Source organism: Berghia stephanieae, chromosome 13, assembly GCF_034508935.2.
Source record: "Berghia stephanieae isolate SIO BIC M18660-M18661 chromosome 13, UCSD_Bste_1.3, whole genome shotgun sequence".
Classification (NCBI taxonomy): domain Eukaryota; kingdom Metazoa; phylum Mollusca; class Gastropoda; order Nudibranchia; family Aeolidiidae; genus Berghia; species Berghia stephanieae.
In genome coordinates, this window is record NC_088372.1 from 39,393,407 (window position 1) to 39,465,495 (window position 72,089).

Consider the following 72,089-nt stretch of genomic DNA (forward strand, 5'->3'; position numbering starts at 1 on the left):
TTCCAACCACCACATCATCTACTACTACAACCACCACCACAATATCATCACTAACACTACTACTACAACCACCAGCCCCACATCATTATCACTACCACTACTACTACACCACCACCAGCACATCATCATCACTACCACTACTACAATCACCACAACCACATCGTCATCACTACCACTACTACTGCAACCACCACCACCATATCATCATCATTACCACTACTACCACAACCACCACCACCACTACTACTACAACCACCACCACATCACTACCTCAACTACTACAACCACCACCACAATAGCATCACTACCACTACTACTACAACCACCACAACCACATCGTCATCACGACCACTACTACTACAACCACCACCATATCATTACCATTACCACTACTACTGCAACCACCACTACCACCATATCATCACCATTACAACTACTACTACAACCACCACAACCACATCATCATCACTACCACTACTACTACAACCACCACCACATCATCATCACTATCACTACTACTACAACTACAACCACCACCACATTATCATCACTACCACTACTACTACTGCAACCACCACCACCATATCATCATCATTGAAATTTATTATTTTTAATTGAGCTTTATATAGTGCAATATCTACTAAATGTGCTCAAAGCGCTTTACAAGGGGTCCCTGGTCAACATTTAACATGTAGGACGGGACATGACGCCTGTTAGGCGATATTACAATTTTTCGGACAAAGACAACTCTGTTAACGGCCAGGTACTCATTTTACACCTGAGTACGGTGAGAGAATGTGGGTAAAGAGCCTTTTCGAAGGACTCAACTATGCGCCGAGCGCGAGGCTCGAACCCAGGACCTTCCGATCCGGAAGCGAGTGTCATACTGCTAGACCACATAGCCGCATCATTACCACTACTACTACAAACACCACCACCACATCATCATCACGACCCTTACTAACACCACACCCTATCTCATTCTCTACTACAACCACACCACCACATCATCATTACCCTCATAACCACACATACTACTACAACTCTACTACAATCATCACCACCACCACATCATCATCACTATTACTACTACAACTACAACCACCACCAACACCACATCACCTCACTACCATTAGGTTTTGGAGCTTCACTTCATTTGAAATAAGGAAACTTCGGAATTGTATTTGGCATTGTGTTTATATATCATAATATAATTCTAATCATTTATCTATTTAGAACTAGATACTATACAATATGTATGCCAAATACCACCCCAATTCCCCTTTCTTGTGTGCCGGAATTCCTCTTTCGGCATTGAAATTGAGTGTGAGAGAGTCATCACTACACACATAAACAACAGAAACAATTTAAAAACAAGACTATGACACGCAACCACTCACACACGAGGCTATACGATTTATCCTTTTCTCTATATAGAATAGGACAAGACAAACAATAGCTTGACTCTCGCTACACTTCGCATTGATGTTTGTCGTCTCACGAGTTCAACTCTCGGTCGACCTGTCAATATTCCTTTTTGCCTCGGACGTAATCATTAATAGAATGTTGTGTGGTTTTGACCGTGAAGAAAACATTAAGAAGTCACATTTATATCATTTTAGAGAGATCGTTTTGAATAATTTTGAGTTAAACGAGCGAGCAGCAACTTGTTTTCATGAACGGCCGATCAGCGCTTGTTTACTATAGTAACGCGATTCCCAGCCAACATCAAAATGGCGGATATTTTTCTCATCGAGGCCGCTGGTTGGTTAGCCAATAAGAGCACCGTACGGTTTCCATTGGGTAAATTCCTTGGGTGCCATATAAAGCAGGAAAGAATGATTTTAAAAAACATCCCTCAGACCTTCTGGGCTATCATGACACCATCTTATGCTTCTCCGTCATGTCTGAATTAGATAATTGCAAAATCGTGTCTAAATTCAGATAACGGTTGAAAACAGGTGTCGTCTTTCATGCTTGTCTAGAATTAGAATTGAAAATAACTGAAAATAAAAGTAACAAATGGACCACTCTCAACACGATCTTGTTGCTTTCCACACTAGGTATTATAAAGAACAACAAATTATCTGTGTTGGGGTTAAGATAGCACTTTCTTATCAAGTAATATTATTATTAATAGTAATAATATTATGTACCTATTTATTGTCCACAAAATAGTGGCAACTTGTCATTTGGTTAAAGTTAAAAACAAAAATTCAGTGAGTTTAATTCTTGTTTGTTTGGGGTTTGTTTCAAGCAACCCTCTATAAAACAAATTAGTACAAATAGAGAATGTTGTTTGTCTTATATTGATATTAATGAAATGTCGGGGGGGGGGGGGGGGTCACTTCTGTTAATTTTAAAAACAGCATTTTGTCTTTATTGCCGTTTCTTTAAAAATACTGAAGCGGTATCGATGAAAAAAAGCTGAAATATTTCTCTTTAAGAAGATACCAAATGAAGCTCTCTCTCTCTCTTTCTCTCTCTCTCTCTCTCTCTCTCTCTCTCTCTCTATATATATATATATATATATATATATATATATATATATATATATAGCACAATATCCACTAAACATGCTCAAGGCGCTTTACAAAGGGCCCCTGACCAACAGCAACATGTAACATAAAGAACAAGACATGATGCTTGTTAGGCAATAATACAATTTTTTTCTGACAGAGACAACACTTAACGGCCAGGTACTCATTTTACACCTGGGTAAGGTGAGAGAATGTAAGTAAAGAGTCTTTTCCAAGGATTCAACCATGCGACAAGCGAGGCTCAACCCCAGGACCTACCGATCCGAAAGTGAGTGTCATACCACAAGACCACATAGTCGCTGTTGTTCGGTGTAAGCCTATGTTTCTATTAGAATTAATATTGAGAGAAATGATTTCATATTATTTGACTTGAATCAATTTATTTATATAGCACGGGTCCACAGTGATAGAGGAACATTCTACCCAAATGAAAAGAGAAATGGTATAATTTACTATCTCTCTTTTACTCCTTCAGGAACTACGCTATGAAAAGGCAGAAAAAGAATTCATTGAGGCTAAGATGGATCTTTTTGAAAAGAATGAAGCAAAGGAGAAACTGACGGAGCCTCTGTACACCATCATTAACCAGGACGAGGTGAGTCTCGATTTTAACCTAATTCATTGCACAGTTCTTTTTGACACAGATCTAGGCATGGATGCCGATTTTCAAGGTTATCCTGGAATTCTGGGATACGAAATTACGGATCCAGGATGTCTCGGAACTGGCAAGTTATGGTCTATTTCGTTATCATCGTCTATGGTCAATCAATACACATTTTATGTGTCTAATCAGTCCCTTCAAAGCGTATGCAGTTGATGTCAAATGTCAATATTACGTTGTAAGGAGGGTCTATGGTCAGTTTCTCAGTTCGATAGAACAGTTCGTCACCTGCAAAACACGACGAAACAACACACTTGACCTGTGCTATTGAAATATAAAGAACGCCTGCAAAGCGCTACGAATACAACCGATAGCCACATCTGATCATAACACAATTCACGTAATCTGACATGGAGGTTTTCTTTTTTTTAATCCAAATTTTGCAAGCTAAAAACAGAAACATTTGCAAAAAAGTTGCGAATAATTTTCCTAAAAACCCATACTTATTTCATGAAAGGGAAATGTATTTGTTTGTTTTTAAGGATTTCACGGCGCTTGCAACAAATGTACGGTCATATCAGCGCCAGTAAAAAAAAAAAAAGAAGAAAATGGAACAGTAAAAAAGAAACTACTTTTTTATTAATTGTCTTCCACATTCTACACGAGCTGGACTCTATCAAATTAAAAGAAAAGATATTATAATATTTATTTTTTTTTTGGCTTTAAAAAAAAAATATTATCATTTTATTGGTGTATTTTGTTTTTGTTTTTTGCTTTTTTGCAAAATCTCGGAAATTTGCACCAAATAATTTGCAGCTTTTGCTAAAAATTACAGCTTTTGCGGCCGCAAAGCAGATCAGTGATATCTTGCGATTTTTTGTGACCACAACGCGGCCTCAAGCGATGCCAAAAACTGCTGTGCCAGCTTAATACCGATGTATATCTCTAAATTAAAAAGTGAGAAACCAACGGCTGTTTTGACTGTACTCTGTGGGAGACATTAATGGTAGAAGGAGACAGTATTGATGAATGGACTGAAACAGTGACATATTAAATTTTATTTGGATTTGTGTGTGGAAATAAAATAAATTAGAATATTTCCTAACAATAAGTCATGGGTTACAAAACTACTAAAATATATTCTCAATGAAAAGAAATTTGCCTATATGGTTGGTGACATTAAACTAGAATTTGAAAAGGGAAAGGAGATCAGAAAAACAATAAAAGAAGAAAAGGTTGAATACAAAAACAAAATGGAGCGACAACTGAGATCGGGCTGCGCAAGGAAAGCATGAGAGATGATAAAGCAAATGGGAGGAGTAGACCAAAAGAAACGAACATTCCCACAAGGAAAAACGATAACTGATGTCAACAAATTAAATGATTTTTACTGTCGTTTTGACAGGCTCCCACTTGAAGACAACGGTTTGTCAAATAACAATGAGATACCTCTAGATATTGAAGAAGAAACGGTAAGTTCCCTCTTCTGGATGAAGTAAAGAACACAAAGCACCAGGACCAGACAACATAACCGCAACTATTTTGAAAAACTGCCACCAACGGCTGACTATACCTTATACAAAACTATTCCAAAGGTCAATCGATGAACAATCGGTGCCAATACTTTGGAAAACATCGATTGTCGTTCCAGTTCCAAAAACATGTTGCGTATTGAACGACTTCCATCCAGTGGTGCTTACATCGCTTGTCATGAAATGTTTAGAAAAATATTTTTAATGCGAGCTCCTCCAAACATGTTATAACCTGAAATTGCTAGATCTGTATCAATTGACATATCAGCAACATCTCAGTGTAGAAGACGCACCACAAATTCGATAGCAAAACACCTTGACCAAACGCCCTCTAATTACGCCAGAATCCTGTATGTGCACTTGTAGTCATATTGTAATGCGATGAACACAAATATTTTGCTTCAAAAGTTGGGCAACATGGATATTCCAAACTACCTTATTAAATGGTACAACCAGTTTCTGACCTATAGACCACAGTGTGAATTTTGAAAACTTTCCCCTACCTTTAACGTGAGACTGAAAATTTTCCATGTCCTATATCAGGTGATCTTGAAAATTGTTCCGTTCTTCTAGCTGGTGAATTTGAAATCTTTCTGTTCATCGTTTTAGGTGATCTTGACCCAGACCTATTTCTATGTCCTCTTCTTGTTTCACCTGGAGACCTTGACCTGTTTCTCCCGCTTCGATTTAGTTCAATCCTTCTTTCACTATTGTCCGAGGTCCCTGACATATTTTTGTGATTATTTGGTTTGCCTACTGACCTTGACTTCGATCTCTTTCTACCATTTCTGGAATTCTCTGTGCCAAGTCTTTCCCTGCCATTACTACTCTTCTCCCTCTGGTGCAAATATTCTTGTCCCTTCTTCTTCAACTTGGTCTTTTGATTGCTGTCACTGCCATCACTGTCAGAAGAGAAAGACCTCCACTGATTTTTCATGTTGTTTGTCTTATATTAATATCAATGAAATGTCGGGGGGGGGGGGGGGTCACTTCTGTTAATTTTAAAAACAGCATTTTGTCTTTATTGCCATTTCTTTGAAAATACTGAAGCGGTATCGATGAAAAAAAGCTGAAATATTTCTCTTTAAGAAGATACCAAATGAAGCTCTCTCTCTCTCTCTCTCTATATATATATATATATATATATATATATATATATATATATATAGCACAATATCCACTAAACATGCTCAAGGCGCTTTACAAAGGGCCCCTGACCAACAGCAACATGTAACATAAAGAACAAGACATGATGCTTGTTAGGCAATAATACAATTTTTTTCTGACAGAAACAACACTTAACGGCCAGGTACTCATTTTACACCTGGGTATGGTGAGAGAATGTAAGTAAAGAGTCTTTTCCAAGGATTCAACCATGCGACAAGCGAGGCTCAACCCCAAGGACCTACCGATCCGAAAGTGAGTGTCATACCACAAGACCACATAGTCGCTGTTGTTCGGTGTAAGCCTATGTTTCTATTAGAATTAATATTGAGAGAAATGATTTCATATTATTTGACTTGAATCAATTTATTTATATAGCACGGGTCCACAGTGATAGAGGAACATTCTACCCAAATGAAAAGAGAAATGGTATAATTTACTATCTCTCTTTTACTCCTTCAGGAACTACGCTATGAAAAGGCAGAAAAAGAATTCATTGAGGCTAAGATGGATCTTTTTGAAAAGAATGAAGCAAAGGAGAAACTGACGGAGCCTCTGTACACCATCATTAACCAGGACGAGGTGAGTCTCGATTTTAACCTAATTCATTGCACAGTTCTTTTTGACACAGATCTAGGCATGGATGCCGATTTTCAAGGTTATCCTGGAATTCTGGGATACGAAATTACGGATCCAGGATGTCTCGGAACTGGCAAGTTATGGTCTATTTCGTTATCATCGTCTATGGTCAATCAATACACATTTTATGTGTCTAATCAGTCCCTTCAAAGCGTATGCAGTTGATGTCAAATATCAATATTACGTTGTAAGGAGGGTCTATGGTCAGTTTCTCAGTTCGATAGAACAGTTCGTCACCTGCAAAACACGACGAAACAACACACTTGACCTGTGCTATTGAAATATAAAGAACGCCTGCAAAGCGCTACGAATACAACCGATAGCCACATCTGATCATAACACAATTCACGTAATCTGACATGGAGGTTTTCTTTTTTTTAATCCAAATTTTGCAAGCTAAAAACAGAAACATTTGCAAAAAAGTTGCGAATAATTTTCCTAAAAACCCATACTTATTTCATGAAAGGGAAATGTATTTGTTTGTTTTTAAGGATTTCACGGCGCTTGCAACAAATGTACGGTCATATCAGCGCCAGTAAAAAAAAAAAAAGAAGAAAATGGAACAGTAAAAAAGAAACTACTTTTTTATTAATTGTCTTCCACATTCTACACGAGCTGGACTCTATCAAATTAAAAGAAAAGATATTATAATATTTTTTTTTTTTTTGGCTTTAAAAAAAAAATATTATCATTTTATTGGTGTATTTTGTTTTTGTTTTTTGCTTTTTTGCAAAATCTCGGAAATTTGCACCAAATAATTTGCAGCTTTTGCTAAAAATTACAGCTTTTGCGGCCGCAAAGCAGATCAGTGATATCTTGCGATTTTTTGTGACCACAACGCGGCCTCAAGCGATGCCAAAAACTGCTGTGCCAGCTTAATACCGATGTATATCTCTAAATTAAAAAGTGAGAAACCAACGGCTGTTTTGACTGTACTCTGTGGGAGACATTAATGGTAGAAGGAGACAGTATTGATGAATGGACTGAAACAGTGACATATTAAATTTTATTTGGATTTGTGTGTGGAAATAAAATAAATTAGAATATTTCCTAACAATAAGTCATGGGTTACAAAACTACTAAAATATATTCTCAATGAAAAGAAATTTGCCTATATGGTTGGTGACATTAAACTAGAATTTGAAAAGGGAAAGGAGATCAGAAAAACAATAAAAGAAGAAAAGGTTGAATACAAAAACAAAATGGAGCGACAACTGAGATCGGGCTGCGCAAGGAAAGCATGAGAGATGGTAAAGCAAATGGGAGGAGTAGACCAAAAGAAACGAACATTCCCACAAGGAAAAACGATAACTGATGTCAACAAATTAAATGATTTTTACTGTCGTTTTGACAGGCTCCCACTTGAAGACAACGGTTTGTCAAATAACAATGAGATACCTCTAGATATTGAAGAAGAAACGGTAAGTTCCCTCTTCTGGATGAAGTAAAGAACACAAAGCACCAGGACCAGACAACATAACCGCAACTATTTTGAAAAACTGCCACCAACGGCTGACTATACCTTATACAAAACTATTCCAAAGGTCAATCGATGAACAATCGGTGCCAATACTTTGGAAAACATCGATTGTCGTTCCAGTTCCAAAAACATGTTGCGTATTGAACGACTTCCATCCAGTGGTGCTTACATCGCTTGTCATGAAATGTTTAGAAAAATATTTTTAATGCGAGCTCCTCCAAACATGTTATAACCTGAAATTGCTAGATCTGTATCAATTGACATATCAGCAACATCTCAGTGTAGAAGACGCACCACAAATTCGATAGCAAAACACCTTGACCAAACGCCCTCTAATTACGCCAGAATCCTGTATGTGCACTTGTAGTCATATTGTAATGCGATGAACACAAATATTTTGCTTCAAAAGTTGGGCAACATGGATATTCCAAACTACCTTATTAAATGGTACAACCAGTTTCTGACCTATAGACCACAGTGTGAATTTTGAAAACTTTCCCCTACCTTTAACGTGAGACTGAAAATTTTCCATGTCCTATATCAGGTGATCTTGAAAATTGTTCCGTTCTTCTAGCTGGTGAATTTGAAATCTTTCTGTTCATCGTTTTAGGTGATCTTGACCCAGACCTATTTCTATGTCCTCTTCTTGTTTCACCTGGAGACCTTGACCTGTTTCTCCCGCTTCGATTTAGTTCAATCCTTCTTTCACTATTGTCCGAGGTCCCTGACATATTTTTGTGATTATTTGGTTTGCCTACTGACCTTGACTTCGATCTCTTTCTACCATTTCTGGAATTCTCTGTGCCAAGTCTTTCCCTGCCATTACTACTCTTCTCCCTCTGGTGCAAATATTCTTGTCCCTTCTTCTTCAACTTGGTCTTTTGATTGCTGTCACTGCCATCACTGTCAGAAGAGAAAGACCTCCACTGATTTTTCATGTTGTTTGTCTTATATTAATATCAATGAAATGTCGGGGGGGGGGGGTCACTTCTGTTAATTTTAAAAACAGCATTTTGTCTTTATTGCCATTTCTTTGAAAATACTGAAGCGGTATCGATGAAAAAAAGCTGAAATATTTCTCTTTAAGAAGATACCAAATGAAGCTCTCTCTCTCTCTCTCTCTATATATATATATATATATATATATATATATATATATATATATATATATATATATATATAGCACAATATCCACTAAACATGCTCAAGGCGCTTTACAAAGGGCCCCTGACCAACAGCAACATGTAACATAAAGAACAAGACATGATGCTTGTTAGGCAATAATACAATTTTTTTCTGACAGAAACAACACTTAACGGCCAGGTACTCATTTTACACCTGGGTATGGTGAGAGAATGTAAGTAAAGAGTCTTTTCCAAGGATTCAACCATGCGACAAGCGAGGCTCAACCCCAAGGACCTACCGATCCGAAAGTGAGTGTCATACCACAAGACCACATAGTCGCTGTTGTTCGGTGTAAGCCTATGTTTCTATTAGAATTAATATTGAGAGAAATGATTTCATATTATTTGACTTGAATCAATTTATTTATATAGCACGGGTCCACAGTGATAGAGGAACATTCTACCCAAATGAAAAGAGAAATGGTATAATTTACTATCTCTCTTTTCCTACTTCAGGAAACGCTATGAAAAGGCAGAAAAAGAATTCATTGAGGCTAAGATGGATCTTTTTGAAAAGAATGAAGCAAAGGAGAAACTGACGGAGCCTCTGTACACCATCATTAACCAGGACGAGGTGAGTCTCAATTTTAACCTAATTCATTGCACAGTTCTTTTTGACACAGATCTAGGCATGGATGCCGATTTTCAAGGTTATCCTGGAATTCTGGGATACGAAATTACGGATCCAGGATGTTTCGGTACTGGCAAGTTATGGTCTATTTCGTTATCATCGTCTATTGTCAATCAATACACATTTTATGTGTCTAATCAGTCCCTTCAAAGCGTATGCAGTTGATCTCAAATATCAATATAACGTTGTAAGGAGGGTCTATGGTCAGTTTCTCAGTTCAATAGAACAGTTCGTCACCTGCAAAACACGACGAAACAACACACTTGACCTGTGCTATTGAAATATAAAGAACGCCTGCAAAGCGCTACGAATACAACCGATAGCCACATCTGATCATAACACAATTCACGTAATCTGACATGGAGGTTTTCTTTTTTTTAATCCAAATTTTGCAAGCTAAAAACAGAAAAATTTGCAAAAAAGTTGCGGATAATTTTCCTAAAAACCCATACTTATTTCATGAAAGGGAAATGTATTTGTTTGTTTTTAAGGGTTTCACGGCGCTTGTAACAAATGTAAGGTCATATCAGCGCCAGTATAAAAAAAAAGAAGAAAATAGAACAGTAAAAAAGAAACTACTTTTTTATTAATTGTCTTTCACATTCTACACGAGCTGGACTCTATCAAATTAAAAGAAAAGATATTATACTATTTTTTAAATTTTTTTTTGCCTTTAAAAAAAAATATTATCATTTTATTGGTGTATTTTGTTTTTGTTTTTTGCTTTTTTGCAAAATCTCGGAAATTTGCACCAAATAATTTGCAGCTTTTGCTAAAAATTACAGCTTTTGCGGCCGCAAAGCAGATCAGTGAAATCTTGCGATTTTTTGTGACCACAACGCGGCCTCAAGCGATGCCAAAAACTGCCGTGCCAGCTTAATACCGATGTATATCTCTAAATTAAAAAGTGAGAAACCAACGGCTGTTTTGACTGTACTCTTAGTGCTTAGGCCACTGGGACCCCCCCTCCCCCCCCCCCCCTTTGGGAGTTTATGCCACTATGTTTTTCAAATAATAGAATTTATTGGCCATACAAATTCAACTGTTACCGTAAAAATAAGTGTCATTTAAGAGAGTTATGGCCCTTTGAAAAATATGAGTTGTGTCCCCTTGCAAAAAAGAGACAATATTTCTTTCAAAGGCTCTGGAGACCACAATATTAATTCAAATTCAAATATATGCAAATTGGGTATCAAACTGAAGGAAATTGAATATACTATCAAACTATGTGCACAAGCTTTCAATTTGTAAATATTATATAGATTCACAGAAAGTTGAAACAATTTGTCAGTAATCTCATGAAGTGTCATATCTAAACTTATGGGCTATTTCAGTGTTTTACACAAAAATTATTTTAAATATGGCCAAAAACAGCATGTTCATTAAAAATGTAGCACTGAAGAAAGCTATGGCCCAAGCCTCAACAACAACCTTCATATTTCTCCGTCACAGGAAAAACTAAGAGTGTACGCAACCCTTAAATTTTTCTCCACTTTGTGGGATGCCAAATTAATCATAATTTTCATTCTTTTTAAACATGGTATTGATGTCCAGTTGTCACATTTAAAAGTAAGTTGAAGGTGTGGTAAAAACAATAGATATATCATGAAAAAAGACTAATTTGTTCACAACCCAAGTGAAGCATCATTACCGAAGACTTTTGAACGAAATCGCATTGTTATATTATGAAGAATAATTGATACTCAAAAGGGATTCTTGATTTAAGATGCAGTAAGTACATAAAAACAATATCCTTATGTGTTTTGCAAACATGCTTTACTCCTTAACAGTTTGCACTGCTCACCAATTTATTACATATCCTCATCATCAGTAGCAAAATCCTCTTCGTCCTCTGAAGTGTCCAAGGAAATCACTGTCAAAGCTATCACTACCATCCTCGGCATATGTATCTTCGTCAGTACTGGTGCAGCTTTCTTCATACACAATTGCCTGCAACTCATCTGGAATGAAAGCATATTTGAACCACTGTACTTCCAATTCAGTTGCAGAATTTCTCTGCCAACCGTTATCCTCTGGTATTTGAATGCTAGGATTCTGGCACACTGCATTCCTCCAAATGAGAGTTTGAATGTTGGCTCTTGATATGTGCAGTGACAATACTTGACTACAAGGAGGCATCTGACACAGATCAATTCCACCATTGCATGAAATGGTACCTTTCTTTCCTTTGAAACGCTGGCGAACTATGTCATACCTCACTTTGTTGACACTTGTGCATGAGGTTTTGCCATACAGCTTGCACACAAATGACTCTAACATGAGACAGTCATTACTCGAAACAGCTGCTGATGTTCCAAATCTGGGGAACAGAATTCTAAGATCTTCCTCCTTTTGAAGAAATTTTAGAGCTTTCAGCTTTCCTTGCCCAGCAAAGCAACTTGTTGTGTCACAGCCTGTGAATGCATGGACACCAAGTAATGCATCACACATCTGTTTAGACAAAGTCTTTGCAATCTGAGAGACATTGATTTGTCGCCTGTTGTTGCTACAGCCAGTATCAAAAATCAGGGTCTTTCCAATTGTCTCTGAGAATGAAAGGAGAAGTAAGAAGACATCCGTGTCTGGTGATCTGACAACAATTGTTTCACAGTTTGGTTGGCGGGAAGCATATTGACAGTGCAGTATAATTCGTGTGTCTGCCTCTTCCTGTGATGAGTAGAGATCTAGACAAGGTACAGCTGTGGTAAATTCATCCGTGTCACTGTAAAGTAAGGTGCATCTCTCTTCACAGACAAAGAAGATTTCCCTGTTTCTCAGTTTCTTTGCATATTCGTTACTTTCCCATTCCTTGAGCAGAAACCTGATAAGGAATCTTTTGTTATCAACGCAGCTGAGAAATGATTTCCAACGTCTGGGCACTGTTGTTTCAGATCCTCTTAACAAGTATGCATTATCTTCAGAAGATCATCTCCTCAATCTCTCACAACCTTTGATTGAATCTTCTATGTAAGTATCAGTCACAAAGTGTACACAAGCTGCTTGTGGTAAGGAGGAAAATGTAAGTTTGGCTACTTCACCAAATGTATTTGGGATTGCTGACAGAGTTTGTAACAGTGCATTGCCATCAACAATGTAAACGGTGTTTGTTTTTTTTTTTTTGCATAATCCTCGAACATTAATGAATTGTCAGGCGTGAGCTTGTGCAACAGAGTTGCTTTGTTGGTCTTCAGAGGTAAACCATCTGATGAAGCCAGCGACCATGGAGTAGGTGTTAGAGGATATTGAATAACTTTTTGAAGATCAACACTGTGCTCTTGGGACAAAACAAGAAGCTGGCCAAATAAATTTCTTTGTGCCTTGATTTTGACCACGTTCATGTCTTTTTTCACTGTTACCACTTTCCTGAATGATGCAAATGTCTTGGTCTTGTTCCTTTCTAATGGCTTGTGAAATTCTACAGTCTTTTCTTCAGTCTGTTTTCAACAAAACTTTCAAACAATCTTTTTCCTGTTTTTTTTTTTTCCACGGCTAGCAGGTCATCAGCAACATCCTCTTGCACTTTCATTCCTGAAGCTAGACTGACCAGACCATCTTCAACTTCAAAGGGATTGATAAATGCTGAAAATGCCTGGAGGATCTTTTGCACTCGCTTTTCGCTTTGTCTTTTTTCTGCAAGGCTCAATTCTTTGTGGGTGTCTATATCCATACAGTTGTTGTTGCTGATCATTCTTTGGGTTGCTGATACATATTCTGCTCGATTGTGTCTTGTTACACTCCAACGGTAATAGCTTGGAAGACTCTTGCTGAACCCAACAATACCTCCTTTTGTCTTTGCATGTTTGTTTATTGTTTGTTCAATGGTCATATCAACTGCTATTCTTCCAGCAGGCGTCCTTGATCTGGAGACACTAAATCCATTATCTTGTAACATTTCTTCTGCCCCTGGGTGGGAATGAATCAGGTTGGCTAGTGACACAAAATATACACTGAGATACTTGGCATAATTGTGGTGATTCATGGTAAAAAGCAGTGGGCACAGTTCTTTTAAACAAGATATATAGAAGAAGAAAGTTGTTTGTCTTTGTAGCTCGCAGAAACTGGAGAAGAAGCCAAACTCTGTCCATGTATTGGATCCAGTATTGTGCAGTTTTTCCGTACTTTCCTGAGCGGACACTCTCTTTGAAGGCTTCATACTGGGAAAATAACTCAGCATACACAGTTGACTGGAGAATCTTATTAGCTGTATGGCTTGAAATTCCTTCGGTGAATTCCTTTATGTAAGACATGAGGTCTTTACTGAGTTTTGAATCCGTGTCCTCAAATTTTGCAAGCAGAAGTCTCTCTAGAGCCTCCAAAACAGACACATGCACTCGTATAGCCCTGTTGTAGTTCTTTCCACTCATAACCCTATCCATAGAACCATGTGCATATAGCCCTGCTTCAGTCACAATTTCTTCAAAACCAGATCCACTTTGGAGCTTTCCCAGGGCACCAAGATATGACATTATGGTGTGAAAGACACCCAGGTGAATAATGACTGTTTTGTAAAGCTGTGGGTTTTGCCAGACAATATCGTAAGCTTTCTTTGTTACAGCAAGGTCAAATGTTACAAATGTATATGGCTGACCAAGCTCTTGTGTTGCCTCCAAAGATACTTGTAGCACCTTCTGTACTGTAGCTGCTTCAGTTATGGGAGCATTGATGACAGGCATATATTCAACAATTGAAGGCATGTTGGTTTCATTTTCATTTTGGGGGTTTGGAGTTGTTGATGAAAGCCAACCTTTCCAGCCAGGGAAACGTTCTCCGTCTGAATTCAACTTCATCCTACAGAACACCCACAGAAAATTATCTTGGTGCAGCTGTCTTTCTTGATTGTTTTCTACTGTTGTTGTGGAAACAGTCAGAGAAGGTTCTGCTCTTCCAGTTGCAAAGCAAGGCTGAATTTGGATGGGTTTGAAAGTTGCTGACCTTTTCTTTGTTTTTCCAGTCGTGACATTTTGTTGCTCTATTTTTCTTTCCAAGTTTCCTTCTTTTATTTCTTGGATCATAATGCCATGAGTAGAGTGTGTGGTGCCAGACCCATCAGTGGTCTCCTCTGTGAGATCGAAATTATCCCAGCAAAAGTGGGTGATTTTTGGATGTTCCAATGCGGCAGAAGGAAGATTTGTGGAGCATTCAACAACACTGTCGCACATTGCAGTCTCAAGTTCCAAAAGAGTAGAGTGGGATGCGCAATGTTTAAAGCGGTTAAGGATGTTTATAATCTGAAAACTTCCAGTCAAATGCCTCACAGTCATCCCCAGAAGTAAATGTTTAGGCATTTCCCATTGTCCACAAGTGACATTATATCAAACATCTTGGGCCATGGAACGTACAAGTCTTTCAGACATACTACTCATATGTCCTGCACCTTGCTTGGATAGGAGTGTAGTAAAAAATTTGATCAGAGCAGAAGGAAGTTGGTCTTGAGCAGATAGCAAATACTCTGATGTGGGGGGGGGGGGGGGCAAAGCATTTGTGAATGATCTTTGAAAGAATCCAGAATCAAATGTCTCAAGGTTACAGCAGCTTCTTGCAGTTTTCTTTCCTCTGATGAGGCACTCTCAAATGCAGCTTCAATTGCACAGCCTTTGGGGACTTCATTATTATAGAGAAAATGGCTATCAAAGATTTAAAAACCCTATATAGCTTTGTAAAATATTTTATGATATGAGGCAAAAAATGAGAAATGACAATAAAATTCCACTATTTATTGCATTTGAAGCAATTTTAGGGTAATAAACAATCATTTTATGCACAAAAATGAGTTCACGAAAAATTGCACCCGATGACATTTCAAGGGCCATAACTCCTGTAAATGATACTTGAAAAAACTGTAACACCCGGATTAATTTGTTATATGTCCCTGAAGCATGCCTGAATTGTGCTAGTGCAAAATCCCTCTTGTTTATTCATCCTGAAGGGAAACAAGTACACTGTAATAGATTTTTTTTCAAATTATAGAGAAAATGGCTATCAAAGATTTAAAAACGCTATATGGCTTTGTAAAATATTTTATAATATGAGGCAAAAATGAGAAATTACAATAAAATTCCATTATTGATTGTATGTGAAACAATTTTAAGGTGATAAACAACCATTTTATGCACAAAAACGATTTGACAAAAAATTGCACCCAATGACCTTTCAAGGGCCGTAACTCTCGTAAATGACACTTGAAAAAACGGTAACACCCGGATTAATACTCAAGATATATTGCTGTTTCAGAAAAACCATGTGGCGAAAACTCCCCCAGGGGGGGAGGGTTTCGCCCACTGGCCCATGCACTATCTGTGGGAGACATTAATGGTAGAAGGAGACAGTATTGATGAATGGACTGAAACAGTGACATATTAAATTTTGTTTGGATTTGTGTGTGGAAATAAAATAAATTAGAATATTTCCGAACAATAAGCCATGGGTTACAAAACTACTGAAATATATTCTCAATGAAAAGAAATTTGCCTATATGGTTGGTGACATTAAACTAGAATTTGAAAAGGGAAAGGAGATCAGAAAAACAATAAAAGAAGAAAAAGTTGAATACAAAAACAAAATGGAGCGACAACTGAGATCGGGCTGCGCAAGGAAAGCATGAGAGATGATAAAGCAAATGGGAGGAGTAGACCAAAAGAAACGAACATTCCCACAAGGAAAAACGATAACTGATGTCAACAAATTAAATGATTTTTACTGTCGTTTTGACAGGCTCCCACTTGAACACAACGGTTTATCAAATAACAATGAGATACCTCTAGATATTGAAGAAGAAACGGTAAGTTCCCTCTTCTGGATGAAGTAAAGAACACAAAGCACCAGGACCAGACAACATAACCGCAACTATTTTGAAAAACTGCCACCAACGGCTGACTATACCTTATACAAAACTATTCCAAAGGTCAATCGATGAACAATCGGTGCCAATACTTTGGAAAACATCGATTGTCGTTCCAGTTCCAAAAACATGTTGCGTATTGAACGACTTCCATCCAGTGGTGCTTACATCGCTTGTCATGAAATGTTTAGAAAAATATTTTTAATGCGAGCTCCTACAAACATGTTATAACCTGAAATTGCTAGATCTGTATCAATTGGCATATCAGCAACATCTCAGTGTAGAAGACGCACCACAAATTCGATAGCAAAACACCTTGACCAAACGCCCTCTAATTACGCCAGAATCCTGTATGTGCACTTGTAGTCATATTGTAATGCGATGAACACAAATATTTTGCTTCAAAAGTTGGGCAACATGGATATTCCAAACTACCTTATTAAATGGTACAACCAGTTTCTGACCTATAGACCACAGTGTGAATTTTGAAAACTTTCCCCTACCTTTAACGTGAGACTGAACATTTTCCATGTCCTATATCAGGTGATCTTGAAAATTGTTCCCTTCTTCTAGCTGGTGAATTTGAAATCTTTCTGTTCATCGTTTTAGGTGATCTTGACCCAGACCTATTTCTATGCCCTCTCCTTGTTTCACCTGGAGACCTTGACCCGTTTCTTCCGCTTCGACTTAGTTCAATCCTTCTTTCACTATTGTCCGAGGTCCCTGACATATTTTTGTGATTATTTGGTTTGCCTACTGACCTTGACTTCGATCTCTTTCTACCATTTCTGGAATTATCTGTGCCAAGTCTTTACCTGCCATTACTACTCTTCTCCCTCTGCTGCAAATATTCTTGTCCCTTCTTCTTCAACTTGGTCTTTTGATTGCTGACACTGCCATCACTGTCAGAAGAGAAAGACCTCCATTAATTTTTCTTCCCCCCCCCCTCCCCCTTTTCTCCTAGTCATTTTTTGGGTGTTAGAATGGAGAGATATTTGCTCACAATGTCACCACAACCGCCGCCTTCATTATCATAACTCCATATGTCACTGTCTGTAGATACCACAATAGACGTCATTTTTGTGGCAGAAAAAAAAATCTATATATTTTGCATCACATATCGAGAAAAGGACTAATTTTAAACCGGGCCATTCAACCATTAATACCTCGGCCATTAAAAATGTACAGAGCTAAATTTGGTATCGTCGTAAAGAGGAAGGTTTCAGCTTTATTCCTATACCACTTCAAAAGTAAATAATTGGCATTAAAGGTTTTAAAATGCCGTTTTCAAACTTTACAGCAGCTTTAAATCCCGACATATTATTGATATAAATTTTGAACCGAGTCTGTCTAAAAGACAAACATCTTATTCTTATATCTATGTTTACCAACTTGTTTTAATGAGGGTTGCTTAATGGCCGAGGTATCGCAATTTTAAAAAGCCCACCAAATCCTTGTTTTCGGCTTTGGGTGTTATCGGATTTTTTTACACCTCATTGTAGTTTGTAACAGCACTCAAAATGCCGTGAGAATGAGATCTCAAATTATTGACAAAAGAATAGAGTTCACGAAAACCACATGAATATTTTATTAAAGTACCTTCATAGTTGGGAATTCCACGAAAATGTCAACCGAAGGGGTGTTTTACAAATTCTTAAGAGCATATTAAAATTTGGTACCAATTTATTGGAAAATCATTCAGGATTATGACTATAAGGATATTTCGTGCATATTTGTGGTACAGGATGCTTATTGTAGCTTTATGTAAGGGCATCCCCTATTTGAAGAATGAAAAGAATATTTTCTCAATATTATAAATCTTGCAACTTCTACAAAATTATAGCCACCTTTGCTGTTGTTTATTGATATTAAAACAATTATAAGTATAAGAAATCTATATAAACATTCACATTTACGATTTTAATGAAATGTTGTCCTCATCTGTCGTTTTAATGACCTTGGGAAATTGTATGTCAGTCCGTTACCATTAAAACAGTATTATTTCATCTACGAAAGATGTGATTGTTGTACAGACTCACTATTTCAGATTTTCTGTTCTTACATGAATGGCTTTAGCACTGTAAGATAATTTTTCAAGAAATTTATCATTTAAGGTACTTTTGTTGGGCAACGGACTGACAGTAACAGACTGACTAATTCTATTTTAATTCAAAGACAATATATAAAAGTTGTTTTTTAAGTCTCAAGAGTAATGTCCACTCCAATGTGTTTCAACCGATCAGGCAGCCATTTTATAAACATTTGGATCATAAAATTTCAAAAACTGGTCTTCAACATCAAGCCTGCTATTTTTCAATAGGTAAGTTGAATATTTTAAAGCTTGTGAATCTTTTGATTGCTTGAAGATTTTTGCTATGTTTGAATTGAGGGAAAAACACTGTTTATTGTTCTATAATATCCTTATGACAATGTAGTAGTCTTCTGTTAAAGGGGCAAGAAGCCCTGGGAGAAAAAAAAAAGAAATCAAACATTTAAATTAATGTGGAAAACTTTTGAGTCACTGAGGCTTTAAATGTAGTGGGTCAGCAAGCTGTTTAGCTGTGTATAATGTCAATATTTTAGTTGTTACAAAGTAATGAATGTGATACAAGTTAGAAATGAGTTTTATTTTCTTAGTTTTGCTGTATTATTTTTAAGAAAACAAGATTTGCTTTTTATTCCGATTTGACTTTCATAGATTATGATGTAATTTCGCTTAATTTTCTTTATTCACAGGTTCAAGATGCCTACTCTATCCATGGTTCAACTTATCAAGAAAGACTGAAAACTGATGGACGTTACATTGTTTAGGAATAAGATAGGCAACAAAAGCAGGAGTCTCAAAGAAAACTTGAAAGTGATTGTGAAGGACGTTTGAAAGAAAAAAGACGGGATTTTTCAAGCAAAATGGAAAAAAAGAAGAGAAAACCGATCAATCTACAACTCCAAAAGAAAGTAAACCAAACACTCCTAAATCCACATCTGCCTCACATCTCAGCGCAGGAAAGTAAAATACTGAATTCAACTTGAGTCTACAATCCTCCCAAACAATTATTTAAAAATTAAACTATGCCTGTACTGCTAAGGGCATCCATCAGCCAATGGTTTTTGAAATATTTTAATCATGGAAATGGGCATTCAAGATGAAATAAAATAATTTTATCGAAAATTTCTATTTGGACAAGAAGTACTCTTGGCGAGCACCAAGGGAAAAAGATCTCATAATTGTAAGAGATGAAAAAAAAAAGAAAGGACGAAAATTCAAAAAAGTTTCCTGTAAAAAAAAATGAAGAGGTTGTCGATTGTTAGTTAATTTCATCCAGGAATCAAAATTGGCTTAAGTTTATTTTGTTCCCACAGAACCTCAGAATGTACTTCTAACAGAAATCCCACAGTCTACATAGGAAAGTTGTAACAATCAAGGATACAAGGATAAAATGGTCCAAATGAAATTTTTGAAGATCTTTCTCAGATCTTATAACTGGCTTTCTGGTCAAGTGCAGATGGTGAAGAGATTGACTGCCAATATTATGGACCCATTTGCGGTGACGGTAATGGCCTATTGACAATTCCTAAGCTTGAGGAATCAAGATAAAATACAGAATAAAAATTAAGCTTCAAAAATAAGAACCAAAAGAATGTTAAACCTTCCCCAGTTTTAAAGTCCTTTCTTATCTACATTTTTTAAAATGATAATTTAATTTCATAGTTGAAATAAAGTTCCCGTTTGACTTTGACAGAATAGATTTCAACTCTACGAATCATTATTTCATTATTTAAGTTTTTTAAAAGCAAAGTTGGGATTGAGGTAATCAGATGTCACCTATCGAGTTACTCATCATACCCAATGTAGCTTGTCATCCATATAAGGAAGAGTATTGGTTTGATCAATCACACTGGGTATTCAGTGTTGCTCATAATTACATAATGTGTTCTTTGCTCTGGATTTTATGTAGTAATCGTTATTCTGAGTAATAAAATTCAGAGGTGTCAGTCCGTTACCGACACTTTTTTTTAAGACTGCAGATTCAAATTTTGGACAATCTTTTAAATATTTCTAGTGCGTTGTAGAACAACATCTCGTGGTTACTATAAAAGAACTTATTTGTTACTGGAAGGTTTAACTTTAGAAAGTTTGATCCATCTACATATAAACTTGAAAAAGATGGATTTTCTGATGTAAGTCCGTTACCAAAATTATAATGTCAAAAAAATTCAAGTTGATAAAGATTCATCTTTATTCTTTTGATATATGATAAGGGAGAACATGATACATGTCCATGGGAAATATTAGCTCCATACAATAAATACATTGCATTTCAGAGCATGAAATTAATGCATTTTTTGTCTGATTTGTCAGTCCGTTAACCGTGGAATTTCCCAGTTTATGTTTTAGATAGTTTAAAACAAAATAAATACGATAAATATTGTTATTTCAATTGATAACTCGGGTCGATAAGGGTATGTTTTAACGATGGAACAGCCTAAATAAACCCCTCACTTTTCCAGTTTTTAATAACCTGTAATCATTTTTGGATGACTTTCTAGCCTTGGTTTTCATTGAACGACGTTTTGTTTTTATCAATTCATGCATGTAATTTTTTTCATATCTCGTTTGTCTCTCGATGTTTATTTATTGCAAAACAAAAAACAAGGGACGAATTTATACACACACTCTCCACCTCATGGCGGCCAAGTTGTTGCTATGACAAAATGATTGTTTGAACTCGTTACAACTGAAGTAGATTGTTTACAGTCGAAGGTGTAATGTCGTTTTTAAAACAATTGCATAGGAATACCTACTTGTAGTTTATAAATAGAAAAAAGACATACAATGATTTGTCCCAGTGTGTTACAAAATTGAAAAAGCATTGCTAGTGTTTATTTTATTTGGGAAAAGTGGTAATTGTAATAGTTATAACATTGGAGAAATAAGACTTCGAAGTGCCACTTCATTTTCTTAGAGTTTTTATTTTTTGTTTTTTTTTTCTGATGCTTTCATGATTGTCATGGTCTCAAGTGAGTAAATGGTCTCAAGTGAGTAAAGAGCTACTCGACTATGCATAAAGATATATGTAGAATGAGGCCCCAGGATTTACTAGTTACTATAAATGAAAAACAATTAACGATTTGTTTACAATGAAATAAAAATAATGATGAAATTTAATTAAAAGAGATAAATAATGATTGTGGCAGTTACAAATAGAGATGTGAATATATTACGTAACTTATGATAATATGTCAGGTTCGTAAGTTTCCGTTTCTAGGCAGTTGACAGGCTTGGATGATATATTCCTCTGATAACAGGCTCAGGCTCGTAAAATTCCACTTCCAGGCAATTGGTAAGGGGTTATTGTATAGTTCTTTGACAGCGGGCTCAGGTTTGCTCCTTGAAGATTATACAATCAAAGTTAAAAGCTCCGGCTTCTTAATGGCGGAGATATAATATCCACAAAGTCCCAAAAGATAAAAATCTTCCAGTATATATAAGGAATGGAGCGACTGGCCGTCCGGCATAGATTGTGGAGAGAAGTGAGTGTAGAATGTTAGACCTATCAGCTTTTATAATAAGTGGCTACGTGACAGAATGTAGAACGGAAAGTATTCACTAATTAGAAATTAATTCGAGGGAAGGCTATAAAAGGAAAGACGATCTAATATTAGAAGGTAAAGTTTATCTAAGCCTACCGAAATATAACTGGAGTGAGATGAATTCAGTTCTTAATAAAATAAAATTAAATAAGATAATTGTGAACAACCTTTACTGTGACCCCCCCCCCCCCCCACCCACGTTTAAAATATACTCTTTAACCATTATGGGAAAGATAGATTTTACAAACGGAAGTAAATTTACTATCATGATACTCTAGCATTAATCCATTGTTATGATTTGTGCTACAATTAAATTATTCATTAACTAGACATGGAAATGTTTATACTAACGTAGGTATATGAATGGGTGACAATAACAATGAAAGATTGTGATTACAAATCATTGTGATGAACAATAGTGATGGCAATGAAGCATGATTTAAGTCGATGATATGAAGGTAATTTACTAAATGAAATGAATGAAAATGTAAATGAAATATTGACATTTCAATTATTAATCATTAATGAATGAAAATTCATAGCAATAATAGATAAAGAGAAGATTTCCCAAATCATGAATGGGTATGGTATATATATATCCAAACAATACTCAATGTTACATTAAGTTGGGTCATCATGTTTACAAATAAAATTATCGAATTTGTGCGTTCTGATTTGGCATAATTTGCGAGGTAACTAACAGTATGCATGGGAGGTTAAGTTATACCCTTCTCACGTGTTTACACTAATCGAGAAAGTAGGTCGGCGTGAATATTTTCACAGCCTGGTATGTGAGAGATACTGAAAGAGTAATTTTGCAAAAATAGACTCCACCTTAGTACTCTACTATTATTCATTTTGTTATTTCTTATGTACGTGAGTGGTTTATGGTCCGTTTCGACCACAAACTCTTTTAGCAGTAGATATCTGCTGAATGTCTTTAAAGCAAAGACGATGGCCAGTCCTTCACGCTCCATTACAGAGTATCGTGATTCTCTGTCCAATAATTTTTTGCTTGCATATAAGCAAGGCATTAGAGTTCCCTCATGCTCCTGTAATAGTACACCTGCGATGCCCTTATCAGACGCGTCAGTTCTTACAACAAATTCTTTTGACATGTCGGGTAATTTAAGAATTGGTTCTGAGCAGAGTAATGCCTTTAATTGGTTAAAGCTATTCTGACACGCTTCTGTCCAAACAATTTTGTTCGGTGACCCTTTCTTTGTCAGATTTGTTAGCGGTGTTGCGATGTGCGCGAAGTTGTAAATGTATTTCCTGTAAAAATTTAGGAGCCCAAGTACTTTGCGTACTTCTTTTTTTTGTCTTAGGTGGTTGGAATTGTGCGATTTTTGTTTGTTTTTCTGTCTCGAGTGTCTGTGTCCCATGACCAACGGTATGACCGAGAAAATCAATTTCGTAAAATGCAATGCTTGTTTTTGACGGTTTTGTTGTTAAAGAATTATGTTTTAATGCTTCAAGCACTAATTCTAAGGTTGTCATGTGATCAGTCCATGAGTTTGAGAAAATACATGCGTCGTCGAAGTATGAGAGTGTAGACGGGATGTCTTTTAATAACATACACATCATTCTTTGAAATGTCGATGCGGCTGTCGATAATCCAAATGGCATATAGTTAAATTCTAACAATCCTAATGGTGATTGAAATGCTGTGTATTTCTTACATGATTCTTTCAGTGGAATCTGCCAGTATCCTCTAGAAAGATCACATTTAGTCATGTATTTTGCTTGAGATAAGTAAGGCAGCAAATAAATTCTCTTGATTTGGTATTGGTTCTGCATCAAACACTGTTGCTTCATTTAATTTGCGAAAGTCGATACATAGCCTTATCGATCCGTCTTTCTTTTTCACTACTACTATTGGTGATGAGTATGGGCTTGAAGAATATCTAACTATTCCTGTATCTAGCATATCCTTAACTTCCTTTTCAACTTGTTCTCGTGGTAGATGTGGTTAACTTTATGTCGTGTTCCACTAATGTTGTATGTCCGGGTGCGTCTGTAAAGACTGACTGGTACTTTTCTAATAATAACCTGATTTCTCGTTTCTGACATTCTTTTAGTTGAGGATTGATTGTGACGTAATTAATTGTACTATTTTTAGAGTTACCGTGTTGTGGGGTGTGTTGTAGTTCAACATCATCGCTGTGAGTTTCGATGATTAATCCTACATTTGCAGCTTCAACATGGTTAAATATTGGTTGTGATAATCTGTCTCTATCGAAATATTTTTTTAGCATGTTTGCATGGAATATCTTTGTTGTGTTGTTAATTTGAATCTCGTAATTAACACCAGATCGTACTGCTAATACCTTGAATGGTCCTTTCCATGTAGCTAAAAGTTTACTCGAGTCATCGGGTAAGAGTATTAGTACTTTGTCACCAATCTCAAATTTTCTTGATTTGCTTTTGCGATCAGAGTATTCCTTGTATTTCTCTGCTTTTTTAGTGACGGATTCCTGTGCTAGCTCACACGTGTCCTCTATTCTGTCTTTCAGGTTTCTTACATATTCGTAAGCAAACATAATTTCGTTATTGTCCTCCTCATTCCCTTTACAAATATCGGCTACTACATTGATCGGGCCGCGAGGTGATCGTCCATACATCAACTCAAATGGGGAGTAGCCTGTAGATTCTTGGGGTATTTCTCTATATGCAAATAGGATTGCTGGTAAGTATCTGTCCCAATCATCTGGTTTTTCTGCTGACACTTTTCTTAACATATTCTTTAGAGTGCCATTAAATCTTTCACAAAGACCATTTGCTTGGGGGTGGTAGGGAGTTGTGAATGAGTGTTGGATTCCCATGAGTTTCATGCATCATATGTGATGTAAATTGGGGTCCATTGTCCGACAGTATCTCATTTGGTATGCCTATTCTAGTAAAAATTGTCATCAATGCTTCAACTATGTGATCCGATGTAGTTGATTTCAATGCTATCGCTTCTGGCCACCTGGTTGCGTAATCGACTAGTGTTAGTATGTGTGTATGGTTTCTATCTGATTTTTTCTGGGACCCGGGTGTCCCCTCCAAAATGTCATGGTCTCAAGTGAGTAAAGAGCTACTCGACTATGCATAAAGATATATGTAGAATGAGGCCCCAGGATTTACTAGTTACTATAAATGAAAAACAATTAACGATTTGTTTACAATGAAATAAAAATAATGATGAAATTTAATTAAAAGAGATAAATAATGATCGTGGCAGTTACAAATAGAGATGTGAATATATTACGTAACTTATGATAATATGTCAGGTTCGTAAGTTTCCGTTTCCAGGCAGTTGACAGGCTTGGATGATATATTCCTCTGATAACAGGCTCGGGCTCGTAAAATTCCACTTCCAGGCAATTGGTAAGGGGTAATTGTATAGTTCTTTGACAGCGGGCTCAGGTTTGATCCTTGAAGATTATACAATCAAAGTTAAAAGCTCCGGCGTCTTAATGGTGGAGATATAATATCCACAAAGTCCCAAAAGATAAAAATCTTCCAGTATATATAAGAAATGGAGCGACTGGCCGTCCGGCATAGATTGTGGAGAGAAGTGAGTGTAGAATGTTGGACCTATCAGCTTTTATACTAAGTGGCTACGTGACAGAATGTAGAACGAAAAGTATTCACTAATTAGAAATTAATTCGAGGGAAGGCTATAAAAGGAAAGACGATCTAATATTAGAAGGTAAAGTTTATCTAAGCCTACCGAAATATAACTGGAGTGAGATGAATTCAGTTCTTAATAAAATAAAATTTAATAAGATAATTGTGAACAACCTTTACTGTGACAATGATAGTGATAGACTATGCATAGGAACAATAAGAGGTACTAGTGGATAATGAAGCAGTTTATCTGTAGAAGTTAAATATTCATTCTTTACGCCATTAAAACTGGATCAAAATGGGTAATAGTGTAATAGAATGACCATTCTATCTAATGTTATTTGATTTTGTACTCTATTACTCTTTACTACTTGTCGCTACCATGACTATTTAATTGTATGCAAGTAATGTAAGACTGTGTGCCTCTGTGGTTGATATCAACATTCCTTTACTCGTGTGTGTTACTATGACCAATAGTACACTGTGTGTTGTGTGTTAAGCCCTTACACAGGTAGTCTCTCGATGTATTACTATTTTTATCTTTGGCTGGGTGTGACTTCTGGCCTGATACTATATTTTTGTGTGCTTTCTTTCATCACTTCACATCGTTATAACTTCATTTTAACAACTATGATCATTTACAAATTTCTATCACTAATTCTGGCAAATCATAGCTTTTTAGCCACATACCTTGTGTCATCTAAATCTACTTTGTTCTTCTGTATACTTAATAATTGCTACTTAAATATTTCATACAGCCATAACGTTAACGCCTTTCATTACTAATTACGAGCTAAACATTTACTCTTTAACTCTGCAATTCACAATGATTGATTCTTTAGTTTAGACTTATTCGTTCCTTCATACATGTCCCATGTTATTTGCATTAATTTGTTTAAATCATGAAGATGCACACAACTCGATCGAGTTTACTCACTTCAGTCTACGCATCACTTTACCTGGACCAGTGACGTAGGTGCTTTCCCTGACGTCCGCGCTAAATCTATTTTTAACTGCTATAGCTAATATTATGAGATTATTCTATTCTTGATTCTTTTCATTCATTCATTGATCCATTCATTGCTACACGCCTATAGAATACGATACAAAAGATGATCTGTTCCATTGTTCCTGAATAAAGACTGCATCATTATACATCCTGGCCTTTGTTGTTTGATCGCCTCCACTACCCTGGAGTGGATGGGCTAGGACTCGGGTAGACTATGGTGTCTCCGGACTTGACTGTGGTGTGTGCTCTTCGCTCATGAAATCAACTCCCTACTTCTACTTCTGACACATGAAGTCATGCTACTATCACTAACAGTAGTACTAAACTGTCACTTCATTGTCTCGATCTATCTTCCTCACTTGAGCACCACCGCCGCAGTTACAGTCTGGAACTCTTAAGTCGACCCCGGGACCGAATCCATCCACTCCCACGGCCTCTACATTCTGCCAATACTACTACTACCACTCGCCGGCATCAACTACCCGGTTGTCTCCATCAGTATCGCACACGCCGGCATCAGCTACCCGGTTGTCTGACTCTATTACAAATTTGGCGCTGCGAGCAGGGTCTCAATTTCAGAAGCCACAGCCTTTTGGAGACCTGCTTATTTATTCATCAGTCAGACATCCGCTTGGAATTGGAACGAATTTACACTCTCGCTGCCAGTCCCTGTCCACCAACCTCGATGTTTTATTGCGACAGACGACAATCGACGTCATCTTGCCACCCGGCCCCTTTACAGCCTAATTTATACCAAGACGGCCACCATACACGTCGAGTATCCTGTCCAACCCGAGATGACCAGTGTGACTGCCAAACCCGAGAGGACCCGTGTACCTGTGCCCGTGATGACCCGTGTGCCTGTGCCCGTGATGCCCCGTGTGTCTTTGCCCGTGATGACCCGTGTGCCTGTGCCCGTGATGACCTGTGTCTTTGCCCGTGATGACCGTGTGCCTGTGCCCGTGATGACCTGTGTGTCTTTGCCCGTGATGACCGTGTGCCTGTGCCCGTGTGCCTGTGCCCGTGATGACCCGTGGGTCTTACCAACGTGAATTAACCAACCAGATGGAGCCTCGTCCCTATTTACTGCCATGCAACTATCCGAAGGCATCGTCGTCAAGTGATGGCCGGTGTTCCTAAAAGTCGCGTCTGTGAAAGTGAAACCACGTCACAGAATCCCGCCTGCACACATCTGCCCAGACGACGTCACGCCAAATGCAAGGATCTGCCTGAGCTTGACCACCACGTTGGTGAGATAATCCATGTTTTGTAGGTTTCTCATGTATATTGATTCAATATCTCGTTAGTTCCCATTAATTTTGCAATATGCTCATGATTCATAATGAAACATACAATGTAATTATGGAATGTTTAAACTATTGCTTATAATTATAACAGTGTAGTTCTTTCTACCTTTACCGCTAACAAGCGACGTCCACTTAATATTTCCATGTCTATAATCGACATGAGCCTCCTCATATTTGAGACGTTCGTATTTTAAGTTTTAACGCTTTTCTCATCTTATACTTATACCGCTTTGCTGAAGCGACGTAAATTTACATTGATTGCATTTCTTTCAAGTTGAATTCGTACATTGAATCCTCTCTGTCTAGTTGACCATTGATAATTTGTTCTATGAGGACATAGAACGGTTCGAGTTGGGGGATATGTAATAGAATGACCATTCTATCTAATGTTATTTGATTTTGTACTCTATTACTCTTTACTACTTGTCGCTACCATCACTATTTAATTGTATGCAAGTAATGTAAGACTGTGTGCCTCTGTGGTTGATATCAACATTCCTTTACTCGTGTGTGTTACTATGACCAATAGTACACTGTGTGTTGTGTGTTAAGCCCTTACACAGGTAGTCTCTCGATGTATTACTATTTTTATCTTTGGCTGGGTGTGACTTCTGGCCTGATACTATATTTTTGTGTGCTTTCTTTCATCACTTCACATCGTTATAACTTCATTTTAACAACTATGATCATTTACAAATTTCTATCACTAATTCTGGCAAATCATAGCTTTTTAGCCACATACCTTGTGTCATCTAAATCTACTTTGTTCTTCTGTATACTTAATAATTGCTACTTAAATATTTCATACAGCCATAACGTTAACGCCTTTCATTACTAATTACGAGCTAAACATTTACTCTTTAACTCTGCAGTTCACAATGATTGATTCTTTAGCATAACTCTTTAGTTTAGACTTATTCGTTCCTTCATACATGTCCCATGTTATTTGCATCAATTTGTTTAAATCATGAAGATGCACACAACTCGATCGAGTTTACTCACTTCAGTCTACGCATCACTTTACCTGGACCAGTGACGTAGGTGCTTTCCCTGACGTCCGCGCTAAATCTATTTTTAACTGCTATAGCTAATATTATGAGATTATTCTATTCTTGATTCTTTTCATTCATTCATTGATCCATTCATTGCTACACGCCTATAGAATATGATACAAAAGATGATCTGTTCCATTGTTCCTGAATAAAGACTGCATCATTATACATCCTGGCCTTTGTTGTTTGATCGCCTCCACTACCCTGGAGTGGATGGGTTAGGACTCGGGTAGACTATGGTGTCTCCGGACTTGACTGTGGTGTGTGCTCTTCGCTCATGAAATCAACTCCTACTTCTACTTCTGACACATGAAGTCATGCTACTATCACTAACAGTAGTACTAAACTGTCACTTCATTGTCTCGATCTATCTTCCTCACTTGAGCACCACCGCGCAGTTACAGTCTGGAACTCTTAAGTCGACCCCGGGACCGAATCCATCCACTCCCAGGGCCTCTACACTCTGCCAATACTACTACTACCACTCGCCGGCATCAACTACCCGGTTGTCTCCATCAGTATCGCACTCGCCGGCATCAACTACCCGGTTGTCACTGATCACACGCCGGCATCAGCTACCCGATTGTCTGACTATTACAAATTCGGACATGTCTCCTCAACGTGACGTTATCCTTGAGGCGTCGCAAAGCATATACATCTGTATCCGGGTGTAGTCTTTTCAGCACTTTGTGTATCTCTTCGTTGTAAGAGTGCTGCATCTTGTTTCGCCCGGTTCCATGATATTTGACTAGGACAAGGTCCCCTGGCTGGAACGTCAGAGGTTTTGCTCTCTTATCCGTATGTTTTCTTTGTTGGATTTCAGAGTGCAAAGCCTTTTCCCTTGCTCTGGCTGTATCGCGTTCTGTCTGTATGGCGTTGCCGGCTGGTGACTGCAGGAAGAAATCCACATCTAACCGATTTTCTCTGCCAATCATCAAGCGGTGAGGGGTAAATCCAGTTGTCGAATGTGGCGTAGAGTTATATATCATGACTAGATCGTCGAGGTGATTCGGCCACCTGTGCTGCTCTTCTTTGGCTAGACTTCTCAGTAGCTGATGCATGGTTCGGTTGAACCTCTCACATTGGCCATTTCCCTGCGGGTGGTAAGGGCTGGTCCGACTCTTCTCCACGTTGTATCGTTTCAGGAGTTCATAAATCACGTCAGCCTCAAAACTTCTTCCTCTGTCACTGTGTACTCTTTCTGGTATGCCGTATCGAGTGAACCAGTGTTTTATGAGGGCGTCTGCAACGGTAGATGCTTTCTGGTTTCTGGTAGGGACCGCTTGTGTGAACTTGGTGAAGACGTCCGTAATTACAAGAACATCTTCTATGCCACTTGACGCCATCTCAAGTTTGGTGAAGTCGATTGCCACAATCTCCATAGGTCGCGTGGCCGATATGTGAGCCGATGGCGTATGGATCGTCTGAGGGCGTGAGATTAGACATCGTTGGCAATTTTTCAAATGGTCTTTGATGTGTTTAGAAAAAAAAAAAAACAAAAAAAAAAATAAAAACAAACAAATACACGTCATCCTATTACCCATTTTGATCCAGTTTTAATGGCGTAAAGAATAAATATTTAACTTCTACAGATAAACTGCTTCATTATCCACTAGTAACTCTTATTGTTCCTATACATAGTCTATCACTATCATTGTCACAGTAAAGGTTGTTCACAATTATCTTATTAAATTTTATTTTATTAAGAACTGAATTCATCTCACTCCAGTTATATTTCGGTAGGCTTAGATAAACTTTACCTTCTAATATTAGATCGTCTTTCCTTTTATAGCCTTCCCTCGAATTAATTTCTAATTAGTGAATACTTTTCGTTCTACATTCTGTCACGTAGCCACTTAGTATAAAAGCTGATCGGTCTAACATTCTACACTCACTTCTCTCCACAATCTATGCCGGACGGCCAGTCGCTCCATTCCTTATATATACTGGAAGATTTTTATCTTTTGGGACTTTGTACTAGTGGATAATGAAGCAGTTTATCTGTAGAAGTAGAAGTTAAATATTCATTCTTTACGCGATTTAAAACTGGATCAAAATGGGTAATAGGATGACGTGTATTTGTTTTTTTTTTTTTGTATGTTTTAAAGAAGCAAATAAAGAGATTTTTTTTCAAATTTGGTTTTGGTGAGATTTGCGATACCTCAATTCGTACAATACTTGCCTCTCAAGCAAAGGGACGTTAATCATAAATAATCGGTTGGCTAGGCCTTTATGGTGTGTGTGGCAGAAAGTACTTTATTTCAGACTAGCATTCTATCTAAAGGGTAGCAGTTCATTCAGTAACACAGAAATCAGGATACAGTCATGTGTCATATAACTTAAGGCGCTAAAAGACTTTGTGATGGTAGGGAGTTTAGGGCACAAAAAATACACCTGCTGGGCACAAGGAAAGTACTCTACAGCAAATGTATATATCGATACCCTCCTAATAACATACAAAGAGACGATTTACAGTGGAAAAATCATCCCCCATTATAGGAATAATACATTTAACTGCACCCTTTCGGTTAAGGATCCCAGAGAGGGCCATGGCAAAACCAAGCAATATAATTACCAGACAAGTCCATAAAGTAGAATGGAAGTAAAAACAGACGTTGTGGAAGTAAAAACATGATGTCTTGGGGTTATAGGGGTTTCTTAAGAGGTTGATTTACTATTTTATGCTGCTAATTACGAACATTGTGCTTATCATTCATGATTTCATGTTGAATTTTGAGATGGAAATATTGACTTTACCAAAAAGTTAAGATGATTTTTTAATTCAGCAGGTCCGGTTTCCTATATCATGTGATGATTTTCTTCTATCTCCATTATTTTGAGAGATATTAAATCTTTTATACATTTTGATCGCGATTATAGCTATTTTTCTGCCAACATGCAAAATTGCGTGTTTCCTGATGTTCACTTCTTTATTTTTCAAAGACCATTTAAAGAAAATGTCTGAAACAAATTGGATCTCTTCCCTGGAGTACTCTCTACTTGTTGGCGTGAATTAAATGTCATTTTGTATGATCATTATGTTAATGCTATTTCATCATACTGGAGGCCGAAACATAATTTACTTTCGCGAGTGCTTTGGGGGAATTTCAACAGACTGTAGATTTAGGAAAAAAATTGTGTCTGGTTCAAATCTTGTCATATTTTATTTACCTAGTCACTGTGCTTTAAAAATGTGTTTCACAAGTATGATAATTTTTTTTAGTGGTTAGTTACATGACGTCAAAGTTGGAACATTTTCTTACATCATTTGGCAAGCAAAAAAATTCTAAGTTCTTGAAAAATGAATTTGCTCTCAATTTCTTATTTATGTATGGATTTTCAAAATTTAAAAAGTGTTTACCATGACTATCAAAATGCTTTATGAATATAGTAGGAAAAATCAATTTTAAATATTTTACAATTGTCTCTTGTTGTACCCGCTGTCTGTATCAGAGTCTCCATGTTTACTTTTCTTCTGCTTTTTCGTTTTTTTTCTCTTTCTTCTGATTCTTGATTTTTTTCTCTTGTACTGCTTTCTGTTGGTCTAACTGAAAAGTAAAAACACCCCCTAAAAATGGGTTTTTAATTGAAAAGATAAAAGTTATATAAATATCAAACTTCAAACAGCAAACCGTTTATACATGTTATAGTGCACCTTAATTTCAATGAAGTCCATGGGACTGGATGTCAATATTCAAGATAACCAAGATTTGTTGAATTCAAGGTGTCACTTTGACATGAATACTCACGTGATATAATATTGTAAGTTCTTAAAGTTAGAAAAAATACAGTTTTGCCAATTCAGGGAGCAAAATTTACAGAACTTTTATGCAAACACATCAACCTACCCCAATCTGAACACTGAACTTCAGTAAAAAGACATTATGTACTTCCTTTTCAATAAATGGCATGACATTAGAGTTAAGGACAACAAAAGATCAAGTGTGATTTTTCTTCAATACTTTTATCTTGGTGCACACTGGATAGAGATTTCTTATCCTTTCATCTGCATTTTTGGCCAAATTGGGACCTAAAATTTGCCAAAAAAAGACCCCCAAAATTTGCCAAAAAGACCAAAATTTGCCGCACTTTGGGTCCTTATTTGAAGAATTTTTGACGAAACGATCCATGACTGAAGTTGGAAGAAGTGACTCGATTTATTTGACTTGAGAAATGGAATGACTGTGCATAGCGTTGTTACAAAGATTTTAATGGATCATTAGGTATCCGTAGAGAGTAGCTTCCCTTGGTTTCGGCCCAGACAAAGCTGCAACACATTCCTCAAGTTTCGCACTTTTTTTTCTTCTTTATTTTGATTTCGCTCCTTTTTTTCCCCAAAAATTTGCCACGCGATTTGCCAATTATCCCAAAATCTGCTCATCTTCCATAAGATTGAGCTTTTGGTTTCCGCTCGCCCACTGATTGGAAAATATATGGCAGGTTTTTACTAGGTATCCCAAACTAAAATTTCAACTGCAGAAAACTGCTGTTATTTTGAATTGAACAAATACAGATTGTCAAACCATGAACAACAGTCTTTAAATGATTAAAATCGGACAACAAATAAAAAAGTTACGAATTTTTTATTTATTTAATAACTTGTAATTTTCGTACACCAACAGAACATGCTACCAAACAGCAAGTTTAAGGTGCATCAAAACAAACAAAATAATAACAAAATTGAACAATTTGCAAGCAATCGCAAGCCATGGACATAGATAATAAGAAAAATACTCAAACAAATATTCACCTAGTATAATTCAGTTACTATACAGCATCAAAATCAAGAAAAAACATGACCCGCGTGAAAATAATTTCACCGAAATCGCCAGATGTACCATCTTCGGCACTTTGCAGACTCGTCAGTAATCTAAATTAAGGCATGAAACTTATCTGAGCCTTAGAACTGGCACCAGACAGTAAGCCCAATTTTTTTCAGAGAGATAGAGGCAATAATTACTGAGATTTTACGTCTCAAAATTCGAAAAAAGGCCGAAATCGCCAAAGGAAGACATTTTGAGAAATAAACAGTGTTTCCGCTACAAAAAATTTAAATGATGAGATATGGCTATGAAACTTCACATACAAATGATTTGAGGGATGGGGAATCCAAATTTTATGTCCTTTTCACAATAAGAATGACAAAAACAGAGTTATGAGAAGAAATCAAGATTTAAGCTCTCGAAAATCAACAGAAATATATGTCAAAAAGGGGGAAAAGTCAAAAATTCATACCACGACCTAACACAATAATGGAAGTTAATGCTGCACCTACTGGTGGCGCACAGTCGATCAAATAAAATAAATAAATAAAAACATTAGACAAAAAAGTCAGTACACAAAAGCATACAATATCCAATGCAACCCACGAACATGAAAATTTATACCTATCCATAAGTACATATTTTGAGACACCTCAACAATCAACCTAAAATTCAACGCCCTGCCCTAACACATTTTAGTTTATATAACTAAGGCAACGGTATAAGGACACGCTTTAATGCATATAAATGCACAGACACCGGGCAAACCTATCTTAGCGCTCTTGTTACTCATCATGTTGAGCGTCAGCAAGATGGCTTTATATTATTTCAACATTTTTAACACGCCTGAGTGTACTTAAACACTTTAATATGTTTGTTTACCCGGAAGTTCATATTCATACAGGGAGTCCAATATAATATCTAATAACAGATTATACATACGCGGACTCTGGAAGCTGATCATATCCACATAGCCTATAAATGATAAAGATTAATTTAAACACGGACTATAATATTGCTATTATGGTCTAATAGCCCAACATCAGTATGAGTATAAGGGTTATCATTGGCTCTCCACTATACACATTTTAAATGCATCTATAAAATGTTTAAATAGAAATAGACATTATATTGGACTCCCTTATTGTATGAATACGAACTTCCAGGTAAAACAAACATATTAAAGTGTTTAAGTACACTCAGACGTGTTAAAAATGTTGAAATAATAGAAAGCCATCTTGCTTGACGCTAAACATGATGAGTAAATAAAACATATGTAATAATCAGAAAAGCTACATGATAGGTACATAATTATGAGAAACAACAATTGTTTAAACAAAGCATGTCACTGATCAAATGTAAAGTGATGGAAATAGATACATAATTTCATTAATCAATATAATGTAAATGTTGCTACTCGAAGCGATAAATAATGTGAAATTGAATGTAAGCTTCAATTTAATTATAAAAACAGATAGAAGAATGGATGTTTCGTGTTTCCCCTTTACCAACAAACGCATTCAACTTAACGGCACTACCACATCATCTATACTGTTTGGTTCATCCTGTTTGTTGACAAAGGAGAAACCTGAAACGTCCATTCTATCTGGTTTTGTAATTAAACTGAAGCTTGAATTTAATCTCATAGTGTTATTCAATCAACATCAGAATCTGAAACCCTTCTTCGTTTGACAGCAGTTGACAAAAAAGATGCTTCTGCCTCATCATCAGTAATCATCCTTAACAAATAAATTTCTCAAAAATAACATCAATCTTTTTGACATAAGAGGGGAATGACCCATAAGGAATTTTACTTTTCATCAACTCCCAGTATGGCCCAGTGATAGATTAAACAGTGAAATAGCAGCAACTAAATAAATTACCCTACTATCCCTCAAATCTGCAACAATACTTTGAAGCTTTAAATTGTCACCTGAAACTTCATTTTCTAGAAAATCAAGAACATGTTTATGATGGTACAAAAGAGCATGAGCATTTTCAAATATATTATTGAAACGATTACTTCTAAAACTGCAAAACTGAGACTTAATATTATTAGCTTCAGAATAATTTAGCCATTCTTCCCTTGCCCCATTTTTCTCATCCCCCCGAGGTCCCAATACTTCTGCAGTTAGTTTTATAGCACGTAAGGCTGCACTTTCTTTACCAATACTAGACTGAAAATGATTAAACTTTTGCTGACTGTCCCTCCCAAGTGAACCCCCCACTTTAATTACATCCCTCTCAAATTCTAACACAGCACTCTCAACAGCTTTAGATAGACCAAGCAAAAAATGCGCGTTACAATACAAAAAATGTGTACATAGACCGTCTATATTCCTCATCATGCAAAACACTCTTACGCCATTCATGAATTTTTTTATTTAAAAGTTTCATATTTGCCGCTCTATCGGACATAAGTTTTGTTCTTTAATTTTAAATTAAAAATTTCTTTCTTTAAAATATTACATTCTGATGAATCGACTTTATAGATGAAAACAATTTTTTGGAAGAGACAGACTTTGATAATCTTCTAACATGGTCAACATTAACAATTGTGGAAGAAAGTGGGATGTGGGACTCTGAAAAAGATTCTGGCAATAAAACAGAAGTGATCAATGCAGGGGTACATTCAGGTTTGGCTGGATTCTGAGTAGAAACAGACGTAGAGGGTAGAGGGGTAGAACCAAAAGTGAATGACGATGATGGTAGTGGTGCTGAACATGAATCAGGTGTGGACACATTCCGAGAATTAATATTCGTGGAGAGATGAGGGGTAGAACCAGATACAGTAGAAATGCAGGACGATGGTGGTGGTGGCGGTGAGCTGAGAATCTTAGTAGAAGTAGAAGGTTGACTTGATGATGGTAGTACAGATGAAGGAAATAAAACGGTTGGCTGAGGACTCAGTGCTGGCCAGTCAACAGTAGACGACGGTGGTGGTGAGCTGAGAATCTTAGTAGAAGTAGAAGGTTGACTTGATGATGGTAGTACAGATGAAGGAAATAAAACGGTTGGCTGAGGACTCAGTGCTGGCCAGTCAACAGTAGATGACAGTGGGGGTGGTGGTGGTGGCGATGACGAGGGTGGCTTTGTGGCTGTGGCAGGAGGAGAGTTTAGCTGAATTTCCGTCAGATGACAGGGAAAGAAGGGTTTCCTGAGCCATGCCTGAAGTGCTGCTGGGTCCCTGCTGATATTTTTTATCAGCTTCCCCTTCTTTGTTTCTGCAGCGAGATACATGCCTCGCAACTTCTCTCTCGTGCAAATTACAGGAGAAGACGATATGTCTCCTAGAAATTTATGGAAGTCTCCATAAGTATGTCCATGTTTCAGGAGAAAATTGCCGAGGTCCACAGCAATTTCCTTGACACAACAGTCTTTTTAAAATTGTTCTTCTCCAATGTCATGTCTACACCAATGGCATTGAGGACATCACTGAGGTGGTGAAGATCCACAGGTGCATTCAAAAACGTTTTATCTTTCCCTTTTGCCGCCTTCACCACCTTCAAAATTATTCGCCAGATACTATTGACAGGATAACTTGAGTCTGGACTTAACATGGAGAACCATTGTTCCACCTAGAAGGGAAAAAATAACCAGAAAATATTGAAGGGCTTATAACTAATGCATTAGTATATTAGAACAGAAAAAAAAATAGAACCTTATACAAAAAGATAACCCTTGATAATACATCAGAATCCAACAAGTTTAAAAAAGATAAGGATTAGGTATGAAAAAATTAATATACTTTGCTCGAGAGAGGAACACAGGGATGGTTTAGAATTTAATTGTATTCCATAGCAAACATCTAGTCTTGTCTAACCTAGTAAAGACCTTTTCAACTAGTGCTATTATACCAACAGCACATGGCCCATTGCTAATTGCTGACTGTTGCAGGCATGCTTAAATTATATCATAAAAAGAGCCATAAACACGTCTTTTACTTGTCTATGTCACTCAGTCACTTGTAACTACAAACCCAAATAAACTCAACCATACCTGTTAACAATAAAATCTACTGGCAACCATCATGAACTTATATGAATCTGAAAGCTCCATAGCGGGACCTTGTGTTTTACAACAAAAAATCAAATCATAAGCTGGTTTAGCCTCACTGTACTGATAATATTAGCGCAGTAAAAAACATCAAAAACAACCAAAATATTTATCAAAAAAATATAATGGTGGCCTGTGACAACGAAAACAGATGTTCATATATTCATAGAAACCTTACCTCAGACACTGTCGTTTTGGCTTCAAAGCGCAGATGATAAAGCTGGACAAACAGGTGTCACTTGCACAGGTGGGAGTGCAGGTCTACGACCTTTCTCCCTTCATCAAAAATGAAGCCCTGAGACGACTCATTTGTTCGTCATCTGAAAATGGAGAATTAAAATGTTCAAACTTATTTGAGATGTGATAATAAATAGTTTCTATACACCGCCTTACCCCGTATTTCAACAAGCTCAACGCGCTAAATGATTACTCATTACCATCAACACTATCTATCAAAACTCAACTGTCAAATTCAAATAGGCAGGATTCAAGAATTTAATATAAATCTAAAACTTATATTATAAACAAGCAACCATCACCAAGTCAATCCCATAGCATCAAATAAAAACAAGCCTTTCTACCAAGTAGTCTATACAGTAAAAGGTTAAAAGTTAAATTTAAACTGGAGTTTGAGTCACTATATTATAATAGTAATAGTTCCATCAATCATGGCATGGGTGAAACTGGATCTTTAAAAAACGATTGAAAAACAAACAAGTTGGATACTACTCATTGATGACACCTGATGAAGAATGGAGCAATCCTGTTAAGATTATTATTATAAGATCAAACAATGTGCACCAGATTTCGTCCCAATTGTCAATAATTTCTTAATGAATGAGCTTGACTTAATTAATCTAAATTTCAGAAAATTGAGAAACAACTAGACTTAGACGTTGATAGTGTGATACTTTCCATTTCCTAGTACTAGTAGGACTCACAATCACAAGCACAAGTCTAGCAGTCAGGACTGACACTGACACGACCAGTTTCTATTATTTTATTTTTCATCTAGAAGTATCAGTGATAATGACACGTTCATTCTTAGCGATCGGTGGGCTCCGATAATAATAATAATAATCATGATGATAATAATAATAATAATAATAATAATAATAATAATAATAATAATAATAATAATAATAATAATAATAATAATAATAATAAATAGCCTTCATGAATGAACACGAATACAAACATTATCCATTAATTCAGAAAAGTTAGTGGAGTGGAGCAAACAGTATCATGATAAGATTAAGACAAGATAGAGAAAAGCTTCGATCTACTCAAACACCGATCATAATAAAATACAAAACAATAAGATTTACTTACCACATAATTCAAGTAAGTCCATGTCCATAATTGAAACACTTTTGACTATTCTAGATGGCTGTTTGGAAACGTTACAATACAATCGGTCTCGGTCACCGGCAGTTTTATCAACTCACGCGTCGGACGGTAGGAGAGAAAGAAAGAGAAAGCGGAAACAGAGGCTTTGCTTTTAAAGATGGCGCTATGTGTTGAATCAAGCCAGCATGCTGGATTTTTGATATTATAGCCTGCAAATGCTGCAGATTTTTATGGTGTAATTTTTTCGCCGTTTATTAACCGTTAAGAGAGTCAAATTTTCAGTCAAAAATAGGGCAAATTCAGTTAAATTTTAATAATATTTTTGTTGTGTTTATAAACGAAAAAATTACACCACACGAAAGGGCATTAAAAGGAGATTCTCCCACACTTGATTTCACAGCTGTTGGTCCGTTCAGCTTTTAGCGCGAGCAGATCTTGTGACGAGACCCGAATTTCGGTCGATCGGTACGCAGTTTTCACAGCGAAAATTTGCAATCGGATCTCTTTATGAGAGCGTTTTTGAATAGCTGTTAAAAAGTTCACATAGCTTGAATAGTTTAAATATTTAGCTCATCTTGTAGAGCAGATATTGAAATATAATATTATCCTTTTTTTTATTAAATAAAGTTTAATTCAAGAGAGAGAGAGACAGATATTAACACCCCACTTTTTGATCGATCCCGGCAAATTCGCCTGCCACACAGCGGTAGTTTGGGATACCTATTTTTACCTTGCCTAGGTCCTTAAATATATGGAAAATCGCATCGCAACCTTGAAAATAAATGTATTACCTCAATGCCACAGTGTCCAGCAAGCACCATGGTGTTGGTTAATGGCTCTACATTTTCATTGTTTATTTGATTTTTTATTTTTTAAAAGAGTTTATTTAATCTTTTTCAATCAGGTCCTCATAAAAAAACCACTTTGAACTATGAGAAATAGTTTTGTCTAAAAAAATAATAAAAAAGGCCTTTTCTTGAGAAGATCAATTAAAGTTAAAACCAAAAAAAAAAACGCATGGGGAATTAGCGCAAGGCCAGTAAAATGGTGTGTTATCCAAGTTATAGGACCTATTTTGAAGAACTAACCAACAACTGGCTATACCTTATACAAAACTATTTCAAAGGTCAATAGATGAACAATCAGTGCCAGTACTTTGGAAAACATCGATTGTCGTTCCAGTTCCAAAAAAGCGTTGTCCGACCGTATTGAACGACTTCCGTCCAGTGGCGCTTACATCGCTTGTAATGAAATGTTTAGAAAAACTTTTAAAATCTGAGCTCCTACAAAAATGTTATGACCTGAAATTGCTAGATCCGTACCAATTTGCATCTGGGAGAAGGTTTTGTCAGATTAAATGTAGAACTAACAAGTATAAATCAACGTTCGTTCCATCAGCAATAAAAATTTTGAATATTTCATATGGTACAGAAAAACCAAGGATTGATTCATTGACTGATTAACTGATTAATTTATTTAATGTTAAATTAACTGACCAATTGATAATGATGATAACTTTTGGTGTCGAATTGCCACAATTGTAACAAATTGAAAACGAAATGAATATGTTTATGTTGTGTATATTGCACGTGTGAAAGAAAGAGAGAGAGAGAGAGAGAGAGAGAGAGAGAGAGAGAGAGAGAGAGAGAGAGAGAGAGAGAGAGAGAAAAAGAGAGAGAGAGAGGAGAGAGAGAGAGATAGAGAGAGAGAGAGAGACAGAGAGAGAGAGAGAGAAAATAAGTAGGAGTGAAATATCTGTTCAATGTTACAGTTATCATTTAAAGTTATAACAAGTGTAACTAAATGACAATTTGCCACATTTATGGACAATAAAGATCTATTATTATTATTATTATTATTATTATTATTATTATTATTATTATTATTATTATTATATCTTACAGTCAGTCTTGTGTATAGAAATGACAAAAATGCATATCTTACCAACTGTTGTAACTGCTTCATTTTCACAGGGTTCTCCAGCAATTTCTTTCTGGATTTTTTTTCTTTTCTCATATCAATAAAAATGCGATCAAGTAACCAAATAAATATAGCAATACAAACACGTTATGGCAATAGTCTAACAACTCTATATAGCTTCTACATCATGATGATTGTGGTAGTAGTGGTGATGATGATGATGATGATGATGGTGACAAAGAACATGATTATGATGACGATATATTTCTGAGCCTTAATCAGAATCCTGTTTGCCATCATAGCCATACAAAGCAGTCTAGTTTTCAAATTTCCTAGCACTAAATTTCTTGAAAACATATATTTTACTTTTGTGAACAAGAAGATATTACAGGTCACTCCACTTAATGGCATACTCCACTTATATGCTAAACATTCCCGAAAAAAAAACAGATTTTTAAAATCTATAATCACTCCACTTAATCACACACCTTCTCCGTTAATAGTTACAAATTGATCCCAACTTGATTGGAGAAACATATCTATAAAATACACCAGAAAAAAAATAATGAAAAGGTGTTTCTCATTGAACCATTTTTGCATGTTACGTTAATATCATATCACACGTGAATAGCTTTTCCGTCTATACGATTTCACCCCTCCCCCCTCCCTCAATGATTAAATCTGTGTAAATGGCAGAACTTTGCAGGTTTTGAGATCCAGCTTCTAACTAACCATTTTCACCCAGAGTGCTTTAACAGCAATGAAAATGTTGCTGCATGAAGCTTGAAGGAAAAATTAACAATAAGCAATGAAATGTAAGCAGTTTTTTCATATATGGAATCATCAGCCATCTAGCGGGGTAAGTTGTATTTATTTTATTTGTATTTTTGTCATTTTAAAATCTTACAAAATAAGAAATAATACAGCACTGAGGCTTTACCATGTTGATGCATTATTATTCATTTTACAATTGTTATTGTTATTATTATTATTATCATGTAATGCTACCAAATAACCCTCCCAGACATGTGCTTTGTGGTGCTTAAGTGTTCAGACATTCTTACAAACATACATGCAAAGATACATATATTGCATATCAAGAGTGTTTATTCCTGGAAATAAACATAACAATGTAACAAAAGTAAAATATTGCAATAGTAATCATGACAATGATGAAAATGACAATGATTAAAGATACACATACACATACAAATACACTCGAGAACGGTTTCTGTGAACTCCTCATGATTTTTTTAAAAAAACATTTTTTTGTCAAACTGTACAAAGATTACGAAAATTCCCCATACCATTCAAACAGGTTTGAGAAAACCATACTCGATTAATAAATCTTATCACTGTTTGATTTTGTTTTCGTTTTTTGTTTTTTTTTAAATTAACATGTCAAAATTTTATGATTTTTTAAACACTTAACTGATACACTTTTTAATTGTATGTTTTTGACAGGAAAATGGCGTGCTCGAGATGCAGATTTGCTATTATAGCATCTACGGCTTAGGGAAGAAAATCGAAGAGAGGAAAAGGAGTGGAAAAAGGAAAAAGAAATAGAGGAGTAAAGACTCAAAAACCTTGAGCTTGAATTGATGAGAGAGAGAGAGAGAGAGAGAGAGAGAGAGAGAGAGAGAGAGAGAGAGAGAGAGAGAGAGAGAGAGAGAGAGAGATCAGAGGGATAGAGAGGAACGAGATTGAGAGAGATGAGAGGAAGCAATTAATGCAACTTCTAATTGCTAGTATTAATAAGAAATAAATTTAAGATAATAAAGAGTATTTTTGAAAATTTATCTGACATGTCTTACCTGATAACTGTCTTTTTTTGTTACGTTTTGGTTATTTATTGCAAATATTCATGTATAGTTGGTGGGTGGCAATTAAAATAAGTTGCCGTCTGGCATCCATACATACATGTGTGACAGTTTGTCAGCATTGTGCCGACAAGGTAGTACTTGCCTACCGGTTGAAGCAGGAACTTTTGTTTTGTTTTTTAATCCAAGAATGCAAACTTCTGCAGAATTTTTACCAAAACTCGACTCTACACATGTCCTTAATTTTGCCATTGTATTATTAAATGTTTCTTGCTGAGGGGTAAGTCGGGTTCCTCTGAATGAGGAAATTGACTGGGGACGAATTGGGTATGCCTGGTCCCCATAGAGGTAGTAATCTTGGACGTATTGCTCCATGTCCTCCAATACAGGCCACTGTTGGCAAGCAATGCACAATCATGGCGTCATCCTGGCATGGATCCGTACATGTGTGCGATGATTTCATTTGGCAGAATGACGCTTTGGAATTTGAGGGCATGTACACGTTTGTGCCCGCTGTAGACTTCCCGTTGATGTGATGGCCTTGCCATTGGCCTCACTGTGCCGTCGATGAAGTCAATGCATTTGTCAAGGAGTGCACCTTTATTTTGTGTTGCTCTGCTTAATGCAGGCAAGTCGAACCAACTTCGGTTAAAAGTTTCGATTTTGTGGTGGAGTCTGTTGTAAAGGAGGTCCAGTGTCCACCAAACGATTTGGATACGAGTCTTTTTAATAAAACACACATGGCCTCAACTTTGTTTACAATAAGACCATTCCTGGTTGACATGAGTTCAGGAAGAGTCATGTCTGCCATCTGACAATGTGGTCTTTCTCAAAACGAAAGTAATCGAGGCACGTTGAATGGTCCAGTTTATCCAGTTGGAATCATCTGAAGGAAAATAATTTTTAAAATATAAAATAAATAAAGATTAGTATTGAACAATATTGGGAGATAGAATCATGTTAATATGAATTAGTTGAGTAAATGACCATTTGAAATACATGCTCGTTGGTTTCTAGCTCGCTCTTGGGACAGTGAGTACTGTCTAGGTAAATGTCAAATGTCTACCTTGCTGTGGTCTTCAGGATATATTTTTTGCAAAGGCCACATGGGCCGATCTCTGCAAAATTCAAATATCCGACCTGGAAAAGACATTGAATATAAACAATATTCATTGGATTCTCTAGCATGTTCTTGTGAGACGCCGAAAAGCATGCTAGAATTCGAGCAGGTGGATGTCGTTTGGATAGAGTGATGTAATCCGGTGTAGTAGAATCCAATGAGTACCCTGAAAATGTCTAGATACTACGGCTACTATCTTTATTTTGTTAAGTGCTCTGTTTAATGATTCTGTATCTTCTATACCAGATCTAATTTCTGGTGATAATGTTATGCATTCCTTTCACGCAAGGTTCTAGTTGAAAAAATTGTGTTGGTTGCTGCAAATGATTGTATGTATTTTGTGTTGTATTTGATGGTCTTTTCTGTAGTCTGGGATCTGAATGCCTGCTGATTGGTCATGACAGATTTCTGAAATACATGATCTTAAGGAGGGCCTCTTTGCGCCAGCTCTTAAGGAGTCTCCACTCCTTGCTCCTTGGTGACAGAAATTAAAGACAGTGAAATTAGACCGCGCCAGGATATGACATTTATAGGCAGAATAGAAGTGATGGGTACGGCGGTGTCATACTGATTATTAAATCAACTCTTAACAGCACCAACATTGATAATTTTTACTTCGAGTCTGAATTTGTTGCACTCGCATTGAAGCACATGGTAATGCCCCCCCACCTAATGATTGGGTAATTCTTAAGACCACCTGGTCTACCCAATAGCTGCTAACAACTTATGCAATGACATCAAGAAGCTGTCAAATAGTTTCGCTTCATCTACTATCCCGGATAGGTGGTGATGCAAATTTACCCGGCATAAACTGGAAAAACGATACCATACATGTAAACCAGTATTAAAAAAACAGAAATTAATGCTCTTTTTGTTATACATTAATGACTTACCAGAGGTAGACTCATCAAAAGCTCTACTTTTTGCAGGTGATTGCCTACTATATCGAAAAATTAAGTTCAATGAAGACAGTAAGCTACTACAACAAGACCTTGATAATCTTCAAATATGGGGAGATGCTAGGCAAATTAGCTTCAACCCAGACAAAAGTGAAGTGCTGCAAGTGACAAACAAAACGAAGCCACTTCACACCAAATATACGAAACATCAACACTGACCTATCTTGGAATGACCATATAGAGATAATCACAAAGAAAGCAAATTCCATAACTGCTCTTCTGAACAGAAAAATAGGCAGCTGGTCTAGTTACATCAAGGCCAACTGTTATACAACGTTGATAAGACCAGTCGTTGAATATGCAAGCACTGTCTGGGACCCTATCACGAAAAGAAATAAAGGTATAAAGGACAGCAGCGTGTTTTGCATTAGGCATTCAAAACCACTGACAGCATGGCACAGATGGTTTGAACACTACAGTGGACAATTTTGGAACAAGAAGGAAACATTCCAAACTGACAATGCTCTATCACATATTCCACAAAACAACTTTAGTAGTCCAGCAACAATGAGCTCAAGAACAATGGGACACGAACTAAGATTCACAGTTCCACGCTCCCAAATACAAAGCCATGAACAGTCGTTCTTCCCCTCTTCTATATGCTTGTGGAATAACCTACGACCTATCATTGTAAATTCAATTACCACGGAACAGTTTAGAGACAAGCTAATTCATTACCCTAGCACACAAATACATCCTGAAATGTAAAACATTGAGACGCCTACATTTGCATCAATACACCAGAGGTGGTTTGCAAATTAAGAGAAGAAAGAAAGAAAGGGTGGGCGAAGTGGCTGAGTGATTAAGACATTGCACTGTGGTCCTGGGTTCAAGCCCCACTCCAGGAACTTTCATTTTCTCCCTTGGACAAGATTAGTAACCCCCAATTTGCTCACTTGGACAACATAGGTGATTACTGTTGATACCAGACATCCTGTTTGATCTTATTCCTTCATGGAATGCCTAGGCGATGGGATCTTATGGTGCTGTTGCGAAAGGGCGTAATTTTCTTTTTATGGAGGGTACTTTTTTAAAAAAATTTGTCAGGCAGTTCATTCAAATTAATAAGTATCAAACGCTTTTTTACTTAAGTTCTTTTCCCCATCCATTGTGACTCAAACACAATCGTTCTTTCCAGGACAAAGCTGCGAATGTTCATCATTATTATAAAATTCAAATATCTTTTCTTTAATCTCAACTGCTATTCTTTTCACTGTTTTGTTAGAATCTCATGTTTGGCAAAAGTCATTTCTCCTTATCTTTCTCGCTTTTTTCACAAGCAACTATTTCCATCATGACAATGTTAATTCAAGCCCATAATTGCATTCATTTATCAAGTCTGTTAATAACATTTGCAACAAGGCTTGAGCCAAAACAGTGGAGATCAGGGATAAATATGTATTCATACTGTTAGAGTGATAAACATGTCCATACTCCCCATGTTCCATATGCTGCTCCATGACGTCTTCGATATGATGAATTTCAGCCCCTAGAGATGGATCTTTGCCCTGACCACTACAAACTGAAATATTGGGAACAGGTCGTCCATACACCACATATCACCCCATCTCCTTGGCTGGTCATCAGTCTGAAAGGCAAGATGTAATAATTTTATCGAATGAAAATTAGTCCTTTCAACCAGGGCTGGCGGAGTCGGTTATTTTTAAACCGACTCCGACTCCAGCCTTGAATCCGACTCCCGACTCCGACTCCTCAAGCACAGTATTAATAGGTAATAATATGCAACCAACACTCGCAGCTACTTTTAGCTTTTCCCCAGTATATGTATTATAACAATACAAGCCGCTTCATATTTGAAACTAGGACAAAAAAAGAACTGAAACTAGACAAAAAGGAAACTGAAACTAAGATATGAATAAAACTGTCATTAAGACCAACAAAAAGAGGAAAAGTGAAATTAAGACAATATTGAAACTGAAACTATTTATACTAAAATAAAGTCACTTCTTATGGTCTTATGGTTATCCCACTTTCTAATAACCTAACTTTAACATTGAAGAGTCAGCATCCCCACCCCTCCCTCTAGTCAGGTACGGGGTGATTGGCATTGATGCCAATTTAAATGTACAGCACGAGAGCATGAAGGTTGGGGAGGAAAGGGGGTTTTGGAAGCATAGTTCACCTTTAGCTAATACCAATGTAATTTTTTTCAAATTCTATAGGCCTGGATACTATCTATATCTAGTATCTAAAATATTACACATTGAATGATATAAAAATGCGGTGTGTCTTTTTTATGAAACCCGCCGAATCCCGACAAAGTTATGGGAAGTAGGTGGCAGTGGGGAGTGAACCTAGAACTCAGGGAAGTGGACACCATTGGGGAGTGAACCTGGGACTAGGTTTCGGCGGGTTTCGTAAAAAAGAACTAGTGCTTTTTTACGAAACCCGGCGAAACCCGACAATATCCAGCAACGTTATGGGAAGTAGACAACTGTGGGGAGTGAACCCGAGACTCAGGGAAGTGTACATCAGTCGGGAGTGAACCTGAGACTAAGGTTATCGGCCGGTTTCGGCGGGTTTCGTAAAAAAGAATTAGTGCTTTATTACGAAACCCGCCGAAACCCGACAATATCCAGCAAAGTTATGGGAGTTTGGCAACAGTGGGGGGTGATCCTGGGAATCAGGGCGGTGTACACCAGTGGGGAGTGAACCTGGGACTGTGTAAAAAGGATATCAGTGGGAAATAAACCTGGGACTAAAGGGAGATGGATACCATAGAAAGTTGATAGTTGGATATGGGAGTTGAGTACCAGAGGAGAATGAACCTGACACTATAGGAGATGGGCGCCAGTGTGGAGTAAACCTGGGACTCAGGGAAGTGCACACCAATTTGGAGTTAACCTGGGACTGTGGGAGATGGATAACTGTGGGTATCCGAGCCGAACTATAGGAGTTGGGTACCAGAGGAATGAACCTGACACTATAGAAGGTGGGCGCCAGTGGGAGTGAACCTGGGGGTCAGGGAATTGCACACCAGTGGGGAGTTAACCTGAGACTGTGTAAAAAGGATATCAGTGGGAAATAAACCTGGAACTAAAGGGAGATGGGTACCATTGAAAGTTGAAGCCGGATATGGGAGTTGAGTACCAGAGGGGAATGAACCTGACAATATAGGAGATGGGTGCCAGTGTGGAGTGAACCTGGGACTCAGGGAAGTGCACACCAATTGGGAATTAACCTGGGACTGTGGGAGATGGATAACTGTGGGTATCCGAGCCGAACTATAGGAGTTGGGTACCAGAGGAGAATGAACCTGACACTATAGAAGGTGGGCGCCAGTGGGGAGTGAACCTGGGAGTCAGGGAATTGCACACCAGTGGTGAGTTAACCTGTGAATATCTAAAAAAGGATATCAGTGGGAAATAAATCCGGCTTCAACTCCCAATGGTATCCATCTCCCTTAAGTCCCAGATTTATTTCCTACTGATATCCTTTATACATATTCCCAGGTTAGCTCCCCACTGGTGTGCAATTCCCTGAGTCCCCGGTTCACTCTCCACAGGCGCCCACCTCCTATTGTGTCAGGTTCATTCTCCTCTGGTACCATACTTTCATATTCGGCTTCAACTTTCAATGGTATCCATGTCCCTTTAGTCCAAGGTTTATTTCCCACTGATATCCTGTTTACATAGTCCCAGGTTCACTCCCCACTGGCGCCCACCCCCTATAGTGTCAGGTTCATTCTCCTCTGGTACCAAGCTCTCATATCCGCTTCAACTTTCAATGGTATGCATCTCCCTTTAGTCCCAGGTTTATTTCCCACTGATATCCTGTTTACATAGTCCCAGGTTCACTCCCCACTGGCGCCCACCTCCTATTGTGTCAGGTTCATTCTCCTCTGGTACCAAACTCTCATATCCAGCTTCAACTTTCAATGGTATCCATCTCCCTTTAGTCCCAGGTTTATATCCCACTAATATCCTGTTTACATAGTCCCAGGTTCACTCCCCACTGGCGCCCACCTCCTATAGTGTCAGGTTCATTCTCCTCTGGTACCAAACTCTCAAATCCGGCTTCAACTTTCAATGGTATTCATCTCCCTTTAGTCCCAGGTTTATTTCCCACTGATATCCTTTTTACTTAGTCCCAGGTTCACTCCCCACTGGCGCCCGCCTCCTATAGTGTCAGGTTTCTATCTCCCCTGGTACCCAACTCCCAAATCCGGCTTCAACTCCCAATGGTATCCATCTCCCTTTAGTCCCAGATTTATTTCCTACTGATATCCTTTTTACATAGTCCCAGGTTCACTCCCCACTGGCGCCCACCTCTTATAGTGTCAGGTTCATTCTCCTCTGGTACCAAGATCTCATATCCGGCTTCAACTTTCAATGGTATCCATCTCCCTTTAGTCCCAGTTTTATTTCCCACTGATATCCTGTTTACATAGTCCCAGGTTCACTCCCCACTGGCGCCCACCTCCTATAGTGTCAGGTTCATTCTCCTCTGGTACCAAACTCTCATACCCGGCTTCAAATTTCAATGGTATCCATCTCCTTTAGTCCCAGGTTTATTTCCCACTGATATCCTTTTTTACATATTCCCAGGTTAAATCCCCACTGGTGTGTAATTCCCTGAATCCCAGGTTCACTCCCCACTGGCGCCCACCTTCTATAGTGTCAGGTTCATTCTCCTCTGGTACCAAACTCCTATAGTTCGGCTCGGATACCCACAGTTATCCATCTCCCACAGTCCCAGGTTAACTCCCCACTGGTGTGCAATTCCCTGACTCCCAGGATCACCCCCCACTGTTGCCAAACTCCCATAACTTTGCTGGATATGGTCGGGTTTCGGCGGGTTTCGTAAAAAAGCACTAGTTCTTTTTTACGAAACCCGCTGAAACCCAGTCCCAGGTTCACTCCCCAATGGTGCACACTTCCCTGAGTTCTAGGTTCACTCCCCACTGCCGCCTACTTCCCATAACTTTGTCGGGATTCGTCAGGTTTTGTCGGGTTTCGCAGGGTTTCAGCAGGTTTCATAAAAAAGACACACCCATAAAAATGCAATGTCTGAAAGTGGTAAGGAGTCGGAGTCGGGACTTCTAAAACCGACTCCGACTCCACCCTCAAACAACCGACTCCTACCGACTCCGACTCCGACTCGCCAGCCCTGCTTTCAACACCATGAGGTCAAATAGTAATGAAGCACATCTGAGAGCATCTTTAAAAATAAACATAATGACCTACCTGTTTAAATTTGCAATTCATTTGTTTAGATAGACCGGCAAGTGTAAGCCGACAAAATTGTCTGGAAATTCATCAGGGAACGAACAGCACCTATGTTTTAACCAGTTAACTGCCATATCTTGGCAAAAACTCTCAAACCTGGGACTTTAAGGAAGACCCATCGAGGTCTAAGGTTAGAGAGTTTTTGTTATGTTGAGGGTCAATTAAATCAACGGATATTCGACAGATGAGTTTTCTGGGAAAATATTTAAATAGTCTTCCCAGATTACAGTAGTTAACTGGTTAATTGTCCTATACCCTCTTGTCGTTGATAATGGGGAATTTGAAACAGCTGCACCATTTGTCCTTGTTAATTAAACCAGAACATAAATTCTAATTCCATTGATTTTCACTTTTTTAAGCTTCAAAGAGGAACATTTACATTTAGTATATTTAGAGCCTGTAATGATAGATCGTGAATAAATGCTAAGTGAATCAGTTACAATAATTAGTAGTTTTCGTTGTCTAATCTTTGTGATTTTATTAATAGCTTCTTTGATGACAGTCAGCTTTTCCAGAAGTCTAAAGGCAGTGCTGGAAAAAGCAATTAAAAAGAAGGAAATAAACTTTATATATGATATAAATGAGTTGCACAGCATTTGGGCCATTGATATTTCTCTTCACAACAAACAACAGATTTGTCATAGTCATAGGCAAATATAAATCCGAATTTAAAGAAAATAAACCTGTATAAATCCAAATTGCATAATTTTCAACCTTGTCTATAATAATTGTCACTTTTAAATATTCCTATACAAATTGGTCTAGGGCAGTTCAATTTGAACATGTTATTAATTTCTGAGTAAAATACCCACATTTTCACTAGTTTGGAATTTTTTGCTCCAGGTTCAGATAATCAAAATTCAAAATTATCTTTAAAATCTGAATCTGGAACTAAAAATCTAAATTTTGGACAAATTCTCTACCCCCCCCCCCCCCCCCCCCCCCCCCCCCCAGTGCGCTCAGAATTTAAAAAAACAAAAACAAAGCTGTGTACAACAATATCAACATTTTACGCACTGTTGGGTGTTATTGTTTACTTGCCTAATGAGTTATGTAGTTCCAGCTTTTCTTCAAAACAACATTCTACATGTACCGTGTAAGATATAAAAATCAAACTGTAATCAAAACAAAGCACAGATGACAAACTTTTTAGTTAGGTACAGATTCTTGTTTTGCAAAAAAATTTTAATAATCTAATTCTTTTTTTAAATCATTGTCCGGATAAAAAGGCAGGGGATGAAACTTTATCGATTCCTTAGTGGTACAGCACTGGTCTTTGGATCAGAAAAATACAATCCAAAAGTGAAAAAGGAAAGGCTTCAAAATGATTAATCAACAATGTTATTGTTTTGTTTCATTCTGAAGCCTTTCAATTATAATTTTGTTAGTATTTTTATAGAGAGGCACATGCTCAAATCCGTGTAAGGATGGAATTTTCCTCATAAATATTGAATTCCAAAGTCATTGTTCCATTCCGACCAATCACTAGATGAATTTTAATATAGAGGTACCGCCTTTTTCAAAGACCTAACAGGTGTTAATAAGATTTATCAGGTAGGGTTTGACTTTACTTAACCTGACACACCGATATCATAAAGTTTTCATCAAGAGAGCAGTAACTACAATACAACTTGGGTTTGAAACCGGAGTCGTAAAGGGCTAGGTTGACATGTTGTTGCTCTCTTAGTGAAAATGGTAAGATATCTGATGTTGAAGTAATATTGAAACAGTTAAACTTGAATCGCAAAACACTTATTTATGAAAAAATCTGAATCAGGTTGACAGATTCAATCAAGGTCTTTACCTGAGCTGCTGTAACTGGTCGACAGCTTGGGCATAACATTCCTCTTTGATGGAAGACAGGCTCTGGTGATGGAATATAAACAACAAATCAAACTTTTTTGACATCATTTAGATAAAATTCAGTCGTACCGACTTGGCTGAGTCAACGATATTCGCAGTTTGAATCTTGATATTGCATTTTCAAGACTATAAAGACGCACCCAACTAAAAGCTACACCATCCAATTTTTTTAAAGATCTATTTTATGCAAACAAAAGCTGCTCATAAGCGTATATGGGGCATAAGCGTAACCTCCTAAACTCGGGCATGCTGAGTAGGACCTACCAGTATGACAATAATTCAATAAGCTGAAAGGAACCAATGTGTGATTTCAGTCATTATTTATTATCCGTTAAAATGTCATGAAGCCGACACGGACAAAGGAAAAATACAAGCATTAGCATTGTGCAATTTCAGTCGTCATTTATCCATTAAAATATCATAACAGCCATGAAGACTACACACTTGGCTGACAAGGACAAGTAAAATACAAGCATTAGCAATGTGCGATTTAAGTCGTCATTTATTGACTACAATATCATAAGAACACTCATGAACATAACACATTTGGATGATGTGGTCTCTCTCGTCATTTATTCATTACAATAAGGGGGGGGGGGGGGAGTGGCTGAGTGGTTAAGGCATTGCACTGTGGTCCGGAAGGTCCTGGGTTCGAGCCCCGCTACAGGCACTTTCTTTTTTTTTTTCTTGGGCAAGATTATCAACCCCCAATTTGCTTACCTGGACAAGATGGGTGATTTCTGTTGACATCAGGCATCTTGTTTGATGAATTATCTATCTTCTTTCGTGTAATGCCTAGGCGACAATATCTTATAAAGTCTGGCGGAAGGGCATAATTTAATCAAACAACAGCCATGAATACAATGTATTTGGCTGATGTGGACAAGGTAAGTTATTAGCATTAAAAAAAAATTTTTTTTTAATAAAAATTTTTTTTAAAAATAAAAATAAATAAAAATTGAGCTTTATATAGCGCAATATCCACTAATGTGCTCAACGCGCTTTACAAGGGGTCCCTGGTCAACAGCAACATTTAACATGTAGGACAGGACATGACGCCTGTTAGGCGATATTACAATTTTTCGGACAAAGACAACGCTGTTAACGGCCAGGTACTCATTTTACACCTGAGTACGGTGAGAGAATGTGAGTAAAGAGCCTTTTCCAAGGACTCAACTATGCGCGAACGCGAGGCTCGAACCCAGGACCTTCCGATTCAAAAGCGAGTGTCATACCACTAGACCACATAGCCGCATTATCGATATAATATGTGATTCTGTCCTTGTTTATTTAATATAATATCAAAACAATAACCATGAAGTTAACGCACATGGCTGACACAGACAAAGAAAAATACTAGAATTAGCCGCACCAGACTATAAGCTACACAGGGTTGAGAATCAGGGGGAAAAATGTTGTGAATTACAGTCAGGAAAATGTAGTAACTGCTTTTGGGTTTTTATTTTCCTCCAGATTTGGGAGTTTCAAAAGCTCTGTTCAATTTTGTCTTATCCCACTTGGACTTGGATAATTGAATAAATAAAGAAATAACTAAAAAAATATAAGTAAATAAATAGAAAAATAGATGAATAAATATATAAATAAGTACATAAATAAATATATAATTAACTTTATTTTAAAATCAATATTTGTTATTCACGTCAATTTGGAGGCAAGGCAAAATTAACCTAGATTAGATGTCAGACACAGTACAATGCTGAGGTAAACGCAATAGGATTTTTTTGCTTTTTTATTCAATAATTCATGTTCATCATCATCATTGCCTTTTTCACCCTGGGTCAGGGTATAGGCCACAGACAAACAGTTTCCATCCTTCTCTATCCTGAGCCAACTTTTTTATCTCATTCCAGGTCTTACCACTTCTTTGTATATCAGCTTCTTTAATTCTTCTCCATGTTCCTCGTGGCCTTCCCCTTGATCTTCTGCCCTGAGGGTTCCAGTCCAATACTTTCTTTGTTATAGTTGAGTCATTCTTTCTAAGCGTGTGTCCAATCCACCTCCATCGTCTTCTTCCTATATCCTCTCCCACTGGTTTCTGCTGTGTTCTTTTCCATACTTCTTCATTTTTTATTCTATCCATCCATTTTATTCTGAGTAGCTTACGCATGCACCTGTTTACGAAAATCTGTACCCTCCTTATACATGCCTGTGATGCGTTCCAAGTTTCACATCCATACAGTAGGACAGACTTCACGTTTGAGTTGAAAAGTCTTAGCTTTAGTTGAAGGGAGATATCTTTAGTTCTCCAAACTCTGTTCAAAGATGTGAATGCAGCCTGTGCCTTTCCTATTCGTGCTTTCACCTCTGCTTCCGTGCCTCCATCCTTGTCAATTATACTTCCGAGATAGCAGAAAGTGTCTATATCTTCGAGTTCCTGATCTTTTACTTTGATCTGCTCCCTTTGACGCGTACCTATCCTCAAGACCTTTGACTTTGCAGGGTGAATTCTTAGACCAATTGATTCCGAGAGGCTGTTTATAATTGTGGTTTTTGCTTGCATCTGGTCCTGGGTGTGGGACAGAAGAGCCAGATCATCTGCAAAATCCAGATCATCCAACTGTGTCCAGGGGGTCCACTGTATCCCATTTCTTCTCCCTTTGGAGGTTTCCTTCATTAGCCAATCAATGGCAAGGATGAACAGGAATGGTGAGAGCAAGCATCCCTGCTTGACACCAGTCTTAATTTCAAAGCTGTCAGTAAGCTGATCTTCATGTACAACCCTGCAACTTGATCCTTCATACATTTCCTTAATGAGGTTTACTATCTTTTCAGGGAGTCCATAATGTGCCAGAATTTTCCACAATGTTGCTCTGTCAATACTGTCGAAAGCCTTCTCGTAATCCAGAAAGTTGACAATAAGAGGAGAGTTCCATTCTATAGACTGTTCTACTATGACTCGCAGAGAGGCAATCTGGTCGGTGGTTGAACGGTTTTTCCGAAAACCTGCCTGTTCGTCCCGCAGTTTAGCATCTGTTGCATTCTTAATTCTCTCTAAAATAATACGGTTGAAAACCTTTCCTGGGATAGAAAGAAGAGTGATGCCTCGATAATTATTACAATTACTGAGGTCCCCTTTCTTTGGAAGCTTGATAAGATGTCCTTCCTTCCAATCCTTTGGGAATATCCCGTCATTCCAGATTCTCTCAAATAGTGGGTGCAGGGCCTCAGCATTTCTTTTCGCATCAACTTTTAGAGCCTCCGGTGGAATCTGGTCTGGTCCAGCAGCTTTCCCCCTTTTCATCTTGTTAATGGCACCCACAATCTCTGCTATCGATGGTGGATCACAGCTAATTGGTAGCTCATTCCTTGCAGGCAAAATTTCTGGCTGGTTGTCTGGTGGTGGTCTGTTCAGAAGGCAGTTGAAATGTTCCCTCCATCGTTCAGATTGAGCCTCTTTTCCAAAAATAGTTTTCCCATCTTTGTCTTTGACTGGTACCTCTGGTTTCCCATATTTTCCAGCAAGTGTCTTGGTAGTTTGATAAAGGATCCTCATGTGTCCTCCAGTCGCTGCTGCTTCTGCTTTCTCTGCAAGTCTGTTCATGAATGCTTCCTTGTCTTTCTTCACAGATCTTTTGACTTCCTTAGCTATGGCTCGATACTGCTCTTGTGCATCCAGCCTTGAAGCCCTTGTTCGGCTTGCATTCACTTGTTCCTTCCTTGTTCTCCTCTTTTCAATAAGGTCCAAGGTGGTTGGACTTATCCATTCTTTATGTTCCGATTTCTTTACCCCCAATACCTCATGGCAAGTTGTTATGTAGACTTCCTTGATCTTTGCCCAATGTGACTCTACATCTATGTCCTCCTCGAGCTCAGTAAGAGGTTGGAATCTATTACTCAATTGTAGTTTGAATTCCTCATTCTTTTCCCCATCAAGTGCATTCACCTCGAATTTTCTTCTTGTATGTGATCTGGCCCCGTGTTTTCTGAGTCGGAGCTTAAGCTTTGCCAATAGCAGGTGGTGGTCTGATCCAACATCTGCCCCTCTCTGTACTGTCACATCTTCCAATGAACGTCTGAATCTACGAGAGATACAAAAATGATCAATCTGATTCTCTGTCACACCATCTGGTGAGACCCAAGTTGCTTTGTGGATCCTCTTATGGGGGAACACTGATCCTCCAATCACCAAACTGTTGAATGCACAGAAATTTGCAAACCTCTCTCCATTATCATTCATTTCTCCCGTGTGGTGTCCGGGGTCCCTCAAATGAGAGGGTCAAGAATAGCCCAACGCCAAGCCAGCGTGTCGTAAAAGGCGACTAATGGTGTGTGATTCCCCCATCTTTGAGTCACCTGGTCCTCCAGGTTGGGGGTTGGCAAAGGGTTAACACCCCTTTCCGTTAAACTCAAACCGTTACAGAAACACAGACAGACAAACTAAATCCTTTTTTTAGCTTGGGCGACCGAAGAGTTTCTGGAATTACAGAATTTATGAAGGACAACAGACAAAGCCGAAAGGACTCTGCTGACCCGATGACGTCTTCGCCAAACAAGCAGCTTCGAATTGCGTCGTGGAACGTTCGCACCATGTATGAAGCAGGAAAAAGCTCTCAAGTTGTGACTGAGATGAGAAGATACAGGCTGCATATACTTGGAGTAAGCGAAACCCACTGGATACAATCCGGACAGAAACACCTCAAGTCTGGGGAGAAGATTTTATATTCAGGGAGAGGGGACGGGATTCATACACAGGGAGTAGGAATAATTCTAAGCAAGTTTGCCCAGAAGTCACTGAGAGGATGGGAACAATGCGGAGAAAGGATCATCATGGCGTCCTTTACAACACGGAGTAAGAAGATCAGCATGAACATTGTACAGATCTATGCCCCAACAAATGATGCAACAGATGAGGACAAAGATACATTTTATGGTCTGCTACAACAAGTCATTGACAAGTTGCCAAGGAAAGACATCAACATATTGATGGGAGATGCTAATGCAAAAGTGGGACAGGATAACGTAGGCTATGAAGGTATCATGGGACGTCATGGCATGGGAGAAATAATTCATGTTAACAGCTATTTTTCGCCTCTGTATGCTTATGAACGTTAAGGTGCATATGTGTGTCGTTGTGAGGGTATGTGTATATGCGCGCTTGTATAAATGGGTTTGTGTACAAAAATGTTTATAATGATTTTTTTACAATTTTGTGCGCCTAGTGCTGTTTTGCCAACGGGATTGGGCGCTATACAAAAAACTTTATGATGATGATTATTATATGAATTACAAAATCCTAAACGTAAAAGCTTCTTCTTCGTATAAAAACTTGTGATGAATGAAATGAGCTAAAAATAACTCAAAAGTTGGTAATCTACAGTAATCAAAGAGGTTTAATTTTAATAACAACCCAATGTAAATCCGTAATGAGCTGTAGTATAAGGTCCGTCTATATCATTGCCCCTAATATTGGTTGAACTGATAGAGCTCTAGAGGTGTGTATAAAACTTCAACAACCCCCCCCCCCCCCCCCCCCCCCCCCCCAAAAAAAAAAAAAACAAAAAAAAAAAAACAAAAAACACACACAGGCACACTTTTTAAAATTTATTATTCTTGAGCCAGGTTACTCGCTTTACAATAAAATGCCTTTTTTCCTTCTCACAGTCACAGTAGCCAAATAATGCGAAGCAGCTTGGAAGATGTTACCGTTAAAAGTGAAATTGTCAAACTTTGACACCTGTAAAATATCAAAGATATGACAAGGGGTTGAGTATGCTTAGGAGAATCTCGTTTTGTTATATTAAATCTCGACAATAAAAATATTATCCATCTATTATTGTGAAAAGTGTGTTCCCTCAAACTCAAAGAGTATCAGAATCAGTCACTGAGTCACTGCTTGAGCATGAAGTAACCAGACATGAGTGAAGGTATCGTTAGACATAAAGTAAAAATCGGTGAGTGAAGCTGTGACTGACAAAAAGTTAATCGTATAGAGTAAAACATATACAAAACATTCTACAATTATGCGAGAGATAGATCTAAAGTTAAAGACCGGAAAGCTACAGCGTTAACACTAAACCTTTACCTTCTCTTAAAACAATTGATACAAATTTCAAACTCCAACATTGAAATTGAAACCGTACCTTTGTATTTTTGTATTATTTGGTCCCCGGTTCATTGCTGGTGAAGGAAATTTAGAAGCCGGACAAGGTTGCGTACAAAATAGATCTCCCGTTTTTGTTGATTAAATTGTAGGTATCATACTTTCAGTTAAAACAAACATGCATAAATAAAATCTTAATTCAGTTAAATTCAACATATAATGGCTAAATTATTCTGAAAATCAGGTTACACAAATAGTTCTTGTTTTGTTCACAAAGCGCATCAATTTTGAATAATTAACTTCACCGTTATCTAAAAATAGAACGACAGTAATTTTTGACAAATTTTACCATTTGTTTAATAAACTATCAATATTTAGATATTATTTAGTGCACGATCGAGTATTTTTATGAGTTTGTGTTTATTTTGCCACATTTTAATGGTAATTGTTAAAACTTCAAGGTCAAGGCAGGAGCACGTTGTTTTCGGCCTGCTGCTGTCGTCTGCTAGATATTTGTGCATGTGACATGTTACACATCGTGGGTGGAAATTTTTTGAATCTATTTATAGTCTAAGGAAAACAACTGAGTAATTATTATTAGACGAAACATGCTTGTCAACAATAATGCAGTTATTTCTCTTTGACCACAAAAAAAATATTCTGATGCTGCTTTCCTCGTTATTTTCCATCGGCTGCTAATAAAATGTATTTTAGGCTATATTTTAGATTTCGAATTATTAAAGCGAACAAAGATAGGGTTTACTACATTTGTTTCTTTGCTACCTAAAAACTAAATTTTATGGGGTTTTTAAATCTAAAATTTTCTATGGAATGTGAGCGGTCAAACATAGGAGCAAGTGCTAAAACACTGCCAGACTTTTGTTTTGACAGGAACCTTAGAATGGTTAGCTCTAACTATACCTAAAGAAAAATACTTCTCACATACCTAGCCCTAAAGCGGCACTTTTCACACACGACCAAATTGAACCAGAGAGAGAGAGAGAGAGAGAGAGAGAGAGAGAGAGAGAGAGAGAGAGAGAGAGAGAGAGAGAGAATGAGTGAAAGAGTGAGTGAGAGAGAGAGAGAGAGAGAGAGAGAGAGAGAGAGAGTGAGTGAAAGAGTGTGAGAGAGAGAGAGAGAGAGAGAGAGAGAGAGAGAGAGAGAGAGAGAGAATCGACAACTAAGACCAAAAATGAGTAAATAAATAAAATATGGCAACAATAAATAATGACGAATAAAAATTTGGAAGAATATATACAGATTCATTTGAAATCTGTAATAATGGTACAGTCTGCTTATCGCAAGGGACACTGCACTGAGTCTGCTTTGATCAAAGTGCAAAATGATCTTGTTAATTATGTTGCTGATAAGAAGACGGAGGTGCTCGTACTGCTTGATTTAAGTGTCGCATTCGATTTTAATATTCAAAATGATGTTTTGGACTGTTTGAATCTTATCTCTCTGACCGCACACGGTGTGTTGCCATTGAAGATTCTCTTTCTGATATTTGTGTTCTGCAGTTTGGGGTACCCCAGGGTTCTGTCCTGGGGCCCATCTTATATACCTTGTATACAACACCCATAAATGTTATAACCTCGGCGTATGAGTTGAATTTTCACTTGTATGCTGACGATACTCAAAATTATGTCCCTGTTACTAACGAGACGAGAGTGGACATTGTATCTCGAGTGGAAGCGTGCGTGAAAGACATAAAAGATTGGATGGTTTTAAATAAATTAAAGTTAAATGAGGATAAAACGGAAATAATAAGTTTTTATGGAAATGACCGGAAAAGAACAGAAATAGAATCATTGAGCATTGCTGGTAGTCAAATTAAGATTGTAAATGGTGGAAATGTCAGGAATTTAGGTGCATATTTAGATTCACGATTGTGTATGGACGCTCATGTTGGTAAAGTTGCTCAGATTTGTCATCTTCATCTCCATAAAATTAGACATCTTTTGGATACTGAGACTGTCAAAACATTTATGACATCATTTGTACTTAATCGAATAGATTACTGTATGTAACACTCTGTTACAATCGTCACCAAAATATATAATTAGACAGCTTCAGAAAGTGTAAAATAGAGCTGCTAGAATGGTGACTGGTTGTGGGGTGAAAGCACATAACGACGATTTTAATAACTTGGCTCCCTGTTAACTGCCGAATTATGTTCAAAATTCTATGCTATGCTTTTAAATGTTTTAATAAGACAGCTCCTGTATACTTACAAAATATATTTAATCTCTATGTGTCGGAGAGAGAACTTAGATCCAGTGGTTAAGATCTCTTCCAGGTTCCTCGCTGTAGATCGTCTTTTAGTGAGAGATCTTTTAGCCAGTCGGCATCCGTCTTATGGAAACAACTGCCTTCATCCCTCAAAATATGTCCGACATTTGAAAACTTTAAAAATAAACTTAAAACACCTCTCTTTAGAAAATCATTTGATGTTTAACATTTCTATTAGGCCTACATGTTATAGATATCCCAAATTTTCATCTTGTAGCACAGTGTGTGGTAATTAAATTACAAATTGATTGATGCTATTCAAATATGATAGATTTTATACTTAAATCATTAATTTATTGTTTTGTTTTATTTGCATATTGTAAAGCGCCTCTGAGCACATTGTGGATCTAGGCGCTATATAAATTCATTCATTCAATCAATATGAAAAGATAAACAAGGAAAAGCATTCACCTAAGCGATATACAATGACGACAAACAATAATTTACAGTTAGAAGGCAGACTCATAAGTGATTCTTTATTTTGAACTATTCTTTCTGCTGTTGAGTCTTCCAGCTTCTTCATCTATAATATTGAGGCGCTTTGCCAGGGTTGGTCTTGACGGGACTCGACTGGTAGTTGTGTACTCAATTGGAGAGAAAAATAAAGTGAGTAAATGTGAATCATATATTTTTAAAAGAGAGAAGGGGTGGGGGGGGGGGGGGATGTTTGTTCCCGTTTATACGTGTCCCATTTACTCACTTAATTCTTCTCTCCACCCCCCCCCCCCCTCAATTTTTTTCTCCATCTTATTGACTCATTAGGCACCTCTAGTACTTGTAAGCAATTCCGGTCTGATTTGAATAAGGCTAAAAGATGATATTTTGTTTTTGTTGTTGGATTGTGTTTTTTATGGAGAGAGAGAGAGAGAGAGAGAGAGAGAGAGAGAGAGAGAGAGAGAGAGAGAGGGGGGGGGGGGGGGAGAGAGAGAGAGAGAGAGAGAGAGAGAGAGAGAGAGGAGAGAGAAAGAGAGAGGAGAGAGAGAGAGAGAGAGAGAGGAGAGGAGAGGAGGAGAGAGAGAGAGGAGAGGAGAGAGAGGAGAGAGAGGAGAGAGGGAGGAGAGAGGAGAGAGGAGAGAGAGAGAGGAGAGAGAGAGAGAGAGAGAGGAGAGAGAGAGAGAGAGAGAGATAGAGAGGGAGAGAGAGAGAGAGAGAGAGAGAGAGAGAGAGAGAGAGAGAGAGAGAGAGAGAGGTAGTATCTTCTTAGTTAAATTGGTCTGAAAAGGTATAAATTAATGATCTTTATTTTAAACCAGTGACTGCCCCATAAACCCTTCCTCCATTAGGGGACAGCGTGGCTAAGAGGTTCGGTGTCTTTGCTGCGTACCCGAAAGGTCCCGAGTTCGATCACCCGCCGCTGCGCTGTGTGGCCTTGAGCAAGTCACCTCGCCTTAGCTCAATTTGCGGTGCTGCACTGCGGCTGACGCCTGGGTTATTCCAGTCTTCCCTTAGAATAGACCCTTGAGACAAATTTCCCCTTTGGGATGAATAAAGAGAATTTTATTCATTTTTTTTTCTATTTAATTTATTACCGGTCGTATTGGTAAAATCAATTTGCTGTAATATTTTTATGCATTCAACCACCTTAGTTTAAAAACTACATCCGGAACGGAACAAAAAACAAATTGGTCTTTCTTTACAGCGTGCCGTGCAATGTGCTGATTGCTGCAATCGTTAGGAAATCTCTGTGTTGTTCGTGTTACGTTTTCAGTCAGGTATTACTCAAAAGTTGCAACATTTTGAGTTTATTTATAGCCCTCAGATTACTTTTAGAGCTCTCAGTTTTTAGCAGTTACAAAGTTATTAAGGAAAAGTAGAAAACGGTAAGGGCTGCCTGAAGCCGGTGATCGTAAAATTTAATAACTACGAAAGAGTAAGAGTAAGAGTGAAAATGGAAAGGCTTCGTATGGGAACAAAACAGACAATGGACGTTTCGGGTACAAACCCTTCGTCAGCACAACATTGCACAATTAAACGTGGAAAACAAATGTCTGTTTTGTTCCCATACGAAGCCTTTCCATTTTCACTCTTTAGTTAGTAAAGTCATTAATTAATAAGGACGCTCTGACTCTGTCTTTAACTTTTATAATTTTAGTTCTAAGGAAATGACTTTGGGTTTGAAACGAATATTTTTGTGTTCGTGGATAGCTCACACGGTAGAGCCACGCTCTCACCTGCCAGGCGGAGTTGTACCAAATAGGTCGCAGGTTCAAACCCCACCACCGCCGCGAAAAAAAATTTTTATTCTCTATTGTCTTCTGGCACTTTTCTACTCACTTCATATCTTGTTGTTACCAACATAAGTGCCTGCTCCACTCACTTTTCTGAATTAAAAATCACCCCATACACCGGAGCATACTCAATGTCTCAATCGTTTCTATGTTATATGTTTGTGATGAGAATATTGGCTATTAAGCTTAACTGCTGGTCAAAATTACTTCGCGATGGTAGTGAACGAATCGGCGATCTCAAGAAGTGGGTGAGAGGGGGATCTAGAAATGACTTTGGGTTTGAAACGAATATTTTTGTGTTCGTGGATAGCTCACACGGTAGAGCCACGCTCTCACCTGCCAGGCGGAGTTGTCGTACCAAATAGGTCGCAGGTTCAAACCCCACCACCGCCGCGAAAAAAATTTTTATTCTCTATTGTCTTCTGGCACTTTTCTACTCACTTCATATCTTGTTGTTACCAACATAAGTGCCTGCTCCACTCACTTTTCTGAATTAAAAATAGACCTATAGTCTATTGACATTGATCAGTACGGCTGTCATTATCCCCAGACAGGTGTTTTCTTAGTTTTTAGCAGTTACAAAGTTATTAAGGAAAAGTAGAAAACGGTAAGGGCTGCTTGAAGCCGGTGATCGTAAAATTTAAAAACTAACGAAAGAGTAAGAGTGAAAATGGAAAGGCTTCGTATGGGAACAAAACAGACAATGGACGTTTCGGGTACAAACCCTTCGTCAGCACAACATTGCACAATTAAACGTGGAAAACAAATGTCTGTTTTGTTCTCATACGAAGCCTGTCCATTTTCACTCTTTCCCGTTAGTAAAGTTATTAAGGCAAGGACGGTCTGTCTTTTTTTATAATTTTAGTTCTAAAGTCTAGACCTATAGTCTATTGACATTGATCAGTACGGCTGTCATTATCCCCAGACAGGTGTTTTCAGTCTTTCTGTGTATTCTAGATCTTTGAATCCAGGAATAACCCTAGTTGCGCATCTTAGAACACTTTCTATGAGGTCTTTGTCTTTCTGCAGTCATGGCATGGTGCTTATGCCATGCTACATTGCCAAATTCCAAGTGGGGACGTACAAGTGCAGTGAACAATTGTCTCATGTTATCTCTATCAAGATGAGTGAACGACCTCCTAATGAGGCCAATGATCCTGTTTACTTTATATACTTGGGTTTCTATATGTTTAGAGAACTTCAGTTCCTGATCAATTAACACACCTAATTCTTTTTCCTGCCTGTATGTATGACAGTCTCGCCAGAGTCATGTTTTCTCATTATGAACTGATGGTGCAGTTTTCTATTTCCCAAGTGCAAGACTTGTCTGCATTAAACCTAAGCTGCCATGTATCAGCCCACTGTACCAAGCTGTCAAGATCACTATGAACTCTCCTTTGTCTACACTATTGTCATCTGCATACATTTGGCACAGAGAGTCCACAAAGTCTGGAAGATTGTTAATAAAAATTACAGACAAAACTGGACCAAGGTTGTTGAGTGAAAGGGGTTCGGTTTGTTCAAAGTTGATTTGTTCACTCTCATGACTGATGAGTTTAGTCTTAGTATGTCTTTGGACCCAAGGAATGTCTAGAGAGGTGCACCGGTGGAACCCATATTTATTATTTAGCTCCTTGAAAGGTTCAGATCATTCGTTTAGACAGAAAAAGAAAAAAAAAACTGAACGCCTACCGTCAAAAGCAGTTTAGATTTGAAGATGCATTTGTTTTCTTTAAAAAAACTATTTGGTACTAGACAACCCTTGATGACTTTCAAAAGTTATGTTTGAAATTATTTCGTAAATTTTTCATGATTCATTCATCATCAGGGTCAAGTCATCATCCCATGTCGTCGCCACCAAAAGACAGGTCTTTAAAAAAAGTTTATTTAGAAAGAGATTACGGATGAAGTGTCACTAAATATGCAATTTGGTGCATAAGTACAGTAAAGATTGGTGCGCAAGATTAGTTCGTAGAGATACAAGACTGTTTGTGCGAGTGAAAGTGTGTGTCACTCTCTCTCTCTCTCCTTTTTTTTTTTAGGGAGTGCCTACGTACACAGTAACAGGGCATCTAGCCTCAGGGTTTATGTATACGTTAATGGGTTTACCATTGCGACACAAGCAATGGATGGTCCCCGCTGTCGTGAGATGCTGGTTTTGAGGCAGCAGTGAGATCACAGATTCTCTCTGTGAAATTGACTATAAATTTAAACAAAAATATAAATAACCGTTAGTTGTAGAGAAACAAATAAGGTATCAAATTTTATGTTTTTTTTTCAAGTCCCATCCCCTCGACTGGGTAAAATTAAGATATTTTGAGTTTGAAAATTTTATAAAAGTGCCTACTATAACTCACAATAATTTGGATTGTGGGGGTGGGAATGAAAGTAATCAAGGTCATAAGTTACCGTGCACAAGAGCTGTATTGGTAATTGGTTTCTGGGGGTCTTGCAAATACCAAGTCTTTTATGGAAAGGTCTTTCGGCTCCAAGACGCTTGGTTTGTTTTGCTATCTTGGCACAGACGAAAACGAGATGTCTTGATTTGTGACCTAGATGTATCGTTTTGTGTGTGCAAGCCATGCGGGTAAGTACAGCGATAGCTTGCCAGTCAGAAGGGAAAAAAAAGAAACAGCGTAGCTGTGTTTGAAAATAAAAATCCTGAAAAAAAAAAAACAAAGCAAAACAACTTAACCGTTCAAAGGTGAATTTCAATCTTACTTGGGCCTGTTTGCACTAATGATGGATGATTATACACAGACACTTTTTTGAAACTCTGCTCTATTAAACATCCATCCACATTCCAAAATATGGAAAGTTTCGTAATGCACATAGAAATAATTTTTTTTCTATCCTATCCAGTTTTAGAATTGTCCTTTACAATGACAGAAGAAGTTGCGAAAAACGGCAGTGAGGCCGGTGATGCACAGACCGAGGTAGACAGTGTGCTGCAGGATAAAATTATAAAACAAATTGAGGTTTGTAAAATTTGGTGTGTGCTTTGTTTTGAGTTGTTTTTTTTTTTGTTTTGTTTAAAGCAGTTTTGATTGTTTTTAAATGTCTTCTCGTACTGCTTGTCTCTGAGGCATGAGAAATTTAAAAGTAAAGTGTATATTCAAATTTTATATATTGGAAGCATGTTGTTTCAAGGTTTTGTTATTTTAAGGAACCAAAATCTTCTTTTTAATTTTTTTTTTTTCTTTTAAGTGAGCTCTGATGGCAGACCTGCCAACCAGTACGATTAATCGTATTTTAGTATGATTTTTGGACCCTGAATACTTTAATACGATTTTTTTAAAGATGTGTTATGTGAATGATCTTGATGATACATTTGATGCATTGATGATACACACGTGTCGTACACCAACTGTTGACCATGTTTCTGAATGAATGATGCATCACATTTAATACTATAGTTATCATTTCAGTTGCTTATATGATGCCGGTTTCACCAATATTTTTCTAGTACATTTTTGAGAATTTGCTTAGAATTATGCATATAAGCTTGTTTTATACTTTAAATAGTCTCAGACCACATTTAAACTTTTGCCACTTATTAAATAGTAAATTTAATTGAACCAACATCTTTGACTATGAAGCCTTCAATTAAAAACTCTATTGCTAATTAACTTAAACATAAATGGGTTATTTCCCTTTATAATAACTAAATTACTCTATTTTGATTTATAGAATTTATAATGATCTTTTTCTTTTCTTTATTATTTTGTACGAGTCTTGAATTACAAAGTGGGCAGCTTTAAGAATGGTATTTGGTTCAAAATGAATTTTTTAGAACCATTTTAGAGGTGTTTAACTCGTCTCTGCATATTATATACTTTGCGAATTTCCCATCATTTGACCAAAGTAATAGTATTAGTAGTATATAGAAGTAATAATAGTAGTAGTAGTGAATGCTCAAAAAAAAAAAAAAAAAAAAAAAAGAGAGAGAGAGATATGGATCATTAGATAACATATATGGAAAATATCTTGCTACTGTTGCAAATTATCATCTATTGAATTGAAGACCACTCTCCCAGATATTTTATCTCAAAACTTTCTCATAACTGATGTACTGGGCTAGCAGATATCACCATCACAACTTTCTCATAACTGATGTACTGGGCTAGCAGATATCACCATCACAACTTCATCAGCATCTCTTACCATCAACATCATGACATCATCACTTCTACAACTGCCATCACAGCATTGTCACTGCAACAACCACCACCACATCACTTCTACCACCACCGCCACCACAGCTTCATCATCATCACCACCACCACCACTAGAGCACCATCGCTACAACAACCAACACTTTCCACCAACACTAGCATCAATACTACCAACATGTTAAGGGTCTGTCGGTCATTTTTTTGAGTGTTTCGAAAGCAATTTCTTTTGATATTGCAATTTCTGAGCCTTATGCTAATTTCAAATGGCCATTAAGTTTTAGTTTCTCGATAAATCGATAATTTTGTAATCACTAGAGATTGCTTGAATTATGAAGATCGGAGTTTATTTGATTTGGGATTGATGTTAGCTTTTATATAAATTTTTGTATAGTGCGCACTTTTTTTCCACATGTGCGAACAAAATACACTTTTTTGCTAAAAAATACACTTTTTAGGATCATGGAATACATTTTTCATCCTGGGAAGGTTGGCAGGTCTGTCTGATGGTTTTACTCAGATTTGCTGAGTCATTCAGTTCCCTCACTTTGCTTAGGTATATATATATATGCTAATATAAGTTGTTGATTTTATGAATTGATTCTTTCATCTCAAGATCCCAACGCTGTGACCAAATGTGTTTCTTTTCTTAATGCATATTCCAGTACTACTTTGGAGACATCAACTTGATGAAAGACAAATTTCTTAAAGAGAAGGTTCAAGAAGACGATGGCTGTATCCTTATCTTTAATCAATATGACAGATCCACTGTTTGTGAAGTTGATGTAATAGATTCTTTGTGACTTACAGTAGACCTAATTCTCTAGATTTTCCATGAGTGAGATGGATGCTGATAATTTTAAAGTAGTCCTTCAGAGCCATAAGGTCCATGTAGTCAGAGTTTATCCCGGTTTCTATTGTGTGGACGCAAAGTACTATCTGACAGATCTAATAGATCCAGCTACTCAATCACTGCTGGGTGAACAGGAAAGTTGGAAAAGATCTTGGACTTCATCCAGGATCAATCTCTGTTCCCTTGCATGTGAAGTGAGTGCTCTACCACCTGACTATAACTGAACTATAAGGACCATCTAATGATTTTAATTAAGAATCAAAATAGTCAGACGTCAGGGTTTTTTAAAAATTATTATTATCAGAAGCTACTACATTTATGTCCTCAATAACTCTCTGGTCATTTACTCTGGAGAGAGTGAATTTAAAAAAAATGTTTACCTTTTATAGCAAAAGTTCTGTAAATGATTGAGATAAAATGTCGGAAATACAACATTCCAAGGACATGTGTCTTGTCTATATTATTTCTTTGTGTATTTATTTATTTATTTTTTTTTTTTTTTGGTCATTTGTAGTTAAAATTTACTAATGTCCATGAATCTTACGTTGACATTTTAATTTAGGAGTTAACATACGTTGAATATTGTAGTAAAAAGGTGGTCTAGTCAGTCCTTAACTTTCATAACTTCAGGGGTTAGTCTGGAGACTATGCTGAAATTTAATAGGTTGAAGGCACTCTCGGACAACGCAACTGTCATTTGTGACGCTCTCAGGAAATCGGACAAAGGTTTAGTTGAAGTAAGTCATTATTCAGTTCTCATGGTCTTGAGTAGACTTTTCTTTTTGTAGCTACTTATTGTATGATCATTGCACTATGTGCGAACAGCAGGAATAAACCTACCCCTTCTCTCCCTGCCCCCACCCCTCCCCTGCCCCATCAAAAAATTAATACAAACAAGGTCATGGAAAAAAAGCTGAAAAGATGTGTTATCTGCAAATTAGATATCAGAACTCGGGCGACAATATGCTTTCTCACTTGTTTGTTATTTGATGGCAAATCTGAAGCAAAATCATAGTTTATTTGCAATGACGAAAGTTTGCTGTCTTGGTCTGCTTGTGACAGTTCTCCATTGTTCCCTTAACTATGGATGCAGGCATTGGACATCTAACTAGGTATTCTACACCAAAATTGAGATCGGTTTAGATAGTTATTTAAGACTTTTTATCAAGAACTTTGTGTTAATAGATGCACGGGATGGAAATACATTTTTGAAATATTAAAAGTTAAAACACCTATGGCCTTTTGAACTTTCACAATTCAAAATATTCTGAGATGTTGCTGTGAGAAAAGTGTGTATTTAAGAACTAAAGGGATCACCTTTACAAAAGTCATGTGCTCATACTTTTAGCCTAATTTTTTAAGGCCCTAGGAAACGGGGCAGAAGAGCTATTGAGCCTTGAAAATGAATATTTTGTGATTTTTCATAATTTTTCACTTTTTTTTTTTTACCAGTTTTCAAAAATTTCATAAAAGTATCAATGAGGGTAGTGATCATAGCCTGTAAATGAACTTGTAAATCTCAAAACCAAATGAAGAAAGGTTCTCTTGAAACTGAATGAAACATGGGTACATTATTGACAAATATTTTTTAAAAAACTATTGTTAGCTGGCGCGTCATCTAACAAGTGGTTTGACAAGGGTTACACAACTTTACGAAGAAGTGTGAAGACCATCTAAGGCGAATGCCTGTCTATTATAGACTTTTCCCCTGTGCATATTCGGTTCCAACTTACACCGTACTGTAGCTTATTGTATAGCTTTTAACAATTCTTTTCAAATTTTCTTCGATACAATGTGGGAAAGAAAATGGAAGATGCAATTTCATTGAGATGAATGCCATGTTTTGAAAATTACAATTAAAACTTACTTTTAAACATTACTTTCTGGGTGGGGTTCCTGACCTCCCATAGTGGGCAGGGAGGTACATACTGTGTCTTCTATCCTCTTATATCTGCTTTCCAACATGCTTTCTGTCTTTGTCTTGGAATGAGATTACTTGGTTTTATCCTGGCCTTGGTCGGAGTCCTAGCTGGGAGGGAAACAGTTAAAATGCGTCGTTTTTGTTTTGGGAGATGATATTTTATTCCTTGTAAATCATCTCTCTGTTATGTATTATTATATTTGTTATTTTGAATGTATAATGTAAGCATTTGAGTGTGTTCCTCTTTGTTGGATTTTGTGCTTGTGTGCGGATGAGACTTATAGGGTGATCTCAAACTAAGTACATTGGTGGTATGCTCTTGGATCTACATCTGATCCCTATTTGTTCCCAGTTCACCTATGTCTTACTTTTTCTTGGGTGCTTTAATTGTAATTCTAGAACTTTTTACTATCCCATTTTCTTCCTTTTTACTGGCGCTGATATAACCTATATGTGTTACAAGCGCCGTAAAACCCTTAAAAACTTAAAAACAAACATTACTTTGTCATTCAGATAAAAATCTCTACATATTTTAGACATAGGGGGTGCTTTACATGTTGGGTTCCAGATTCGATTCTCGTCTTTACAAATGATTTAATTATCTATATTGTCTTTGGACACTTCTCTTCTCATTAAATTTTTATTTTTATTTTTCTCGCCAGCAAGAAAATGTTACCATTTCACTTAAGTTTGTGGTACTGCGTTGTGCCTGATACTGGGGTTAATTTTGGAAAAGGATGGAATTTACTGCAGGAGGAATTAAGGGAATTTTATTCACTGTATATTTTAATTTTATCGACAGGTGAGTGAAGACAACGAGAAAATAAGACGCAACCCAGAAAGACCTCTCCCTGGAGACTCTAAAGAACAGAGAGATGAAGTCAATGCACGATCTGTATATGCTGTAAGTGTTGGTTTGATTTGTCGTTTATTATATTTCTGTTCTACCCTGTTCTACCACTTTTTTTTTCTTTTTTTTTAATCATTGAAAAAATAATAATTTGATCTGCTTTTTAAAATTTTTTATTTAAAATTGTGTATGAAGGCTATATTCACTGTCATTGTTTTGTTTTTTTTCACTGTATTCTAATAGAAAACTTTCCCAGAAGACATGCAGTTGGATGCCTTGATGGCATTTTTTGAGAATTACGGTGCTGTCGAGAATATTTTCATGCGCCGAGATTTTCGTAAGAAGACCTTCAAGGGATCTGTATTTGTCACCTACGCAAAGCTAGAAGAGGCAGAGAAATTTATCAATGAAGAGGGAACAAAGTTCAACGATGCAGAATTGGTGAAAAAGTTCAAGTGAGTGTAAAATGTTTGCTTCAAATTCTGGTAAATTTTAATTGGTTGGCTACGGCAATAAATAAATGTTGTGATATAGTAATTTCTCACCTTTATTTTTGGTTTTTTTTTCTTATTCTTAAAATGGCTACACTGTTTCTACCATAGTATCCATTAATGCTATGTTTTATCCTATGATATATTTCACCGTGCCACAGCATTCAATGGAAAGTTCTCACAAATACTATACAGGCTGTAGATGTCCAGTGTGTCCTGAAGTCGGGATTTCAGTCAAAAGACTTGTAAAGGCCAGTGTGTTACTGTGTATTTACAAGTCATGACACATTCATCTACACAGCCCTATAGTAAATAACCAGGGTCATAGTGCTGACTTGGATTATTTCATAGTGTCCTCTGTCAGTCTCCAACCACTGGTACAGTCAATGTGTGTAGATTTCTATTAGTTAGCTTATTGGGGCTTAATTGACCCCACACTCCCCTTTTTTTATGTATCCTTATATTAAGAATTGCGCTACAGGGTTATTGTCAATTATATTTTTTACAAGCCCTAGGAATATATTTTTAAGAAAAGTTTTAGCGGTAGCTCATGTATTATTATCGCTTTCAGTTTGTCCACAATTTTTAAAGAACTCCTTTTTTTTTTTCACTTTGTGGTTTGTGGACATTTTTTTTATTTTTTATTTTTTTTTTTTTTTCGACTTTTGTTATCAAGAGTTACTCCCATAGTGGGCAGGGAGGTACATGCTGTGTCTTCTATCCCCCCATACCCGTTTTCCAACTGTTTCCTGTCATTGTCTTGGAATGAGATTACTTAGTTTTGTCCTGATCCTTGACTGGGAGGGAAACAGTCGAATGTATAGTTATAGTTTTGGAGATGATATTTTTTTCCTTGTAAATCATCTCTCTGTTATGCATTGTATTATGTTTAGTTTACATATTATATTATATGATTGGTAAACATTTGAGTGTATTC

At 37.3% G+C, this 72,089-nt stretch overlaps 1 protein-coding gene and 2 long non-coding RNA genes across 5 annotated transcripts in view; 1 reads left to right on the plus strand and 2 right to left on the minus strand.

Moving 5' to 3' along the window:
* Positions 1–37,327: 37,327 nt before the first annotated feature.
* Positions 37,328–40,076, minus strand: LOC144959318 (uncharacterized). The gene is made up of 3 exons (XR_013642592.1): positions 39,336–40,076; positions 38,182–38,323; positions 37,328–37,525 (listed from the first exon to the last, which is right to left on the minus strand). It is a non-coding gene; the product is annotated as an uncharacterized LOC144959318 (long non-coding RNA).
* Positions 40,077–42,132: 2,056 nt separating this feature from the next.
* On the minus strand, positions 42,133–46,743 carry LOC144958614 (uncharacterized). Its single transcript, XR_013642482.1, has 2 exons — positions 46,581–46,743; positions 42,133–43,979 (listed from the first exon to the last, which is right to left on the minus strand). It is a non-coding gene; the product is annotated as an uncharacterized LOC144958614 (long non-coding RNA).
* A 15,490-nt stretch (positions 46,744–62,233) lies between these two features.
* Positions 62,234–72,089, plus strand: part of LOC144958899 (lupus La protein-like) — a 26,155-nt gene continuing 16,299 nt past the window's right edge. The window contains exons 1-6 of one of the 3 annotated variants that reach the window (XM_078891177.1): positions 62,234–62,349; positions 65,728–65,843; positions 67,703–67,772; positions 68,521–68,627; positions 70,614–70,715; positions 70,905–71,116. In XM_078891177.1, the coding sequence (XP_078747303.1) occupies positions 65,748–65,843; positions 67,703–67,772; positions 68,521–68,627; positions 70,614–70,715; positions 70,905–71,116 (587 nt within the window). In that variant the 5' untranslated portion in view covers positions 62,234–62,349; positions 65,728–65,747. Of the gene's footprint in view, positions 62,458–63,425; positions 63,473–65,727; positions 65,844–67,702; positions 67,773–68,520; positions 68,628–70,613; positions 70,716–70,904; positions 71,117–72,089 lie in introns of those variants that run through there. The other 2 variants (XM_078891179.1, XM_078891180.1) reach the window with 2 other exon arrangements.